The sequence below is a fragment of the Pleurodeles waltl genome, chromosome 3_1, assembly GCF_031143425.1.
Source record: "Pleurodeles waltl isolate 20211129_DDA chromosome 3_1, aPleWal1.hap1.20221129, whole genome shotgun sequence".
Classification (NCBI taxonomy): Eukaryota; Metazoa; Chordata; class Amphibia; order Caudata; family Salamandridae; genus Pleurodeles; species Pleurodeles waltl.
Window position 1 is genome coordinate 1,080,155,860 of NC_090440.1, and position 72,089 is coordinate 1,080,227,948.

Genomic DNA, 72,089 nt, shown 5'->3' on the forward strand with positions numbered 1-72,089 from the left:
GTGGCTTTGCATGTCTCTCATGGATACACATGATGAGAGGAATACTCTCCATGAATTTGTCTGCTCACTAATAAAGGAGCATGTTTGCCACCACATGATAGTTAGGGCCACTGCATGTGTGCAGATATGTGTGTATCACTCACTGGAGTCCCCGGGTCTGTACATCTTTGCAGTGGTATGTAGGATGAAGTATCATCATGTCTGAGAGGCTTGACTTTCTGAGTTAATATTACACATAGTATTTGTATTTGGAAGTGTTGTACAGTGCACAGACATTGAGCACATTTCTCCCTTCCATGCCGTACAGGTGGACCTGCACCCTACACGATCAGAGAGGTGGCTCGATTTGCGGACCCAGATATCTCCAGTAAGTGTTGATATTTCTGTTCTGTGTTGTGTTTGCTGATGATGTGTGATTGACTCCTGTGTGGACACATAGCAAGGTGTGATGCGCTGGTCAATGATCTGTTTTGTTCCTTGAGTGGAGTATCATTTTTTCCCCATCTTTGAGTTGTCCAATCCATATCGTATTGTCATAATTTGGGATTGTAGGTCAGTCCTGTAGGCACAGCAATGTGAATAGGGATGAGTTATGTGGATAAAACTTGAAATCAGAAAATGTAGCAGTGGACCATATTAGTTATTTTGTCAGCCAGTCAGACCCTGATTCTCCCAGAATAGGGATGCCAAAGTCATACCCACAGACTTCAGCTTCCCTATTCACTAATGAACATGTTTGACTGTATGTTTAACTTCCTAGCAGCATGTAGCTCCACATGATGTGCTATGAGTATGATGCATTTGAGTACAATGACCTAGGTGTGCATGTAGCTCATGGCCAGAGGTGTGCTTGCATCGATCTGTTTGTTGTAAGTAATGGGTTAATGGTAGGAAATGATGTTGACAATGGCGTGCATTTCCAAAGATAAGTGTTGATGGGATTGTCCAAGGTTTGGGTGTATCCTATTTGGACTTCCTCCTTACCTGTGGTGTGCTGGCCAAACCCATGTACAGCTTTCCAAAGCTTCCTGGGTGTCCTTGTTGTTAGAAATTATTAGTTGCTTGTCCACCCCCCATCAGGCACAGGCGTAGGGTTGTGAATAGTGTACCTAGGACTGATGATCCAAGTTTAGAACACAGACATGTAAATTTGTAAATCACTTGTCCAAACCTAGGATACCCACTCATGATTAGCACCTGCATTCTATACTGCCAGTCCTTTTACAACTCACAGAACTTGTGGCCCTAGATTGTCATCAAGAACATAGTAATTTGTTGGCCTGTCAGTGGTGGAGGATATGCAGCATGATTTTTACCTGACAAGTGGCAGAACAAGGATGCCAAAGTCATTCCAGTTGTTACCCATCTTTTAGGGTTTTGATGTGCTGTTTGATGACAGGACATGTGTAGGCTGGCTTGGCATGTACTGCCTCAGGGACAATCAGTGATCTGTATGATGATATGGGCTGTTTCAGGTACATTAGATGTATTGTCTGATTTACTTCTTGAGCCATTTCACACAATGAAGTACCTACTGTTTGGTTTTCTATTTGTCTTAACAGCTGCCAATATGACTCCCATCTAGATTCGAGAGTTTCAGCCCAGGGCAATGCGTTACCACCACATTCTGGATGTGGAGTCTGGGTTCCGCAACATGGCAGGGTGTTATCACTACGAAAGAGCCTCCGGAGTGTGGAGGGCATTTGCTGAAGGGGGCCCTTCCGTGTCCACCATAGCCACCACCACCAGCACCACCACTACCACTCAGGTGGCACCAACAGTGGCAGGGACTTTTGCTGGGCCATCAACATCGACACCTCCAGGACCTGTCACAGCACCACCTGCACCTCAGCCTACAGACATGGCACCGACAAGGGCCCATACTTCCTCCACTGGCACCCAGACCACCCCTGCTGCAGTCACAGACCCTGCAGCTTTTAACCAGATGCAACAGAACTTGGACCGTGTGTTATGTAAAATGACCTGACTGCTCAGGAGGTGGCACAAGTGAATCGGAGGGTTCATGCCATCAAAATTACCCTGCGGAGGGCCAACTTGTAGGCTTATACTCAGCCATGATCCCCTCCCGCCCTCCTCTTTCCTGGTTATTTAAATTAGTGGGTTTAGGGGGCTTAGTGTTAGGTTAGTATAGGCTGTTAGTTTAGTTAGTAGTAGTGGGTGGTGGGTGGGGGTATCATACTTTTTACAACTGTTTTTTATTATGTGTAGGTGGGTGGGTGGAGGACGATGTTGAGGTTTTGGGGCTTAAAAAAAAAATGTATAAAAAAAACCCAAAAAATATATATATTTGTTTATTATAAGATAGTATGGGGCATATTTATACTCTGTTTGCGCCGAATGTGCATCAAAAATGTTGACGCACAATTGGCGCAAACCCTGCCCCATATTTATACTTTGACGTCCGACCCCGCGGGTGTCAAAATTCCACCATGTGCGTCATTTTTTGGAAGGGGGAACCAGCCTTGCGTTAATTATATGCAAGGTAGGCGTTCCCTTCCAAAAAATGACTTTAAGGCCTGTGCCCCATATTTGTACTCTGACGTCATTTTGACGCACAGGAGGGGGTGGGCCTTAAAAAACAACACACAGCCTGATGGGCGCCGTTTTTTAATGCCTGGGTCAGGGCAGGCGTTAAGGGACCTGTGGGCTCGGAAGGAGCCCAGAGGTGCACTCCCCTGCCCCCAGGGACACCCCCTGCCACCCTTGCCCACCCCAGGAGGACACCCAAGGATGGAGGGACCCATCCCAGGGAAGTAAAGGTAAGTTCGGGTAAGTATTTTTTTCAGATTTTTTCTGTGGCATAGGGGGGCTACATGCCACTATGCCCAATGGCCATGCCCAGGGGACATAAGTCCCCTGGGCATGGCCATTGGGCAAGGGGGCATGACTCCTGTCTTTGCTAAGACAGGAGTCATGTCAATGGAGGTTGGGCGTAAAAAAAAATGGCGCAATTCCGGTATGAGGCCTGAATTTTGCCTCAGACCTGACCTGCCCCATTTTTTGACGCACAACCCCCATTTTCCCATACGCCGGCGCTGCCTGGTGTGAGTCATTTTTTTTGACGCACAGCAGTCGGCAGCGCCGGCTAACGTCATTCCATAAATAAGGCGCCCGCATGGTGCGTTGGAATGGCGTTAGCCGGCGGTAAAAATTTTGACGCACAACTGCGTTGGCGCAGTTGTGCGTCAAAAAGTATAAATATGGGCCTATGTGTTTAGGTTAGTATATGTTGTCCTCCATGTGTACTGTCTTATAAGAGGGGTGGGGGGGTTTGATGTTTAGATCGTTTCGTTAAATGTGATAAGTAAGTTTAGCTTAGGTCAGTTAGGGACAGTTGTGGGTAATGTGTAGTTCGAGTAGTTTAGGTTAGATAAGGTGTTTTCCCTGGTTTTAACTTAGGTAACCCTTTACAGTATGTGTCAAATGCTTGTAGATCAGGGCCTTGCCATGAGTGAACAGTGTCTATTTTGTATTAGCTTTTGTGTCCCATGCTGCAACCATATCCCAACTGAGCTCTTACATTGGCAGCTACATCAAAGCTACTTAGCTAAGATTTGGCCATCCATTGCACCCACCACTCACAGTTACTATGGATCCCAAAGTGTGGTTATTTTGTGATGTATGTTTTCAATGTTACATACTTTGCTAACAGATTTGGTATTGGGGACACTGTGTTAAGTCTGCCTGCAGCCTGATGTCCAAGCTAATCCTTATATGGTGAGTGGTAGTATGCTCTCATGTAGTATGGTATACATAACTCACACCAATCATTTGTTACAGTGTTCAGCCCGGTGCCTTATTTGTATGGAAACTCATACACATCCATTCATGCTGTTTGGTGTGTGTTAGCTAAAACTGGGGCAAATGTCACATACGTAAGTATTGACTTTCAGTAAACATTGAAGGCACTATTATCTGGCTTAGACATCCCTTGAGGAAGAGTTATTCTGTACAACACAGCATTATGGTGTATAGTTCATATTTTCCTAGGAAATAACCCTCAGGGAGGGCAGATGATGGTACAATCCAGGCCACTGTGCATAGTTATCATCCTAGATTCGTTCAGGTAAGGTGTATTGACAATCAATGATCATTGACCTGAGGTACACATCGCTGATGGCCATCACGGCTGATGTGTCACATTACACAGAGACAGCGTTGTTGTGTAAGTGCTATTTATTTAAAAGTGCTGTAGTGCTATATGTATATTGTCCATGATTGTGAGTCCATTATAGTGACATTTTCCATTGTGATCATACACAAGTGCAAAAGAACATGTCATTGGACATGCTGGGGTGAAGTGTCAGACAGTGTAGAGGGACAGAATTTGCCAATGAGTTAGTGAGAGACAATCACAGGGCAGGCTGACAAAATAAACAGTGGGTTGCAGAACAGTGCTTGAGTACAGTTGTTGCAAGACTGGCATGTTACAAAGCACAGGGCCTTCGTAATAGGTGGCCATGTGGCAGGGCCTAGTGCTACCGGGTACTCTTACGGGTGAAGGTGATCTGTTCCACGTCTTCATCTTCTGATGTGTGTGTTGTCTCCTCTGCCCTTGGTGGTGGTGGTTGTGAAGGGGGCAACACACATTTCAGTGTTTGAAGACGTGGAGTCAGACAACCCTGTAGCTGCCAACTGTGGGGCTCCTAAGGGCAGTACTGCAGCAAGGAGGAGCTGATGCTTCTTAAGAGCAGCCAAATCATGGTGGTAGGCAGCCAGGTCGGCCCTGAGGGGTTCAATATTGCATTTGTGCACGCGTTGACAGGATTGTTGTTGTAGATGTGGGGTCAACTCTATTACAGCTTTGCTGATTTCCTTCTACCTTTTTTCAAGTTCCTGCAAGATTGTTGTTCGCCATTGCATAGCTGCTGCCTGTTCTTCAGTTGACATCATGCACGAACGCACCCGCTATAGGCTGGCTGCCATAGTTTGCATCCCCACCCTCACCTCCTTGGCCAGCTCCCGCTGTACTCCAACTACAGTTCTCTCAAAGCTGGTGCCAGAGTCGTCAGAGTCCTCAGCTGTGTTGGAGCTGGCAGGTTGTACAATTGGGGTGGTGGGTGGGTCCTCCTTGATAGCTGCTTGTTCTGTGCTCCTCCTTGTGACTGAAGGTGGGGTCTGGAGAGTTCCCAGGACATCTTGGAGGGTCTGCTGGCTGATGTTTGTCAGCTCGTCATCCATGTCATCAGGGTAGTCCTGGACAGGCATATCCACAGGAGAGCCATCATCCTCTGCAATGAGATATGGTACAATTAGTGTGTCTGTGTTGTGGGCTTTGTAATGTGACATGCCTGCCTTCTGATTATTTTCACATTGTAATCTTGGTTCCTGTTCATTGTTCATGTCTATAATATAAACATTCTCCCAGGCCTATGCCCCACCTGCATGTCACATGTATTGTGGTCAGTTTGTGGACTTGTCAGCATCACATCCTCTAGGTGTTGGTTTTGGCCAAATTGTGAATTGCCACCTTCTTGTCCTACTCAACCCTCCGTCTACTTCCATTCTCATGGTGAGGCTTTTCACTGGCTGTGGGTGCTCCGATGGCACTAGCACCACACTTAACAATCTGGACCTGCCCCAGTCTCTGACCTTTCACATCCACCTATATGTTGTTGAGATCTAGCATATACTATGTATAGCTTTGTTATGGCACAATATGGATGTCAGCATTGGTAATGTGTACTGCTGATGTTGGGGAATGTCTGGTACATTGGATTGCACTGATAGTCCTAGCAGTGTTCTATTTCATCCTCTGACTGTGCAGGTGTATTTCTGTAACCAGTTACATGTGTACTCCCCCTCAATGCTGTTGTCTGAGCAGTATGACATTTGGGATGTTGCATGGTGGCATTGGAGCTATTGTGACCCAGGCACAGGATGGACCCTGACATATGCAGCATGGGTATGGCATTAGTGCTCTGTACCTCCTGATGTTTATGACAATGGCTGATGTTTGTAGCAACTTTGGACTGGATTGGAACATTTGTATTTATTTCAGGGGATTGATAATGTTGTCATCCTGAACCCTCTAATTTGGGTGTGTTTGATCCATGGGGACATTACTGCCATTAACCACTTGACCTGCACACACAGAAGAGGTGGTAGTGGCAACTGTTGTCAATGTTACATTCCACTTGCAGGTATGGCCAGAGGTTGTTAATTGGGGCCTAGTTACTGCAGGGAGAATACTGGCTGACGTGTGACAGGCTGCCAGTTTTACATTGTACCCTGCCCTCCTGGCCTGGCTTTACCTTTGCAACATACTTGACATGGCAGCATTCCCTCATGCAAAGGTGGTTGGTGAGGTGTAGTAGTGTGCCCCAGGTTTCCTCTGAACAGGCCATTACCCCGTGCCGTGCCCCTTTACCCATTCCACTCCCGGAATATCATGACTTACATGCATTGAGTGGTGGGTATGTCCACCCCCCGCTTACAGTCAACATTTGTGCATTTTAATTCCCCATGCGACTTACCCTGCAAGTATGTTGTCTCCCAGTACTCTGCGCTGTCCTGTCCATGAATCCCTGTGACAATCTCCTCAGGGATGACGGCTGCGACCATCTCCTCCATGTGGTCCAGGGCCTCCTGCGGTGCTGGCCTCCCACCTCCAGTCTGCAGTGCTGCCTTCCTGTTCCTGGCCACCTTTTCCATAGTCCTGCGCTTGCAGTCATGCCAGCGTTTCTTGCACTCGATGACTGTTCTCCGTACTTCTGCCACACTGTTGATCTTGTCAACAATTTGTTGCCATATTGCCTCTCTCCTACTGATTGGCAACTTTGAGGTGACAAACAGTTGGTGCTGGTGTTCTTTCACCTCTTTAACCAGAATTTCCTGCTCCTCTGCACTGAAGAGACACTTTCTTTTCTTCTTCTCCCTGTCCTGGGTCTTCTGTGTGTCCTCTTGGCTGGTTCCTGGTCTGTTGTCATCTTCCTGGGGTCTGTGCAAGCATCCGGGATCCATTTTGGCTCTCCTTAGCACATTTTGCTGTGTTTGTGTCGCTTTTGACACCATTGTGTCAATAAACGGCATGCATCCGGTTTGCAACATCGTAAACTGGCTCACAGTCATTTTTGCCACGTTAACGTTGTTTTCCTTTACGATGTGACGCAGTGGTTTGAGTAAAAAAAATGACTCACACCTGTGGTTTCTGCCGCCATGCGTCAAAGTATAAATTTGGCACCTGCACAGCACATAGAAATGGCGTTAGCCAGCAGTAATATTTTTTACGCAAAACTGCATCGGCGCAGTTTTTAATCAAAAAGTATAGATATGGCCCTGTGAAAGGTGCGGCGATACAGAGGACTCTAACCCGGTTTTAAGTAAGTTCCCGAAGAGTAAATAGATTTTATTTGTTTAAATTACGGTTTGAGGAAGGGTGTTTATCTAGGATTTCAATATCGTGGTAATCCGTATGCGTCCCTTTTAATATTGGAGAGGCTTCTGTAATGGTCTCGCTGTTCTAGGATTCTTTGTCTTCCGTCTTTTCTAGGTGATGTGGTCTTCGGCTTATGTCTTCTCGTCTCTTCTCCGCGGATCTCGGAAAACACAAAAGGACAAGGCCAGGTAAGTGGTGGGGCGTGGTGTTTTCTTTAGCTGTTAGTATAGGAGTGGGAGGGCGAGGAACAGGATGACACCAGGGTCGTGGTGTTAGGTTGGGTAGGTCTAAGGATGGGTGCAGAATTCCTTAAGAGTGAGGGTGAGTGGAAGATACAGCCAATGACAGGTCCAGACTCCCTATGTCTACCCCACACTGCCCTCCTCCCCTGTTCCCTCCCCAGTGCTCCTTTCCTCTTGTACCCCTCCCTCTGTGCCCTCGCGTGCTCTTGTCCCTTTTCCCCGGTGTCCCTTTAACAGGGACCGTACCTTGAAGAGCCACGACCCTCCGGGGTCATGGCGGGTCTTGTCGCCGTCCTTTTCGTCTCTTCTATCTCCCTGGCTCTGGCTGTTTAACTCTTCCTCGGCGTTCCTGGATTCCCTGTTCTGCTCCTGGCGCTTCTCTTCGTCCTGCTCGTCTCCTCCGGGCTCCTCCCCCTCCTTAGGATTGTCCGTCTTCTCTTTTTCTCCCTCCGCAACCCGGAAGTTCGGGTCCGAAAGGGAGTTCCTCTTCTGCGCGTTTCCTGGGAGACGCGGAACCGGATCGGACCAGGCACGCGGGCGGTGTCCCTCGGAGGTAAGTTTAGACGTGGGAACTGGCACCCGTCTACAGGCCCTAAGAGTTTAACCTGTGCTTCTGACTTTTGTGTGTATGTCTTACAATGCCTGTGCTGTCTCATGTATGTGGGGAGTACTATTTTTTTTCTTAAAGAAGTGTATCCTGAAACACCAATGGGCTTTACATAACTCTTATTTCACCTACCCTGTGACCAGGCACTCTTGCAATACACAATAAGAATGTTTCCTTATTAGGGTTTTTTACAATTGATAGGGTGGACAAAACATTTTGGGAATGCAACAAAGTAAATCAATTGAGAAGATTAAAGTCCCAAAATAATAACTTACTTATGAACTTCCCTTTTGGGTTGAATAAAGGTGAGGAGTTGGAAGTCCATGTCGGCTAATGGGACCCCACATGGGATGAGCGTGTCATGGTTAGCACGTCTCTGACTGCCGTAGGCTACAGTACTTGGTTGGACGCCTTGTTTCTTACTGGTTCTGGACTGGCCAAGATAAGGGTGACCCCTTTTAGTAGCCACGGTGTTGCCGACTAGAAAGAACGTCAAGGCAGACTGTACCCTTCAGAAGGATTCCCAGAGGAAAAACCCCAGTAATGGGAAAAAAACCTCTATCATAGAATCTCCTGAAAAAGATGACAAAAAATAAACAAAAAACAAAAAAGGCAAAAATTGAGGTCAAAACTGCAGGGAAAAGCAAAAAGCAGGAGCGAGTAGAAAACTGGAAACAGGAGCGAGGATCACCACTAAGACTGAAGTGCTTGCAACGCAAAGAAAGAAGGAGCTGCATGGCTTATATACCATTAAACAGGAAGTGACAAAACAGGAAAACAAAACGACACCGCCTTGGATTGGGGAAAATCACATAGAAATGAACGGGAAGAAAAGCCAAGTAGAAAAGGAAAGACAAAATGCATGCTGGGAAGACAATCACGACAGAAAAAGACAATATGGAGACCCACAGAGAAAGAAGACAAGAGAAAAAAAGACAAAGAAGAAAAAGAAAGAAAAACAACTGAGCAGGTAACTGGGGGATAAGATCAGGGAGGCTGTCAGTGCCCAATGCACAAACCGGAGCTTGAGAGAACACGCCTGGACTGCATTGCAGCAGAAAAATGCAGGCTGATCTTAAAAGACGGGCCATGGCAGTTCTGGCATCCAGAGATGAGGACTGCAGCCTGCGAAAGGGACGCCGCTGTAGTCCACGGCGTCACAGAGTGGGAATATGGACAGCTCCATTATGTATCCCATCCCAGATTGACCTAGGACACAAAAAACATGAAAGTGAAGAGAAGTGGTATATCTGATTTATTTTGTACCATCATGTTATGTTTGATGTTGAACATGATTAGGGCACTGCCCCAATATAATTAGTTGGAAATATCATTAGTTCTTCATCCTAGGGGGATGGCATGATGAATGGTACATGGCTCATTGGCAAATAGATCAAAGGCTCAATCATGGAATCAATATTATTTGGAAGCATGATTATGGTATAAAAACAATGAATTGGCACACAATATTTGCCTCCACCACTGCAAGTGTTCCTCATAGAAGTAGAATCCCCCCTAAAACTTAGGGGATGATTTTAAATTCAAAGACAAACCTTTACCTTTGGAATATAGGAATGCATTTTACAGTGATTTATCATTTTCTTTTTTCACTTTTTTATTTTTCCTTTATATTTGTTTTCTTTTATTGTTTTTCATTTTGAAGCTTGAACGATATGAGTGAACTTGGTGTTTAAATATTCTCTTCCATTTCTGTATTTGCAAGTATATCATATACACTGGTAACAAAGTAATATTCTAATTTATGGAAATATGATTATGAGAATGTATTGTATTTGTCTAGAAACACCGGCAAGCCTTTTTAGAGAGAAATGTAGCAAGGGATCCTTTGGGTATAGTATTTATTCAGTGACTGCTATTAAAGCAATGTACTTGTTTCAGTGAAGTGCTCGGGTGGGTCGGGTCCCAGGGACATTTAAATTTTGAACGGGGGCTGCCCAACCCCCCTGCCATCCCAGGGACCCTCACCTCCCTGGAACGTATGTCTAATTAAATGAGGCAGGCTGCATGGCCCCCTGCAGTCCTGGGGACTGCCACTTTCCCAGGGCTTCAATTAACTACTATGCAAGTTGGCCGCATGGCCCCTCCACAGTCCTGGAGACCACCACCTCCCTGTGCCTACAATAAAATATAATGCATGGGGTCACCCACCCCCTCTGCCCCAGGGGCCACCACCTTCCCAGGGCTGTCATAAAATTTAGAGTGGGGGGCCACCCAGCCCCTCCACTGCCCTGGGGACCACCACTTTTTTCCGGGGCTCCAATAAAATGTAATGCACGGGGGCCACTGGGTCCTCCCACTACTCCGGGGACTTCCACCTTCCTGGGACTCTAATAATATGTAATGCGCGGGGCTGCCCAGATGCCCCCGCAACCCATGGACCACCACCCCTGGGGCTCAAATAAATGTAATGCAGGGGGACCCTGTTCCCCCCACATCCAAATGGACCACCCCCCCCCCCCCAGGGCTATTTTATGTTGGAGGAGTGCTGCGCAGCCCCCCTTGTGGAGTCATACATGGGACTGGGTACTGCCAAATCTGCCTGCTATATCCCGGGGTTCCTAGTCCTGGCACATTGCTGTTTGCTGTGACTTGGTGGGAGTTTTGCCAACTATCGCCAAGTTAGAGCAAACACTTCACTTTCAAACAGCTCTCACTTTCAGAAAGGGACGTTTTCATTGGTTTGCAAATATGTATGCAGGGCAACAGATAAAAACATTGCTCCTGCAAGCAGGGAGCTGCTATTTAAACCAGCTCCTTGCTTTTGAGTGCAGTGCCAGCTCCTGCAGGATGCGGGAAACCGGCTAGGACCCTGGGGCCCATGAGGATCCCCCGCAGTCTTGTCACTCTCTTTCTCTTCCATCCCATAAAGGGATGAAAGAGAGAGACAGATTGTCATTGCAATGGTCTCTCCATACAATGACTTCTTAGTCAGACTAGCAAGATGTTTGGTACATATGTTATGGTCTTGTTTGGATGCAGAGTGTCACTTCTGGCCTAATGGTCACGGTCTTGTGCTGTCACTCAGTAGGCTGAAGGTTTGAATACTGTTATTGCTTGGGAGTATGTTTGTTTATTTACTAGTGTTTTGACTGTTATACCTTCCTAGTAATGGAACATTCATGTTTCTTTCCAATCACATGCTTGCTTTCACTGTCATAGGTATGTCTGGAAGTAGATAGGTGTCACCTGCAGCCTAAAGGTTAAGGACACAGACTCTTACAGTGAACTTTTAGGGTTCTACTCCAGGTGCTTCTGTGGTTACTTTCCTTCTTTAATTTGTTTTTAAACTTCAAGAAACTTTAAGGTTCCTACTGAAAAGTGAACTCACTTGTGTTAAATGACAAATACACTTTTCTTTGTAATTTGTCCTAAGATATCTCATTCTATGTATATAATTCAATCAAAGCCTGAAAAACTGCTCTCCTTCTCACTCTCCAGTTCTTTCTGTCAATATCTTCATTTTTATTTTCATCCTTGTTTCTCAATCTCTAACTTATTTTGTGGTGTCTCTCTCTATTTTCTATCACATGAAGGAATGGAAGAGAGAGAGAGAGATTGTGATTGCAATGGTCCCTCAATACAATGACTTTAAAGAGTCAGACTACCAAGATGTTTGAAACTAGTTATATAGTTACATTTGGAGGGAGAGCAGAACAGAGTCACTTCTGGCCTAATGGTCAAGCTCTTGTGTTGTCCCTCAGTAGGCTGAAGGTTCAAATCCAAATGCTTGCATTGTGCCACTTTGTAACCCTTTGCGTTACATTATGCCTGTGACACCATTATTCTGGCCCAGCATGAATGGGGATTAATATCCGAGGATGGAGGTGGGCTAGGGTTAGGGACTTGAGGAAGACTGCGGGAGGATAAATTCAAGGTGCACTCTCTGAACTCTAGGGGGAATATTTAAAAAAAGTGCCACTGCAGCACCACTTTTCTATCGCCCTTCAATGCCTCCCTACCGTCACCATGTGTGCGCCGTATTTAAAATATGGTGCACCATGGCACTGGGTAGGGGGCAATAGCATCATTTTTCATGACTCTATTGATGTACTCTGCAGGAGTAGCACCAAAATATTGGTGCTACTCCTGCAAAGTACATCAGGGCCCATTATAAATAATGGAAGCCCCCTTTTAACACCAGCTCTGAGCTAATACTAAAGCTAAAACCTTTTGGATTAATTGTCATCAAATTGGCAGGGAAGATAAATTCTGTTATTTGGGATTACTACTGTATATCAAATTGAGTTGCCAAATTTGGCTTAATGCCCAGGTACAGTCCTTCAACAGAGTATCATACAGTATCGAGGAGTGCTCCAGGCAGATTTGCCGCATCCATATTAGGTCAGGTATTGACCTTTACAAAGCAAAATGTATCGTAGCTGTGAGCTTCGGCTGTGAAAGCTGGGGGTATATGGATTATACCCTAATTCAGGTGGCAGAAAATACATTTTTGAGAAAGGTTCTGAGGTTGCCTAAAGTGTATCTACAACAATTGTACATGAGGAATTAGGGGTGGGCTATATTTCAGACTATAAGCAAGTTAATGTTATGGTTGACACTTTGGATAAAGGAGAATTTTAAGGGATAGCCTTAACATAGACCATGGACTTGATATCCCCTGGTTAAAACATATCAGATGCAAGTGAAGTAGCCATGAAAAACCTGAGTTATTTTCAGATCCTAATACCATTACTAAGGCAGGCATTCTTGGGGTTAAGCTAGCTTTCACAGCCAAACCTCAGGATGAAAGGGCATTGAGTGCATTGTCTAAATGCTCACTTGTGCAATATTCCGTGGACAAATCTGTAAACCTCATTGAACCTCATTGAGTCCTATCTGTTGTTTGGTGTTCCTGCTCATTTCAGATGCCTTCTGACCTATTTCCATCTGAACATGTTACCTCCGTCTCTGCCAGGATCTGATCCTGATGGAGTGGTGGCAGTCCTGACTGCAATCAGCCAGGGAGGCACTGAACTCACCGCCGCCCTACTCAATACAACCTTGTTCCCCGCCAGCCTTTTCATGGCGGCTTCCCTACCACCAAATGGGTGGTAGAGAACAAGTGCAGGGGCTCCCCTGCCTAGCATCATTGTAAGGCACACTGTCTGCTTTGTGGAAGGTGCCCATTCTGAGGGTGATGGTCGGCCCCCTCTTTGCTACGAGATAGAACTCTGCTCTTCTGCTCCTCTAATGGGCTGAATGCTATCTCTTAGCACTGTCCCCGTTGGTGAGACTGGCTGGAATGCTCTATTTCAAGGTTTCTGACTGTCAGGTCGGCTGAAAGCTTGTAATAGGATTGGGGGGGGACGCCGCTGCTATGGTGGTGACATCCTCCCTGAGAGTTTAGTGTTTCCACGTTGGGGCTGCCAAACACGTAAGAAGCTCCTTAATAATTTGTACAGTGCTCAAAAGGGTACCAACATGCAACCTCCCAAAAGAGCAGTACTTGGATGCCAGTCGTTAAGCTAAAAGTCTTCTGACTTTCAGGTATTTATGTTTTATTCAGTGAGAGTGGGTGAAGCCTGGAGCAGCTTTGAGTCACAATGTGGGTGATTCAAAGATGTGGTAACACATACTCACATGTGGTTTAAATTCAGACTTGCAGGATGATATACACCCAGCTGGAAGGAATAGAGGCAAATTAAGCACTGGAATTGCTGTTGATTTGAAGGGATACCTGAGTGGGCAAAATCAAAGATGTACAGTTTGTACCAGTTGGCCATGCTTACAGCTCACCAAAAAATGTACCTGGCCTTTCTAGTCATAGACTTTGTTGTTGGCAGATGCTTGCAGCTCAGGCCTTAGACACAGAAGGCATGCAGTCTGATTACATCACTTTGCCTTAGTCAGGTATTTTATATTATATATAGTTGGAAGGCAGCCTAAGCCAATGCCCAGGTTCTTAATTCTGGCAGTGGGTCTTTCTCAGTGTGATAATGAACTTAATTGGATTCTCCATTTCTTTTTTCAAACCCTTGATTTATATTTTGTGAAAGAAAATTAGACACAGATTCCACATAAAGATATAGATATTGAATGTGAAGCTTAAATGAAAATTCCAAGTGGTATGTACATTGAAATATTATCTGGTGTTAGAAATGTCCCTTTCCACTCGATCACCCACAGACTTTTTGCCTTCCCTCTACTATTTTTCTGACTCTGTTTTTGTTGGCTTTAGGGCTCTGTGCACTTTTTCACTGCTGATCAGTGCTAAAGTGCATGTGTTCTGTGTCTAAAACATGGCAACATTGGCTTCTCCATGATTGGTATATTTAATTTGTCCATAGTAACATGCACTAAGCATGCCCAGGGCCTGTAAGTCAAATGCTACCAGTAGGACAGCAGCACTGGTTGTGCCACCCACTACAGAAGTCCTCTCAAACATGCCTTCGGCTTGCAATTGCAGAGCCTGTGTGTGTGTTAACCAGCCCAAACCTTCTTTTTTATTACATGTAAGAAACCCCTAAGGTAGGCCCTGGTTAGCCCCAAAGGCGGGGTGCAGTGTATCTAAAATATGGACTTTTAAGTTTAACTTGTCCAGATAGTGAAAAGCTCTTAAATCTGTTTTTCACTATTGTAAGGACTTCCTCTCCCAAAGGCTAGTAGGGGGATTGCTTTAAAAGATCTTTTAAGTGTAATTTCCAACTGAGAAAAGATAGAAAATTGGAGCTTGGTGTCTTTGGACTCACAATTTAAAAACACAACTTTTGGTTAAGGTGGTTTTTAAATTGCAGGTCTGTAAATGCCACTTTTAGAAAGTTGGCATTTTCTTACTTTAGCCATCCTGTGCCTTAGCCTGTCTCCAATCCACATCTGGTCTGTGTAAGGTTAGGTGACAGGTACCTTTGCGCATTCTATCCAGGCAGCCATAAATACAGGACACTCAACAGCCCCTGCATTCCATCTGAATATTTGTGGGTCTTCCTGTGCAGGAAGGGTGGAGGGGCTCTCAATTACACTTCAAAGGGTAGAGACCTGATCCCACACAAGGGATTGATACCAGCCCCCCCACACACACACAGACATCCTGGCAGACAGGAAGGGCTGAAAGGGAACTAGGGAACTTCAAAACCACTCATGGAATTCTCCCTGACTTCAAGCGCCCATTTGGGTATAAGTACTGGGCCTCTGACAACATATATTTGTAACACTTCTGGACTAAGGACATTCTATCAGGAATAAGAACTATGGGGCTGTCAGGAGGGACTGCCTCTTTGCTGGTTTGCTCTATTGTGTTGGCCTTCTGCCTCCTACTTCTTGCCTGGGAGTGAAAGGACTGGATTTAACTCTCTACATCCTGCAATCTAAATTTTCAACATGGGCCTGACTGAGTTTGCCTCCTGTTTCTGAAGTCTCAGGGATATCAAAGACGTCACCTGCATCTTGCTACTAGAACGTGGGCTACTCTGTTCTGATTCCTGCTCTGCCAAATGGTGCCAAATGTAGTGCTGGGCCCTTGGAGGTGAGTGTGGTGCTGCAACATAAGAACTGATGTAGTGACACTGGCAGGTCACTTTGGAACCCACTGAAGAAACACTGCTTTTGCCGCTGCCTGCACTGAAGCCATGGACACCGCTCACCAACTGCGTGACACAATGACCCCTACTTACAATGCAGCCCCAGCTTCGCTGATGCAGCTTTGACACATTAGAACCAGTATTCACCACTTTTGGACATCGACCCATCACCGACATTGCCCCATCAGGAAATTACACATCCCCTGCTGGCGCAACACATACCCTGCTCTGGATCAACTTATCATCACTGAGCATCACTGCATCAAAGGTACTGTCAGCGGGTCTGTGTGACTTCCGTAACCGGCCCACACTTGATCGCAGTTGGACGGCCTTTTTGAATATGTCCTGGTCCAGCACCACCAGATAGCTCTGATTGGAGCTATTGCCTTCTAGTGCATGCTGGATTTTTGTTGTTTTGTTCTTGTTTGACTCAGATTAATATTGCCTATTTTTCTAAACTGGGGTGGAGTCTTTTTGTGTTAGCATGAGTTGCTTGAGGAGTTCCCTTGGGGTCCAGAAAAAACTAAATGTTCATGGGAACTATTAATGTTATTATTATTATTATTATTATTATTATCATTATTATTATTTGTAGTAGTAGTAATAGTAGCAGTAGTAATAGTAGTAGTAGTAATAGTAGTAGTAACAGTAGTAGTAGTAGTAGTATTCCTAAAAATAATCTTATTATAAATATCACCTTTTCAGACATAAAAATACAAAAATAAAACTAACATCTTTTCCTGACAAAGATAATACTATTACGATTATTAATATTCTGATTCATTTGGACCTATGAAACAATAAAAGTTCATCTTATGTTCATAAAAATATCCATTGTTCTTCTTCTCAGTTTTTCATACATCGTAAAATATGGATATGGGCCCTCATTATAACATTGGCACTATAGACTGCCCACCACCAAGGTGACGGCCCCCAAAACACTGTTGGCTCCGCTACCTACTGTCCACTAAATTATGACTGTAGCCAGTCATCGCGGCAGATGGCGGTAAGATGGCGCTGCTGCAAGGAGCCATCTACATGCCAGTAGACCGCCACAGGCCGTATCATGAACCATGATACTGCCTACGGTGTTTTGCTGGCGTACGCTGCTGCTGGCAATAGCGCCCCGTCTCCTGCCGGAGGACCCCCTCACATACGATAAGTTTGGTGCTCTGACAGGGACGGGGGCTGGGTGGTGTTGTGTTTGTGTGTGGGGGGGTGTGGGTGTATGTTTGTGTGTGCGTGCATGAGGGTGTTTGGCATGTGGAATGATTGTGTGTATATATGGTTGTGAGTGTGCATGTACATTGTGTTGTGTGAAAGTGTGGGTGCTTGTATGTATGTAAGTGTGTGTGGATGTGTGTGTAAATGCATGTATGCATGAGTGGGTGAATGTGGGTATGAGTGCGTGAATGCATGTGTATGATGGTGTGAAAGTGCGTGTATGTCCTAGGGGGTCTGGAGTGGGAGGGGGGTGGGGAATGACTCTGGGGAAAGGGGGAGGGGAGACCCCAACTGTCACTGATAGTGCCTACAGCCATGGTTTTCATGGCGGTAAGGAAGCCACGAAAACCATGGAAGCCACGAAAACCATGGCGGTAGGCGGGGTCATAATTCCATGGGTGGGACAATGACGGCCGCCGTCTCCAGCCTGGTGGCTGTTACTGCCCTGGCAGACGGAGTGGTACATTGGAGGTTTGGCTTGAGCCAAACCGCCAATGTCTTATTTTGGGAAGAGTACCGCCAGCCTGTTGGCAGTACTCTTCTCCAAAATGCTGCTGTCCGCCAGAGTCATAATGAGGGACATAGTGTTTCAACCACATGTCAATAATAAAACCTACAACAGGTAGACTTCTGATTTTATAATGGCAGTGAAATTGCAAGGCTATGTTAAACCACACTTGTTTATGAGTTGAGTATACTTTAGAATTCCAATTGGAATATCAAATGAACTTAATTACAAATGAAGTGGCTTCTGTTTCATTACCTGTTCTTAAACCATACTTCCTAAAGATAGAATGCAGTGTAATTTTCTTTCACACAAGAAAGAATACAATCTACAAAAAGATTAATTATGGAACATTTCATTATTAGATCACAGAAAACGCAATCCCTTATTTTCCAAAACTCTTTTCTGTGGCTGGGCTTTCTCCTGCACAAGTTGATTCCTATTTAAAGATGGAGACAAATATTGCTTAGATTCTTACTACGACAGGCTAAGGCTCCTGAACTGCCCTGCGACCAAGCCATTATGATTTGTCTGAGCACTTCTGCTGTGCACTCCCAGGCAGAATAGGAGCCTGTGCCTGCTGTCTTCAACCCAACAACACAGCTCAGGTTGGAGAGAGCTCAGTGTGCATGTGTGTTTCGCCATTGTGAGATGGCCGGCCAAAAAAACATGCGCACTGAGGGGATTGCACACCACTCCCCCTCCCTGCCTGTCATTCCTTTGGCCCCACCCCCTGAAAAATAAAACAATAATAAATATTGTTTATTGTCATTTTATTTTTCAATTTGCAGCTGCTGCTGCTGGTGGGGTGCGAGGGGGACGCTTCTCCACCATTAGGGAGGAGCCGCCGCTGCATTTGAAAAGTTCAATGCAAAATATGCTCTGTCACCAGCCTTTGAGTGATGCTTTACCCCTTCACCAAGGACTTTCTTCAACATAATCAGTGGAGTAAAATAGCCACAACAGCCCCTGCACTGTGGGGGTCCCACTCGCTCTGCGCACAGGCGACAGGGCTCTGGCCTAAGAGCGCCCGACTGGTTCCACAGCAGGGTGGATCCCCTTCATGTATTTTGCAAGGGGGAGTCAAGTTTTGTTAGGTCACTGAACGTAATCAGTTGCATGGAGTCTCTTATCTCAAAGATGTCAAATCCTTTGACAACAGATATGATGTATCATAAAAAATCATTTGAAGATGACTTTATGTCCTGCAGCATTAATAAATAAAGTTTCTCTTTGCTATTGAACCGAGTGATGCTTTAGAGAAACCCAGGCACAGATTTAAGAGGGATAGCGCCATTCCAAGGCCACATTAGCGTAAAAAAGGCCAAAAATGCCATGCCATATTTACAAAGTGGTGCAATACTTACATTGTGCCACTTTGTAACTCCTTGCACCACATTGTGCCTGCGCCAGACATAATGTATGCAACAGGGTATTCCGGCACTAGAGGGGCCGAAAAAATGGCGCAAAGAAATCTTAGAGACTTCTTTGCGTCATTTTTATCGGAAAGTCTGCTAGGATCAGGCGTTAAAGGGAGGCTCCCATTATTTTCAATGGGCCTCTGGGTGCTTTGCAGGATTAGCGTCAACATTTGTGGCACTAATCCTGCAAAGGGCCAGGCTAACGTAAAAAATGAGGGGGTGCTAACGGGTGCAAGAAAAGTGGTGCTACACTAGGTGGACTGCCACTTTTCTTGAATCTGCCCTCTAAAGGCAAGTGACAGGGCAATCATAGCCCAATAATTTAGAGCTAACCTGAGTCTTACTGCCTGTAACATCTAACTCTTTGGGTGACCCAGGAGAGTTGTTAGGCACAGACTTTCCTAAAAATCTCAGATGACACACTGATCTAATGCATTCAACTCAGTTCCGTATGTTGCTTGTGGGATTAACTTGCCTACTACTGCCTTTATTAGGAGATCTACCACCATACCAGAGATCTAACCTTTCCAAGGCATTTACAGTCCTTGAGAGTAGAGGTTTTACATCTACCATGTCTCTATCCCATTTTCTATTCCAGAAAAATTGTGAGACCTACGTATTTGTAGTCACTGAACTGCTTTGGGGGGATTTTGTTTAAAAACCAAGTTTGCTTCTTTGACAGATGAAAAATTCAAGGTCTTGGTTTTTCAACATTTATTGTTAGTCAGTGTATCTCACAACAGGAATAGGGGCTTGCAGTTTGTGTTGCAGCTCCACAGGAGTATAATCCATTCCAACTAAATATTCTGCATAAATGAGACGGTGTGTGTGGCCTCCTATCTAAGGGGAAAAAAGTCAGTATTCCCTAAGGCTGCCCAGAGGTAAGAAATAAAAACATTAAAGACCATGAAGGCTAAACAATGCCGCTATCATAATACATTTCTGGTGAGAATTCGGTCAGAATACTTGACTACTTTAAATCCACCTGAATCCGGTTGTTATCATGTATCATAAACAACAAGTATTTTCGGATATTCAATCTAGCCAATTTTTCCCATAACTAACCACAGTTGATCCGAACAAATGCTACCCAATAGTCAATGAAACAGAAATAAAGTTTGCCTACCATAATTGTTAGCCACCCAGCAGCACCTCAGATTACAGAACAGTGGTCAATAGTGGAATGAATAGGTCTGAAATCTCCCTGCTCTTTCGGAATTATCCCAGACCCAAAACCCCAATCCTCAAGGAATATTGATAGGGTTTGAGCAAATTTTAGATGGATTATATAACAAGGAGATGAGTCAAAAATTGATAAGTTCACTTTGGGCTCCATTCTTGTAAATGGACATTAAAATGTCCCTACCCAAGGCTCTGGGATAGACCCAGTACAAGAGAATAATTTAAAACAAGCATTTGCAATGCACTAGGTCTCGCATTTCCTCGAGTTAGAGCTATTGCCGTTGTACATTCATAACTGGAATTTTCTTGCCACATAAATTGGTCAACCCTGCCTCATAAGTGTGACTGTCTCCTGCCACATAATTCCAATGGCCCTGCATAAAGCTAAAGCACTTCCATTTACCTCCTTCTTCTATCTGCAGCCAAAAAATGAAAATGTTGCCATTGAGCATCCTTATTTAAATCTGCCATGCTAATAAGGATAGAATACCACTTTCACGGCATCACCATCAGAGGTGCTGGCTATGATATTGCTCTGGGGGGTAAATTAAGTTGTGCAACGTGCAGCATAAGAGAACACTCATAGCACTTAAAACATTTTTCTCTTTCAAACTTTAAAACGCTGACATACAAAAATAGCTCATTGTGTACTGTAGCGTCTTGAGTTTGAGTTACTTGTGAGGGCGTGCAACCTTAAACATATGAGGTTCAACTTGGTGTGGTGGCAGAGGCATCCTCAACACACACCTACTCCAAGCGCCAATCTTACGCATCAGGAATCGCTAATAGAATGTTTACATAGCACTTTGACCATATCTCTTGGCACTGTAAATCTAGTGTGTTACCACTCTCTAGCACAACCACACTCACTTTTTCTGTCGCTGAAAGCCTGAGTCTGCCGAACATGGCATCAACCCTGTAGCATGTAGTCTTCCCACAAAAGTCAGCAGTGAGTATACCTTAAATACGATAAAAAAAGTTAGTTTCAGTTAACACAGTGCATTCTGGGAGATGTAGTCTAAATCTCACCTTCATCAGCCTTAAGAAAAAAGAGATTTGTGGTGACACTAAGGCTCAAGGTGACCGAGAAGTAGGTGCTTACACATTGTTAATATTCTTGTGTAAAACATGTGTGTTAGCATTTCACCAGGCAATGAGATTCTTGCTGACTTGAGAGAAGGTCAAGTCAAGGCTCTCCATCACTTCCGCCCACTCTCTGACTGGATTAGTGGGGGTTACTACAGGGAGGGAGAGGGCACGCTTGGTCCATCTGGCCCCAAAACACGGATGCCACTCTCTCTCACAATACCAACGCGCTGCAGTGTTTTCGCAGCGCCTACATGTGGCTGAATTGCAGATTCAATGCACATCGTCCTCTAACCCGCCTGGAAGCTTACACAGAGAGCCTAGAGTCACATCGCTGCTCCCCCAGCTCTCAGAAGAGAAGGGACTAAAAAACCTCAAGCACCTTTTACTTTCAAGTTAAAAAGTTGAATGTTTCCCTCTCTCTGATTGGGTACAAACCATCTTGCCGTGGGTTTTGTGTGTGAGCGTAGCAGGGGCACATATACACTGCAGGGCATCATGGCGCTAGAGAACCACATTAGTAGACCCCCCACTTCGGCAAGTTCTGGGTGCCTCCTCACTGAGTGAGTAATGTCAGAGACTAGTGCGAGTCAAGGCTGTGAATTTGGGGTGAGAGATCGCAGGACTTTGGGCAACAAACCCAATTTTAACGTCCACTGCTCGACTGAACCCCCATTTCCTCAGCAGTCTAAGTCACATCATATAGTGGGGTACCCTTACTACACCTCCGTCCTGAACCTTAGAGTCGACCCAAAAAAGGGTTAACAGATGAGCCGGGCGCTGGTATTTTTGAAGGACGAGTCCCCCTCGAATGGTGGCGGGTGTAGTGTGTAAGGGGGTGAAGTATTGATTGTCCAAGTAGGAAGTGTGGGGGTGGTGGGGAAGGGATGAGGGTCTGTGTAGGGGAGAACCATCTGCGTAGCTGTGAAACAGAAGAACTGGACAAAACAATGAAAACAAAACACAGCACGAGCACGCAATGTAAACCTGGCAAGAACGGTACAGTTAGGAGTTTAGAACGCTAATAGCTCTAACTCAAGCAAATGTGAGACCCATTGCGTCGATCAGTGCACACGGGGATGAAAACAATCAGCTGTAGAGCTCAACTCACAAAAACACATGGGTCGTGTTTTGTGACCTTTTAAAAAAAGCACGAGAAACTGAATCATGTTTACACAACTTTAAAAAAACAGTGAGGGGAGAGCAAGCTGGCCCTGGAAAAGCCCCCTTCTGTTTTATTATGTTAGCAAAGGGAGCTGGTGGGGAGGAGGGACTGAACAAGCACCACAGTGTTGAAGTGAAACAGGCAAATGCTAAAAAAACACCCCTTACAGGAGAGATAAACAGAACATAGCGTAATTACACAGTACTTTGTGCTGCTCCCAAAGTGAAAAAGGGCAGGACAAAGAGGCAGAACTGACCACTAGCAAGCAAGGATTTTTGAAGGACACTGAAAATGCTGGAACTCACTCTATAGTATACTTAAAAGTATACAGCAGGCCGAACGCTAACGCTCGACCTAAAAAAGGACAAACAACACCTACCTACCAAAATGGATTAGATTTATAAAGTACTGCAGGCAGCCCATCAGGTCTGCCAGGCCATGATGATTTCAAATTGCAGATCATCTCCAATATCATACCTATATAATTATGTTGTCTAGCATCTTCCATATAATTTACATCATTTTAGGCAGATATTTTACACCTCAATCAGTTTAAACCCCCTTTGAGGCCTTGACGTTTAGCATCAAACCACCTGATGCAAGATCTCCCTGTGTCCGAACAACAGGTCTTCTAGGGGTAAGGTATTTATTCAAGAGCATTAGGACTTGATTAATCAACCACATATACTATTTAAAGCCAAATTATGTCTCTTGATTAGGATTACATTTTTCCTTAAACATTTCTTTAAAATACCAAGCCCTCTCCCTAAAAGGTTCAAATGATGTGAAATGTTCCAATGAAAAAATACATGGGGATTTGACTTTTTCTGTGTGTAAACATGGCAGCAGCAGGGTTATCAATCAAAAAGAGGCCCTTTAAGTTGATAAAATGATGTTCAACCAAAAAAGATATAAACTGATTAGCTCTACAAGAAAACTTACCAGTCAGACATGACATGTTAGGGATTTCATATCAACACAATGGATCTTCTAAACAGCCATTGCATTTACAAAGAGACATTTATAAATTAAAATTCACCGCTGCACCAACAAGGCAGATGAAAAACAGTAATGTAGGTTAAATAAATCCTGTTCCATGTTTACTAATTTGTCTTCAAACTGAATGCAGTTGAGTGATATGTATGTATTCAAACAGCTTGACTAGTCAATTATCTTTGTTCATTGGCTAACACAATTGAGCATGCTAATAACCAGTAAGAAGATGTCACCATTTTTTGGCACTGAGGATTGGAGCTAATGTCATCTGTCCTCATGAGGCCTGCCCTGCTACAGTAGGGCTACATTTCTAGCAATAACAATAAACCTATCCGCAGAACTGCCTCTCACAGCCAAGTTTCTTGTACCATTAAAATTGAATACTAATTTAGAATACACTTAAATATGGGTGATTTATCAAGTCTATCCATGGATGTTCCAAACCAGGATCTTGCTTGCTGCGAGTCGCCTATGCACTTAGTTATGGAGATAATCCCTCCTCTGCCACCATGATTGGTTGAACATACTGTTTTCATTTTATGAAGGGTGATACTAAGACTCCTACAAACTGTTTTCACTACTTTTATTATCTGATTTCATGAACCGACCCTTTCATAACAATGTTACTCCCTATCACAGGTCAGTTATTGGGTAGGTGTGATAGTAGAATTTGGGTAGAAGTTAGCCCCCATGATTTATGAGGTACATACTTTCCGATTTGTGGCATCCAGAAGTCTCAGCCCTTCACAAAACTCTGGGCCTGATTATGACCCTGGCGGACGGCGGAGGCCGTCCGCCAAGGTACCGCCGTTGAATGACCGCACCGCGGTCAAAAGACCGCGGCGGCCATTTAAACATTTCCTCTGGGCCGGCGGGCGCTCTCCAAAAGAGCGCCCGCCGGCCCAGAGGAAATGCCCCTGCAACGAGGACGCCGGCTCAGAATTGAGCCGGCGGAGTTGCAGGGGTGCGACGGGTGCAGTTGCACCCGTCACGTATTTCAGTGTCTGCTTAGCAGACACTGAAATACTTTGCGGGGCCCTCTTACGGGGGCCCCTGCCGTGCCCATGCCATTGGCATGGGCACGGCAGGGGCCCCCAGGGGCCCCGCGGCACCCCCTACCGCCATTCTGTTCCTGGCGGGCGAACCGCCAGGAACAGGATGGCGGTAGGGGGTGTCAGAATCCCCCATGGCGGCGCAGCAAGCTGCGCCGCCATGGGGGATTCTAAGGGCAGCGGTAAACCGGCGGGAGACCGCCGGTTTGCCTCTTCTGACCGCGGCCGAACTGCCGCGGTCAGAATGCCCTGCGGGGCACCGCCGGCCTGTCGGCGGTGCTCCCGCCGACCCTGGCCCCGGCGGTCTTAGACCGCCGGGGTCAGAATGACCCCCTCTATGTTGTGCTTAATTAGATAGACCTGAATCTCTGTTACAGTGGCTGTTTTCAAATAAAAATGAACCTTTGCTACCTCGTCTCCTTTTGTCTTACCAAACGCTACTAGGTCCAAATCTTCTGAGTTTGAACTGATTTAAGGGGTGTAATTTGGACTTTCTCTTCCCTGACTTAAAAGGCTTAGAGAAGAGGGGGGCAGATTTATGGAAAGTGATACTGCCCGAGTGCAGCACCACTTTCCCTGCACCCTTTAATACCCACCTGACACCAACATGTGTGCACCGTATCTAAACTATGGTGCACCATGGCACAGGGTAGGGGACAATAGTGTCATTTTTTATGAGGCTATTAATGTACTCTGTGGGAGTAGGGCCAAAATATTGGTGCTATTCCTGCAGAGTAAATAGGGGCCCATTCTAAAGAATAGAAGGCCCCTTTTAACGTCTGCTGTTGAGCAGGCGTTAAAAGTGCATAATAAATGGTGCAAGGAAATATATGGCCATTTTATCGGCTCCCCTTAGAGGAGAAGGCCCCCTTTGCATACGTTATGCCTGATGCAGACATAATGTAAGGCAAAAGGTAACAGAGTGGTGCAATGCATGCATCTGTAAATATGGCGTGTGGACTTTGTCCTTGTTGCGCCACATTAACGTCAAAATAAACAATGTTAATGTGGTGAAAGGTGGTGCTACATGCCTAAAAATATTCCCCAGGGACTTTGATTTTAAGTTCTACCGTTTATTTTAGTTGATGTATAATTTGCTCTTTCTCTGGTGACTTAGATTTAACTTCATAAAGTTTGCTGGATTTGGCTGATTTGATAGGGTTGGGATATAGGACACTTCCCTCTTCACCATAGATTATGCTTTGCCTGACGTCTGGGACAGCCCACTAGACTTACTGATTTTCATGGCCTTTCTTCAAGTTCTGGCAGCAGGGACTCTTTTCATCCTACTCGAACAGTTGAGTAGGTTAAATTTGAAGAGGGACCTTTTTTTCTATAACTTTCCCCACGACACCACGATACATAAACACTGCACCTATTAGAGGAATCAGTGGAATAGTTTTACCACTTGACTCTGGCTCGGCAGGATGGAGAGAGAATGTTTTTAGTGGCGCAATAGTTTTATGATCTAGCCTGGCTTAACGCTTTCTAATAGGGATATCCGCTTGGTCTCATGAGCATTCACTAACACCAGGGATTTTAAGCATTAATGTTAAGAGGTTGAGCATAGAACATTTTGAGGGCACTGTCTAATGGATTGAGGAATGAAATGCCAGGCTACAGAGAATGTGTGGCACTAAAGTCTACCATCTCAGGTGGACTTTCCTGAACAGACACATTCGGATCCATATTTGACTGTCAAATAGAGCAGGACACTAGTTGCAGGAAAGAAAAGAGCAAATAAATCACAAATCTTCACAAACCTTCAAAGTTTGATTAACAAATCAGTATACTATTGTCCACAATGTTGTAAATAATGGCATCAGAGGAGGTGTTAAAACTTGTTCCACAAGCAGTCAATTAAAATCACAGTCACAGACTTGAGTTAATGCAACAGAAACCTATTGAGGATCTCAAGAAGGAAAAAAATAGTCTTACCATGAGCTGTGTACCCGCAAATCTTGCCACTCTCTCCTAATTGCACCCCGATTCTTCCAGCAAAATTGTAGGTGCAAATGAAAGGTGGGTTGGTCACAACATCCTCTGAACCTGCAGGCTTCAACAATTCTTCTTCAGTTCTTGGGCAGTTGCTGGACAGCAGCTACTCCGCTCACAGGATGCGCAGTTGTTGGAGGGCCATTGTAGTAATAAAACTGATGGATTTTAGGTGGGAGCACCACCAGGCAGAGGGGCCTGAGTCTGATCCCACACTGTGTGAAAGCTGTTGGCATAACCCTTCCAGCTAGCTAGCAGCATCTCATCAGTATCAGAGATAAAAGTGATCACATCACACTCGGACTACTCAGCAAAGTTGCTGTAGAACAGATCGAACCCCTTTCTCGCAGTTTACAAGTCTCAGACTTGCAAAGATAAACAAAAGCAGGATCTTGGTTCAATAGGTTTTATTGAAGCGACTGTGTTCTATGTAAAAAGGCATGAATTGTGATTATAAAGATAATGAATCACAACACTATTACAGCAGTGACCAGGAAAGTGAAACACAGGAAGAGTTTCACCATATTGACACCATAGGGTATCTATTACCCTACCTTCACTACTAAGTTTCTACATGAGAGCAAATAGCAGTGGTAGCCGTATTCCCCCATCTAGTCCCAGGAAGGAAGCCCAATCCCCATACCTGTGTTCAGAGGCAATTAGAATGTCTGTTAGTCTTCTGACAGTCCTCTCACGTATATGAAGTGCAGCGTTTCAGCAGAAACTGTGATGATGTGCAGCATTGGATAGCAGGTTGGCTGGAATGTTCTCCCTGACTTAGTTTGGGCAGTATGTTGTTTTATAGTAAAAAATGTTGTTGTTCTGCGGACCTGTCTTTGACTTTGCTAGCGCACCTGGTCCTTAGTAAGTAAACTTAGGGACGAGTATAGGTCCATGAACCTTTTGAATCGCATGGGGTATCCTAGTCATGCAGTGACTACTGAATTAATAGCTAACATCACTAATCAAGAAAACATTCTATGAAAAAGAGTTTAAAACCATATACTCATGAATAACCACAACTCAGTTATGAGTTAACAATTTCATTGCCCTATTAATTACAATTCTAAATCATCCGTTAGTTCAATCTTTATTCAATCCACTCAATTTATTAATTGATTAATAGAATACGTCATCACTTGAAGGAAACATATGTGACAATGCAATTTCATAAACTAAGAATACCAGCATTAATAGCGAAGTTCAGCAAATAAGTTTGTCAGTCATTTGTCACTGTCAACTTCACCCTTAACAGCCTACTGAACCAACATTAGCATCAGCATGTAAGTCTTCATGCGAAAATCCTTTTAGAGAAAACATTAATTTGGAAAAAATCTATCTAAATGAGAATTTCTATAATTTGCGCAGTTGGTACCTAGAAGAAAAGGCATAAAAATCGTCAGTCACATTTTCATAGCTACCTCTCCAGGATGGATCAACAACAAGTCAGTCTTTGTCTTCAGGTCATGAGTTAGTCAGCCAAGGATCAGGCTCACAGAGTATGAGCCGAGTGTCAGCACCTCGGACAGCGTCTCCTGTCGCCATCAATTCTCCCCTCACATCTGCCTCTCATCAACATCTGAAGTTTTAGCCCCTTGTCATGACGTCTTATTATGGTCTCCCAGTCCATCCCCTAATTTCTAATTGGTCAGTCAGTCAGCAGATATAACTTTAACCTATAGCATTTGTTTACCGAATCTACTAATTTTAATATCATATTTTTTGCTTTACGATGTCCTCATCATACGGCTCTTCAGGTATCGAAATTGTTGCATGTTCCTCTTCAGTCAGTGGCTTCATTGTTCAAGTCCTAGGAAAGTACATTTAGGGGGTCATTATGACCCTGGCGGAAGGCGGAGAAGCGGTGGTAAGACCGCCAACAGGCTGGCGGTCTTTTTTTTTTTTATTATGACCTTGGCTGCCGTCACTATACCGCCAGCGGTATTTGGACCCGGCTGACCGCCATGGATTTTATGCGGTTTGAAACCACCATGAAATCCATGGCGGTAAGCACTATCATTGGCAGGGAATCCCTTCCTTGGCACTGATAGGGGTCTCCCATACCCCCCACCACCACCCCGACTCCCTCCCCTACACCCACCACCACCCCTGCCACCCCCCAAAGGTGGCAGGACCCCCCTCCCCACCCCGACCCCCAACATCACATCACACATACTCACCTGACACGCACGCAGGCACCACCAACACACATAAACACACACATACCAACATACATGCCAACAGCCACACACAGTTATACACGCACACCCATATTCAGACATACATGCACACATTCATACAGACACACGAACAGACATACACGCACTCATTCCCATACACACAAAACCCCGCAAGCATACACGCACTCACACACCCCCTCTACATACACACACGCACACATCCCCATGCACCCACTAAACACACAACACCTCCCCACCCCCTCCCCTCACGGACGATCGACTTACCTGGTCCGACAATCCTCCGGGAGGGGACAGGAGCGATGGGGGCTTCTCCGCCGACACCACACCGTCAACAGAACACCGCCACGCCGAATCACAGGACGTGATCCACTTCCCCGCTGCCCGCCAGTATGGCTGTTGGTGGCTCTCCGTCTGAAAAAGGACGGAGAGCTGCCAACAGTCATAATACGCCGAGCGGAAAACCGCCACCAGCGGTCTTCAGCACGGCGGTCCCTCCGAGGTCAAAACTACCCCCTTAGTCTACTCTACACATAATTATATCAAATTGTCCTCATAATCTCCTGTCCGTCGGTACATTGTAGAAAATTCAAGCTAAGCAACTTTAACATTGAGTGGGTCAAGGCTAGTTTGTAGCAACTTCTTTGCAAGTGCGGTTATTGTTTTCTGCTCTTAGTGTGCGAGGCCTAGGGAGACTAGGCCTTTAGTTCAGCTAATTTAGCCTTACAAATTAATGCAAAACATAGGTTATACATCTCATTATGACATATTATTACATTTTTCTCATATATTTTCATTATTTCTTACAGTTTCAGTTCTATTAGTACACATGGTGATCACACCCCGAGGGCACATTTTCAAACGTGCACATTATTTTTGTCTATGATTAATTTCTCTATGCATTTCTCATTAGTAAACATATATACATCATTAATAATTTTCTTAATTAGCATATCTGCTTCAACAACATGATAATGCGTCTTGTCTGTGTAAGGTAGATATTGAGCTCTCTGGACAGGCAATACCCGGTAAACTATCATGTGCAGCCTTGGAGATAGCACTGAATGAAATGCCATGCAGAGAGATGAATAACAAATTCTGCATGGAAGGGCAACAGCTAAACATAATAAAACATGACCACTTCAAATGGAGCTTTGCTAAAATAACAAGAGGAATACAATTACAAATGACTAGGTGAGAGGGCGCAGGCCTCACACCTGAGCTCAAATAAATGTGCCTATCTGAACGCTAAAATAACCACACAACCACAAGAATACGAACATTCTTACTTCCTAGGGCTAGAAAACCTCTATAATTAGTTTGAGCTGGAGAATGTCACTACACCCGATGACCAAGGACCACTGCATGCAGGGTCACTGATTGCTCCACCCTGTATTTATTTTGCGTGCGCCACCACTGCCAGACCCTCTCCAGAGGTGAATCATCTGGCTGTGGGTGCAAGGGCTACCACAGGCCTACTAGACACGTATTGCTCCCACTAACCTCCGCAACACAGGAGGGTGCAGAAGGGGTGAAGGGTCAGCTGCCTCCAGTGACCGGTTCTGAGTATTGGGCCTTCCTGTAAATCTTCAATTATTGAGAAGAGATCGACTGATCCCATATGCACCTCAGCGTCTTCTCCTTCTTAGCATCTCTTTGTCTCCTCCTCCTCCTCCTGTCAGGGTCTCCTGCTTCTTTCAGCGTGGTCTCCTCTTCTCGGTGTCTCCTCACCCTCTCCATGTCTTCCTTCTCCTCTGAGCTGGAAATACTAAAAATGGACTGAATTACGGTTGGTTTTCCATTCCCTGATTTATAACTACAAACTTTCTTTCCTTTTGGCACAGTTATCTGAATAGCTCTCAAAAACAGACAATTGTTGTTCCATAGGGTACAACTATAATCTAATTCCTTGAAACCTTTCAGTATTTATTATAAGGCACTATGTACCCAAAACTCAAACTGACCAATCTACTGTTATAAGACTTAAATGTTATGAATATGCACTGAAGCAGTTAAAACTGGAAGTAAAACTTAATTAGAATCTAAATTCTGGAGACATCCAGGCTTTAAACCTAACAGTCACATAATTGCTTAGTCATCTTGAGTTTGTGATAAAAATCTCAGGTTAGATCAAGGGTGGAATAATGGATGTCTTTTGAGTTTTGACCATTTAAATAAAAACAAAATAGCTGCAATTTTGTGAAGAAAGAAGGTAAACTATTTTGAAGGGAATATTTGAGGATATTACTGACAAAAAATGTTTGTCACCTTCCCAAACTTTTTCTGGTACTAAAAAAAGCAAAATAATCTGCATCAACTGTTGATAACCTGCTCAAAGCCACAGGTGAGGATAAATCTTCTGAGAGTCTAAAGAATGCATGGAAATTAAATTGTGATAAACAAATGAAGTATTTTTGTCTAGGATTCTAAAAATCAACTCCAACTTCTCTGTTGATCTAGGAGTTAGCTTATACAACTGAACATTCTTCAACGAAAATATTCAGTTTTTTCTGTTTTTGATACTTCAGGCACTTTACTACTGCTATTCAGTGCTAAAGTGCAAGTATTCCTATGTAAAACGTATGTGTAATTGGTGTTCCATAATTGGCATATTTGATTTACTAGTAAGTCCCTAGTACAGTGCACTAAAGGTGCCCATGGCCTGTAAATCAAATGCTACTAGTGGGTCTGCATCACTGGTTGTGCCACCCACATGAGTAGCCCTGTAAACATGGCTCAGACTGCCACTGCAGTGTTTGTGTGTGCAGCTACTAATTTGACTTTGCAAGTGTACCCACTTGCCAGGCCTAAACCTTCCCTTTTCTTACATGTAGGCCTTAGGAAGCCCTCTGGGCAGGGCAACGTGTATGTTTAAGGTAGCACATATACTAATGTTTTTTATTTCACTGTGCAAGGCCCATCTCTCTCATAGGTTAGCATTAGGGCTGGCTTTTAATATTATTAAAGTGGAGATTCCCTTTGGGAGCAGATAGAAATATGGAGTTTAGGGCCTCTGAACTCTGAACCACTTTTAGAAAGTAGGCATTTTCTTGCTTGAAACATTCTTGGACTCTGCCTGTTTGTGGATTCCCTGCCTGGGTCATTTTGACAGTTTGGCTGTTTGCACTTCTCTCTAAACAGTGACACAAAGGGAGCTGGGGAGTAGCCTGCATATCCTGATGGCCCATCTGAGCTGAGGGGAGGGGAGGAGTGGAAACTTACACCTGAAAGGTCTGTGCCTGCCCTCATACAATGCAGTCTCCAACCCATGGTGTGTGCCTGGGGCCTGGCTTGGGCAAGGCAGGATCTTACAAACAAGAGAGACATTCCTTTGAAGTTTGCCTAATTCAAAGGCAGAAAGGAGTATAAAGAGTAGACTCAAAACCCCTGAAAATTAGATCACTTCTGAAATCAAGAGGAACCTATGCCAAGGAGAAGAGCTGAAGAGCTGAGGAGAAGTGCTGACCCTGCCTGTGACTGTGCTTTGCTTGGCTATCCTGCAGTTGCTGTTTCTGACTGTGAAAGGGGAAAAGGCCTGGACTTTGTTGTGCATTCTGCTTGAGAAGAATCTCCAAGGGCTTGAACTGAGCTAACCTCCTATTGTTGAAGTGTCAGGGCCATCAAAGACTTCTCCTGCCAGCACTTGGACTCTCTGCTGAGGCTCCTGTCCTGCAAAGTGGTGCCCTAGCCAGTTCCTGGTCTCTTGAGAAGTGAAGCTGGCAGAAAAGAACTAAAAATCCACGCAAAGACCATTGTGTGTGGAAAGTTTTGATGCACCACCGCCTCAGGGCTGATAAACGACATGCCGCCAGCCTCACGGCTAAAATCAATGCTCCACCTGCACGCGGCTGGGAGGTCAACGCAACGTGGCTGGAGAAATGACTCCCAACACCCGCAGCAGCTGCTGTTAATGATGCAAGCCCCCACACAGTGCGGTTTCATGACACTGTGAAACCGGATTTCAACGCCACACTGCTGGGCACAGAAAGTCATTGCAAAGCCTGCCCGGGCCTGAGATGCCCATCAGAACCGACGCATTGCTCTCCAGTGGGAGAGAAGAAACAACTAACGCCGACCCGACCAGAGGAGGAACGACGCATGTTCTTGTTTGCGGGGGAGAAATATACACATCTCTTGCCTTTTCTGATGCCCGTTCGCACATGCAGATTTATTTTGACGCTACCCAGGTACTTTTGTGCCCTAACATTCTCACTGTTTTCTAAGGATTAAGACTCTTAGGCCCTCATTTCGACCTTGCAGTCTTTTTCAAAGACCATTGAGGAACCGCCGTGCTGAAGACCGCCAGTGCAGGCGGTTTTCCGCGCGGCGTATTATGATTGCTGGCAGCCCTCCATCCTTTTTCGGATGGAGAGCCGCCAGCAGCCATACTGGCGGTCGGCGGGCAGTGTACGTCCCATGATTTGGTGTGGCGGTGTTCTGGTGATGGGGTGCTGGCAGCGGAGCAGCCCCCATGGACCCTGCCCCCTCCTGGAGGATCAATGGACAAGGTAAATTGATCGTCCATTAGGGGAGGGGGATGGAGGGGTGTTGTGTGTTGTGTGCGTGCATGGGGATGTGCGTGTGAGTATGTAGAGGGGGTGTGTGAGTGCGTGTATGCATGCGGGGGTGTGTTGTGTGTATGGGAAATGTGTGCGGGTCGGTCTGTGTGCATGTCTCTTTGTATATGTGCGGGTATGTGTTGTTGCAGTGTATGTGTGTGTGCGTAGGGGTGTGTGTCTGTGCATGGTGGGGGTGGGGAGGAGGTGTGTGCCTGTGCATGTTGGGAGTGGGGTGGGGAGGGGGTCCTGCCACCTTTGGGGGATGCAGGGGGTGGGGTGTGTGGGTGGAAGACTCAGGGGTGGGGAGGGGGGTAGGGGAGATCCCTGTTAGTGCCAGGGAAGGAATTCCCTGGCACTGATAGTTCCTGCCGCCATGGATTTCCTGGTGGTTCCACACCACCTGAAATCCATGGCGGTATACAGGGTCGTGATACAGCCGGCGGTCTGGTGACGGCTGCCGGGCTGGAGACCGAAGTCTCCGGCCCAGCCGTCATCACCGCCCTGGCGGTCGGAGTGGAGAAGTGGCGGATGACCATGGCGACCTGTTGGTGGTATTACCGCCACTTCTCCCTTCTTCGGCCAGGGTTGTAATGAGGGCCTTATTCTTAAACGAACAGGATGCAGCAAGCCCAAAGAGAACGCATCAATCCCTATTAGTGCCCAATAAATCACAATGTAGACAATAATGACTTGTTTAGGCTGTTATGGTGGGCAACTACGCCAAGGCCCCTGCTGCACAAAAGAGCCTAAGGGGTGAGAAAACACCCCAACAATTCAAAAGCAATTAGGGGGTGCACCACTCCAAAATATCCAATGAAACACAATGAGTACAGAAAGTCCAATACTATTGAACAAATAATGGTGCGAAGTTTCTGTTAGTTTCTTCCTGAAAACTTTAATTGGTATGAGAAGCATATTACAACAATAAGTTCGTGAAGACAAGCAGCCAACGCGTTTAGCCCTATACAGATGGGCTTCTTCAGGGCTACAAAGTAACATATAACCATAAAAAAGTAAGGTAATGTAATGGCATACGTAAAATAACAAGGACAAAACATATTAACATACAAGATGTTAGTTAACATACATCTAGCAAAGAACAACACACAACAAAATTACTTTGTAAGATTACAACAATATTGCAAAAAGAAAAGATATATATGAACAATATCTTCATCCAGACCAATATCGAGTCGTGTGTAGTTGACAGAACCAGCAAGGAAAAATGATCAAAAAAAGGGGGAAAGGGTCAAAGATAGAGTTCAAGAAATACATTGTGAAAGAGTGTGCACAGAAACATAATAAAGTGAGTTCCTTATAAAGAACCAGTGCGAATAGCATTATAGAGACTCGAAAAAGGGCATCCCTCAGCCAGTAAATCTGAAGTCCCATTAAAGACCAAGAAGTGACATAGAATAGCAAAAGTTGATTCAAGTCAAAAAAAGTTCATTCACGTCAAAAAAACACACATACCAGAGGTAGTATTCCAATTGAAATAAAGTTGTTGTTCACGATGTGCAAATGGGCAAAAGTATATGAAGATTCTAAAAAAAGAAAAAAGAAAAGGGAAGAAGAAACCCATGGCAATGTATATGGTCAGGGGCGAGGGTCACTAATTACAAAACAGATAGGCCAAAAGTATTACGTTTATGGTGAATACAATAAGACCAGAGAAAAAATGTGGAGAATAAAAAGTTTATAAAATCTATAAGTCAAGCGGAAAGTCAGCGGCACCCTCAGGAATAAGTTTAAAAGTTTAGGGTAGCTGCGTTTGTAAGAAAAAGGCTATCTCAGCCTTACCTGAAAGAAATATAACAATTGGTTGCTGCGCGGTGATCCCGGTAATCGCAAAGGCCAGTGACCAGAGAAACAGGAGAGAAGGAGATGGGCCCGGCAGTGTGCCGCCCGTCCAACTATTTGTGTACGTGTTCGGCGTCCGGGTGTCAAAGATTTTGAAACGAAGGACGCTGGGTGTTTATAATCCCGCCATAGATGGGAAAACAGGTATAAACAAAAACGACGGACTGTGTTTGGCTGACGTCGTTTAAGAGTTAGTGTACTAGTTGTCATGTGCGGCGGCCACATTCGAATAGAGAAAATTTATAGAAAGGGAAGTACAAACCCGGTGTTTTGTAAAAAACAAGAGCAGAGATTCAAACGGTGAAAATGAAAAATAATAAAAAATATATAACAAAATTTATCAAAGATATTGAGAAGCATATAATACGATGCTAGAGGGAAGAGAAAAACGGGGATAAGGAGGAAAAGAGAAGAGCAGTAAAAAACTGTGACAATCCCAAATAGGGAACGAATACCAGGTGATAAACGAATAGTAGGTGGAAGAGCATGTACCCGGCCATAAGGGGTGAAAAAGTAATTGCAAAGTGTCATATAAGACAATAAAGAAATATACGGTACAAGTAACAGTACAATCTTAAGTTATCGTTGAGACAACCTATTTGCATGAATAATTAAGCAAATGAATGTGAAAAGATTCCAACCCAGATAGGCATAAAGAATAATTTTAGCATTATTAAATTAAGCCCTAGGCAAATACATAAAGAAAGTCACTCCAACATACAGTAATCACATAGACTGACTATACATAGGATCAATATGGAGAGACAATTTTGAGTAAAAGACCTATATAGAGATCTCAAAGGAACATGTCATTCAATAGTCGAATGGAGGTAATTGTGAAAAAATTTGCATGTATATTGTACACCAGAAGTATTATAAATAATAGTGAAATTCGTGGTCTGTATTATGTCCCAACTCAACTGCTCGTAAACGACATATCCAAGCTGCCTCTCTTTTACGTAATTGCAGCTCTCTATTGCCCCCCCCTGGGATTTGGTGGGATATGGTCAATCCCTTGAAACCAAATCAAATCATCATGTGGGTGAACCAGTGTCATATGTGATGACAGTGGGTACCTATTATCGTTATTCTTGATAGCACGTATGTGCTCCTGTATTCGATGTTTGAGAGGTCTTATGGTGCTACCCACATATATTTTATTACATGCGCACCTTAAAATGTAAATCACAAATTTGGTGTTACAATTGATAAAACTCTTGATGGTGTAAGTCCCTGTGTTATTGTAGCAGAAGGTACTGGTTTTGTCCAGACCAAAGGCACACACCTTGCATTCGCGACATGTATAAAAACCCGAAGGCTTTATAGAGAGCCATGTAGTTGTGTTAGGTACAGAAACATAACTGGGACAGAGATAGTCCATCAGTGTCCTTCCTCTTCGGTAAGTGATCTGAGGTACCCTGGGGAAGAACCATTTAAGTCCAGGCAGGTCAGTAAGCAAATGCCAATGGCGTTTGAGTATTTTATAAATACCCTGACTATGAACTGTGTATCTAGTCACAAAGGACAAGTGTTCAATGTGTTTTTTGTTTTTTCTCTTAGGTTTTAAAGTGAAAGTATCCTTTCTTGGTGTGCTCATAATACGTTGTTCTGCTTTACAGAGGATCTTGTGATTATAACCTCTATTGGTGAATCTCTGTTTGACAAGTCCAATTTGTTCACAGAATTGGTCATCAGTGCTTCAATTCCATCTCACGCGTGTCATCTTGCCAAAGGGAATATTGTTGATTACAGAAGACGGATGTGTGCTTGTCGCGAGTAAAAGGCTGTTACAAGACGTGGATTTCCTATAGAGAACACTTTGTACAGAATTCTGTTGTATGAAAAATCTTATATCCAAAAAACCTATACTGTCCCTACTGTAATGGAGACTGAGTTTTACATTATAAGGACTGTCGTTGAGAAAGGCATGATACAGGGTAAGTTGTTCAATGGATCCATTCCAAATCAAGATAATGTCCTCAAAATACCTCCCCCAAAATACAATAAATTCTTCCCCGCTGCCCGCCAGTATGGCTGTTGGTGGCTCTCCGTCTGAAAAAGGACGGAGAGCTGCCAACAGTCATAATACGCCGAGCGGAAAACCGCCACCAGCGGTCTTCAGCACGGCGGTCCCTCCGAGGTCAAAACTACCCCCTTAGTCTACTCTACACATAATTATATCAAATTGTCCTCATAATCTCCTGTCCGTCGGTACATTGTAGAAAATTCAAGCTAAGCAACTTTAACATTGAGTGGGTCAAGGCTAGTTTGTAGCAACTTCTTTGCAAGTGCGGTTATTGTTTTCTGCTCTTAGTGTGCGAGGCCTAGGGAGACTAGGCCTTTAGTTCAGCTAATTTAGCCTTACAAATTAATGCAAAACATAGGTTATACATCTCATTATGACATATTATTACATTTTTCTCATATATTTTCATTATTTCTTACAGTTTCAGTTCTATTAGTACACATGGTGATCACACCCCGAGGGCACATTTTCAAACGTGCACATTATTTTTGTCTATGATTAATTTCTCTATGCATTTCTCATTAGTAAACATATATACATCATTAATAATTTTCTTAATTAGCATATCTGCTTCAACAACATGATAATGCGTCTTGTCTGTGTAAGGTAGATATTGAGCTCTCTGGACAGGCAATACCCGGTAAACTATCATGTGCAGCCTTGGAGATAGCACTGAATGAAATGCCATGCAGAGAGATGAATAACAAATTCTGCATGGAAGGGCAACAGCTAAACATAATAAAACATGACCACTTCAAATGGAGCTTTGCTAAAATAACAAGAGGAATACAATTACAAATGACTAGGTGAGAGGGCGCAGGCCTCACACCTGAGCTCAAATAAATGTGCCTATCTGAACGCTAAAATAACCACACAACCACAAGAATACGAACATTCTTACTTCCTAGGGCTAGAAAACCTCTATAATTAGTTTGAGCTGGAGAATGTCACTACACCCGATGACCAAGGACCACTGCATGCAGGGTCACTGATTGCTCCACCCTGTATTTATTTTGCGTGCGCCACCACTGCCAGACCCTCTCCAGAGGTGAATCATCTGGCTGTGGGTGCAAGGGCTACCACAGGCCTACTAGACACGTATTGCTCCCACTAACCTCCGCAACACAGGAGGGTGCAGAAGGGGTGAAGGGTCAGCTGCCTCCAGTGACCGGTTCTGAGTATTGGGCCTTCCTGTAAATCTTCAATTATTGAGAAGAGATCGACTGATCCCATATGCACCTCAGCGTCTTCTCCTTCTTAGCATCTCTTTGTCTCCTCCTCCTCCTCCTGTCAGGGTCTCCTGCTTCTTTCAGCGTGGTCTCCTCTTCTCGGTGTCTCCTCACCCTCTCCATGTCTTCCTTCTCCTCTGAGCTGGAAATACTAAAAATGGACTGAATTACGGTTGGTTTTCCATTCCCTGATTTATAACTACAAACTTTCTTTCCTTTTGGCACAGTTATCTGAATAGCTCTCAAAAACAGACAATTGTTGTTCCATAGGGTACAACTATAATCTAATTCCTTGAAACCTTTCAGTATTTATTATAAGGCACTATGTACCCAAAACTCAAACTGACCAATCTACTGTTATAAGACTTAAATGTTATGAATATGCACTGAAGCAGTTAAAACTGGAAGTAAAACTTAATTAGAATCTAAATTCTGGAGACATCCAGGCTTTAAACCTAACAGTCACATAATTGCTTAGTCATCTTGAGTTTGTGATAAAAATCTCAGGTTAGATCAAGGGTGGAATAATGGATGTCTTTTGAGTTTTGACCATTTAAATAAAAACAAAATAGCTGCAATTTTGTGAAGAAAGAAGGTAAACTATTTTGAAGGGAATATTTGAGGATATTACTGACAAAAAATGTTTGTCACCTTCCCAAACTTTTTCTGGTACTAAAAAAAGCAAAATAATCTGCATCAACTGTTGATAACCTGCTCAAAGCCACAGGTGAGGATAAATCTTCTGAGAGTCTAAAGAATGCATGGAAATTAAATTGTGATAAACAAATGAAGTATTTTTGTCTAGGATTCTAAAAATCAACTCCAACTTCTCTGTTGATCTAGGAGTTAGCTTATACAACTGAACATTCTTCAACGAAAATATTCAGTTTTTTCTGTTTTTGATACTTCAGGCACTTTACTACTGCTATTCAGTGCTAAAGTGCAAGTATTCCTATGTAAAACGTATGTGTAATTGGTGTTCCATAATTGGCATATTTGATTTACTAGTAAGTCCCTAGTACAGTGCACTAAAGGTGCCCATGGCCTGTAAATCAAATGCTACTAGTGGGTCTGCATCACTGGTTGTGCCACCCACATGAGTAGCCCTGTAAACATGGCTCAGACTGCCACTGCAGTGTTTGTGTGTGCAGCTACTAATTTGACTTTGCAAGTGTACCCACTTGCCAGGCCTAAACCTTCCCTTTTCTTACATGTAGGCCTTAGGAAGCCCTCTGGGCAGGGCAACGTGTATGTTTAAGGTAGCACATATACTAATGTTTTTTATTTCACTGTGCAAGGCCCATCTCTCTCATAGGTTAGCATTAGGGCTGGCTTTTAATATTATTAAAGTGGAGATTCCCTTTGGGAGCAGATAGAAATATGGAGTTTAGGGCCTCTGAACTCTGAACCACTTTTAGAAAGTAGGCATTTTCTTGCTTGAAACATTCTTGGACTCTGCCTGTTTGTGGATTCCCTGCCTGGGTCATTTTGACAGTTTGGCTGTTTGCACTTCTCTCTAAACAGTGACACAAAGGGAGCTGGGGAGTAGCCTGCATATCCTGATGGCCCATCTGAGCTGAGGGGAGGGGAGGAGTGGAAACTTACACCTGAAAGGTCTGTGCCTGCCCTCATACAATGCAGTCTCCAACCCATGGTGTGTGCCTGGGGCCTGGCTTGGGCAAGGCAGGATCTTACAAACAAGAGAGACATTCCTTTGAAGTTTGCCTAATTCAAAGGCAGAAAGGAGTATAAAGAGTAGACTCAAAACCCCTGAAAATTAGATCACTTCTGAAATCAAGAGGAACCTATGCCAAGGAGAAGAGCTGAAGAGCTGAGGAGAAGTGCTGACCCTGCCTGTGACTGTGCTTTGCTTGGCTATCCTGCAGTTGCTGTTTCTGACTGTGAAAGGGGAAAAGGCCTGGACTTTGTTGTGCATTCTGCTTGAGAAGAATCTCCAAGGGCTTGAACTGAGCTAACCTCCTATTGTTGAAGTGTCAGGGCCATCAAAGACTTCTCCTGCCAGCACTTGGACTCTCTGCTGAGGCTCCTGTCCTGCAAAGTGGTGCCCTAGCCAGTTCCTGGTCTCTTGAGAAGTGAAGCTGGCAGAAAAGAACTAAAAATCCACGCAAAGACCATTGTGTGTGGAAAGTTTTGATGCACCACCGCCTCAGGGCTGATAAACGACATGCCGCCAGCCTCACGGCTAAAATCAATGCTCCACCTGCACGCGGCTGGGAGGTCAACGCAACGTGGCTGGAGAAATGACTCCCAACACCCGCAGCAGCTGCTGTTAATGATGCAAGCCCCCACACAGTGCGGTTTCATGACACTGTGAAACCGGATTTCAACGCCACACTGCTGGGCACAGAAAGTCATTGCAAAGCCTGCCCGGGCCTGAGATGCCCATCAGAACCGACGCATTGCTCTCCAGTGGGAGAGAAGAAACAACTAACGCCGACCCGACCAGAGGAGGAACGACGCATGTTCTTGTTTGCGGGGGAGAAATATACACATCTCTTGCCTTTTCTGATGCCCGTTCGCACATGCAGATTTATTTTGACGCTACCCAGGTACTTTTGTGCCCTAACATTCTCACTGTTTTCTAAGGATTAAGACTCTTAGGCCCTCATTTCGACCTTGCAGTCTTTTTCAAAGACCATTGAGGAACCGCCGTGCTGAAGACCGCCAGTGCAGGCGGTTTTCCGCGCGGCGTATTATGATTGCTGGCAGCCCTCCATCCTTTTTCGGATGGAGAGCCGCCAGCAGCCATACTGGCGGTCGGCGGGCAGTGTACGTCCCATGATTTGGTGTGGCGGTGTTCTGGTGATGGGGTGCTGGCAGCGGAGCAGCCCCCATGGACCCTGCCCCCTCCTGGAGGATCAATGGACAAGGTAAATTGATCGTCCATTAGGGGAGGGGGATGGAGGGGTGTTGTGTGTTGTGTGCGTGCATGGGGATGTGCGTGTGAGTATGTAGAGGGGGTGTGTGAGTGCGTGTATGCATGCGGGGGTGTGTTGTGTGTATGGGAAATGTGTGCGGGTCGGTCTGTGTGCATGTCTCTTTGTATATGTGCGGGTATGTGTTGTTGCAGTGTATGTGTGTGTGCGTAGGGGTGTGTGTCTGTGCATGGTGGGGGTGGGGAGGAGGTGTGTGCCTGTGCATGTTGGGAGTGGGGTGGGGAGGGGGTCCTGCCACCTTTGGGGGATGCAGGGGGTGGGGTGTGTGGGTGGAAGACTCAGGGGTGGGGAGGGGGGTAGGGGAGATCCCTGTTAGTGCCAGGGAAGGAATTCCCTGGCACTGATAGTTCCTGCCGCCATGGATTTCCTGGTGGTTCCACACCACCTGAAATCCATGGCGGTATACAGGGTCGTGATACAGCCGGCGGTCTGGTGACGGCTGCCGGGCTGGAGACCGAAGTCTCCGGCCCAGCCGTCATCACCGCCCTGGCGGTCGGAGTGGAGAAGTGGCGGATGACCATGGCGACCTGTTGGTGGTATTACCGCCACTTCTCCCTTCTTCGGCCAGGGTTGTAATGAGGGCCTTATTCTTAAACGAACAGGATGCAGCAAGCCCAAAGAGAACGCATCAATCCCTATTAGTGCCCAATAAATCACAATGTAGACAATAATGACTTGTTTAGGCTGTTATGGTGGGCAACTACGCCAAGGCCCCTGCTGCACAAAAGAGCCTAAGGGGTGAGAAAACACCCCAACAATTCAAAAGCAATTAGGGGGTGCACCACTCCAAAATATCCAATGAAACACAATGAGTACAGAAAGTCCAATACTATTGAACAAATAATGGTGCGAAGTTTCTGTTAGTTTCTTCCTGAAAACTTTAATTGGTATGAGAAGCATATTACAACAATAAGTTCGTGAAGACAAGCAGCCAACGCGTTTAGCCCTATACAGATGGGCTTCTTCAGGGCTACAAAGTAACATATAACCATAAAAAAGTAAGGTAATGTAATGGCATACGTAAAATAACAAGGACAAAACATATTAACATACAAGATGTTAGTTAACATACATCTAGCAAAGAACAACACACAACAAAATTACTTTGTAAGATTACAACAATATTGCAAAAAGAAAAGATATATATGAACAATATCTTCATCCAGACCAATATCGAGTCGTGTGTAGTTGACAGAACCAGCAAGGAAAAATGATCAAAAAAAGGGGGAAAGGGTCAAAGATAGAGTTCAAGAAATACATTGTGAAAGAGTGTGCACAGAAACATAATAAAGTGAGTTCCTTATAAAGAACCAGTGCGAATAGCATTATAGAGACTCGAAAAAGGGCATCCCTCAGCCAGTAAATCTGAAGTCCCATTAAAGACCAAGAAGTGACATAGAATAGCAAAAGTTGATTCAAGTCAAAAAAAGTTCATTCACGTCAAAAAAACACACATACCAGAGGTAGTATTCCAATTGAAATAAAGTTGTTGTTCACGATGTGCAAATGGGCAAAAGTATATGAAGATTCTAAAAAAAGAAAAAAGAAAAGGGAAGAAGAAACCCATGGCAATGTATATGGTCAGGGGCGAGGGTCACTAATTACAAAACAGATAGGCCAAAAGTATTACGTTTATGGTGAATACAATAAGACCAGAGAAAAAATGTGGAGAATAAAAAGTTTATAAAATCTATAAGTCAAGCGGAAAGTCAGCGGCACCCTCAGGAATAAGTTTAAAAGTTTAGGGTAGCTGCGTTTGTAAGAAAAAGGCTATCTCAGCCTTACCTGAAAGAAATATAACAATTGGTTGCTGCGCGGTGATCCCGGTAATCGCAAAGGCCAGTGACCAGAGAAACAGGAGAGAAGGAGATGGGCCCGGCAGTGTGCCGCCCGTCCAACTATTTGTGTACGTGTTCGGCGTCCGGGTGTCAAAGATTTTGAAACGAAGGACGCTGGGTGTTTATAATCCCGCCATAGATGGGAAAACAGGTATAAACAAAAACGACGGACTGTGTTTGGCTGACGTCGTTTAAGAGTTAGTGTACTAGTTGTCATGTGCGGCGGCCACATTCGAATAGAGAAAATTTATAGAAAGGGAAGTACAAACCCGGTGTTTTGTAAAAAACAAGAGCAGAGATTCAAACGGTGAAAATGAAAAATAATAAAAAATATATAACAAAATTTATCAAAGATATTGAGAAGCATATAATACGATGCTAGAGGGAAGAGAAAAACGGGGATAAGGAGGAAAAGAGAAGAGCAGTAAAAAACTGTGACAATCCCAAATAGGGAACGAATACCAGGTGATAAACGAATAGTAGGTGGAAGAGCATGTACCCGGCCATAAGGGGTGAAAAAGTAATTGCAAAGTGTCATATAAGACAATAAAGAAATATACGGTACAAGTAACAGTACAATCTTAAGTTATCGTTGAGACAACCTATTTGCATGAATAATTAAGCAAATGAATGTGAAAAGATTCCAACCCAGATAGGCATAAAGAATAATTTTAGCATTATTAAATTAAGCCCTAGGCAAATACATAAAGAAAGTCACTCCAACATACAGTAATCACATAGACTGACTATACATAGGATCAATATGGAGAGACAATTTTGAGTAAAAGACCTATATAGAGATCTCAAAGGAACATGTCATTCAATAGTCGAATGGAGGTAATTGTGAAAAAATTTGCATGTATATTGTACACCAGAAGTATTATAAATAATAGTGAAATTCGTGGTCTGTATTATGTCCCAACTCAACTGCTCGTAAACGACATATCCAAGCTGCCTCTCTTTTACGTAATTGCAGCTCTCTATTGCCCCCCCCTGGGATTTGGTGGGATATGGTCAATCCCTTGAAACCAAATCAAATCATCATGTGGGTGAACCAGTGTCATATGTGATGACAGTGGGTACCTATTATCGTTATTCTTGATAGCACGTATGTGCTCCTGTATTCGATGTTTGAGAGGTCTTATGGTGCTACCCACATATATTTTATTACATGCGCACCTTAAAATGTAAATCACAAATTTGGTGTTACAATTGATAAAACTCTTGATGGTGTAAGTCCCTGTGTTATTGTAGCAGAAGGTACTGGTTTTGTCCAGACCAAAGGCACACACCTTGCATTCGCGACATGTATAAAAACCCGAAGGCTTTATAGAGAGCCATGTAGTTGTGTTAGGTACAGAAACATAACTGGGACAGAGATAGTCCATCAGTGTCCTTCCTCTTCGGTAAGTGATCTGAGGTACCCTGGGGAAGAACCATTTAAGTCCAGGCAGGTCAGTAAGCAAATGCCAATGGCGTTTGAGTATTTTATAAATACCCTGACTATGAACTGTGTATCTAGTCACAAAGGACAAGTGTTCAATGTGTTTTTTGTTTTTTCTCTTAGGTTTTAAAGTGAAAGTATCCTTTCTTGGTGTGCTCATAATACGTTGTTCTGCTTTACAGAGGATCTTGTGATTATAACCTCTATTGGTGAATCTCTGTTTGACAAGTCCAATTTGTTCACAGAATTGGTCATCAGTGCTTCAATTCCATCTCACGCGTGTCATCTTGCCAAAGGGAATATTGTTGATTACAGAAGACGGATGTGTGCTTGTCGCGAGTAAAAGGCTGTTACAAGACGTGGATTTCCTATAGAGAACACTTTGTACAGAATTCTGTTGTATGAAAAATCTTATATCCAAAAAACCTATACTGTCCCTACTGTAATGGAGACTGAGTTTTACATTATAAGGACTGTCGTTGAGAAAGGCATGATACAGGGTAAGTTGTTCAATGGATCCATTCCAAATCAAGATAATGTCCTCAAAATACCTCCCCCAAAATACAATAAATTCTGTCCAGGGGGAGGCATGTAATGAGAGCCTTCTTCGTTTAAAAATTCATATCTTGACTTTTGTGTGTTGGATGTTTGTCGTTTTGGTCTGGTTTTGTTTAGATAAATATTAGCTATTTTTCTAAACCTGTGTGGTGTCATTTTATAGTGTTTTCACTGAATTACTGTGTGTGTTGATATGAATAATTTACACATTGCTTCTGAAGGTAAGCCTGCCTGCTTGTGCCAAGCTAACAAGGGAGTGGGCGGGAGTTAACTGATTGTGATTCTCCTTTACCCTGACTAGAGTGAAGGTCTTTGCTTGGACAGGGGGTAACCTGACTGCCAACTAAAGACCCCATTTCTAACAGTGAGTTACTTCCATTAACTATAACTGGTGGATTTCAGTGTTATTTTTAGTCTAAAATATTACATTTTGTTTAATCCCTGTTTATCCAGTGAATTTATGATTTGTTTTTAAAATTAAAGAAAGTTCTTATTACAATGCCTAACTATAACCTCCCTTTGGGCTTTGTTTTTTCAGTACATTTCTGAGGTTTTTATTAATGTAAAGTGTTGGAAAATGGGTTATTGGTAGGGCAGGTAGGTACCTACACCTAGCAACAAGCCACAAACCTCCACAAAAGTACAGTTAGGTCTCAGTAAATTAATCCCAGCTCTACACTTGGTAGCTTGGCATCGAGCGTCAAGGCTTAACTTAGGAGACAAAGTGTAAAGCATTCAGATATCACACAACAGTAATTAAATAAAACACAGGAAACAGTTTAAAAATCCAAAACCAATTTATAAAAATAGCTTATATTTTTATCTTTAAAATGACACAAAAACGATTAAAATCGGTTCAGGGGAACCGGAGATATGAATTTTTAAAGTATTATTATTTTCTAGCGCATAGAAACAAAAAGCGCCAATCGGGTCATCTGGTTGCACCAGGACCGGGACAAAGTCAAACTTTCAGGCCGACCGCGATGGAGCCCTGCTCGGCTACAGGTCGCGGGAAGCCTCGGTTAAAAAGTTACCTTCTGACTTAGTCTTTATTTTGAAGTTTTTCTTCACTGGGACGAACCTGCCAGTTGGATCCGACCTCCTGGAGCCCTTGTCCGGATACGCGAAGTCGGTTTCCTCGGTGGTGATTTTTACCTTCGGACTTAGTCGTTTTTTCGAGATGAAAATCCTTCGACCGGGGTAAACCTGGATCTTGATCCGACGTCCGTGGAGCCCTTCTCGGATACGATGGCTGGAAGGTCCCGGTCAACTTTTTACGTTCGGACTTAGTCTCTTTTTTGGATGTTTTTCTTTACCGGGACGAACCACGAAGTCAGGCCGGGTCGCGGTTGAGGCAAGCCGGCTAGAATTTCCGCGTCGGGTCGGTCACTTTATGGAGCTTTTTTCCAAAAATTCTCCAATCTTTTCCAAACTTCTGGGGCTTCACCCAGATGTTCTTTTAAGGTTCTTTTGGGGTCCACAGCTCACCCCAAGGGTCCAGAAGTTCTGTGATGGTCCTTGGGAAGTGCGGACTTCAACTCCCAGAATGCACCTGGCGCAAACTCCTTTTTGGCCACTGGACAGTGGTCAGCTGGTCACTTTTTCAGGAGTTGGTGCAGGGGACTCTGGTTAGCAATTTTTCACCTGTAGCAAACAGGGAGTCCCTCCTTGAACCAGTGGAAGCCAGGCAAAGTCCTTCTTGTGGTGAAGCCCAAGTGTGCAGCTGGTGCAGTCTTTCTGAGTGCAGGGTCCAGGTGCAGGCCAGGGGTCCAGCAGGGCAGTCCTTCTTCTCCTTGTAGTTCTTTCTTCTTGAAATTTGGTGGGGATCTGAGGCGTGGGTGCAGGTCTGCCAGTTTTATCCTTGCTCCTGGGTGAAAAGCAGGGGGGCCCTGATTCTCCAATCAGGGACAGGGTCGTCCCCCTGTGATGACCACTTCCTGGGAAGTGTGGCAAAAATCCATCCCAGAAGGCAACAGTCTCTAAAAATCCAAAATGGATGAATCTGATTTTTGGAGGAGAGATCTGGCTGAGCCCACCCACTGGTGTGGCTAAAAATCATAAACACACCCCTCTCCTGCCCTCTCCTAATCTAATCAAGGGGGCACCTAGCTGTCTGGGGTTGCAGGATGTGGGGGTGTTGCTGGGTGCTCCAGATGTCCTTCTCTGCCTTTGAAGACCAGTTTGGCAGCCCTCCCCCTTCCTGCTTCCCCATCTGCTGAGGGGAGATTCTCTCCCCCAAGCACATTCCTTTGTGTGAAGTCAGGCCACTTCACACCTCATTAAAGTAGCCTGGCAGAAGCTGCTGCAGGCTGGCCAATCAGAGCACAGCAGCAAAAACAATGCAGAGCTGAAATTGGCAACTTTTTAGGTAAAGTCTAAACTTTTTACCTGCACTAGTTATATTAAATCCAACAACTGGAAGTTGTGGGATTTATTATAACAATCAATTTGATACCAAATTCTTGGTATGTAACATTTAAGGAGACTTTAAAATTTAAAATAAAGTCTGCCCATTCTAGCCTATGAAGGCCATTTACTTCAATGAGGGAAAAACGAATTTGACTGTTTTTACCTCACCAGGGCTTATAAATCTATTTTTATAAAGTCCCTGCTTATAGTTACATGGCACCCAGCCCTAGGGGCACATAGGGCACACCTTAGGGGTGACTTATATGTAAAAATAAGGTAGTTTAAGACTTTGGAAGTACCTTTAATTCCAAAGTCGAATTTGCATATAACTTTAATTTAAAAGCAGCCAGCAAGGCAGGCTTGCTTTTAAAATGACACTGGGCACCTCAGCAATGCACCTAGGTGTGCACCACCTATGCTGTGGTCCCTAAACCTACATGCCCTACCATATACTAGGGACTTATAGGCAGGTTAACTTAGCCAATTATAATTAGCCTAATTTGCATATCCATTTTACACAGAGCACAGGCCCTGGGACTGGTTAGCAGTACCCAGGGCACCTTTAAAGTCAGGAAAACACCAGCATAAAGTGGAAAATGGGGGCAAAAAGTTATGGGGCCTCTGCAATCAGCCCCAGTTTCTCACACAACCCCCCCCCAGCCCACACGCCCAGGAGACTCAGCCCAACCCTGGGAGAGTCTTCCTGGCTTGTTAGGCGAGGAAGACAGTGAAGAAAACTGGCTGTCCCTTTGCAGGGCCTACTCTGCCTTACATCCTCCTGTCAGGGTCTCTCCCTCTGGGTAGTGAACCCACCCCAACAATGAAAGGACCCATTTCAAACTGAAACTTCCCTCTAGGGGGGTCTTCCTCCTCTCTCTCTGCCAACTTGGGTAGTGAGGTGCCCACCTCCCCTACTCCTAACTTTGCTAGGGCAACACCTAGCTTACCCAAAGAGGTCACCCAACACTTGAGCAACCCCACCATGACCAACAGGGTCAGGGGGCCTACTTTGCTATTGGCCCTGGGGTCTGCCTCCCAGGCCAAGTACAGTGCTGCCTGGAAGGCTAGCACCCAGCAGAGGCTACTGACAGCTGTCAGTACCCAGAACCACACCCTAAGCTCTCCACTGACAGGTGGCTGAGCTGCTTTAGGGGCATCTTTGGGGTCCTGGCACCCCTCTTGCTGTCTAGAGTGGGGGGCTACCACCTCCTGTGGCAGACACCCTCCTTCCACTCTCCCTTCTGTCAGTGCAGGGGCAACACCTTGCATCTGGACAGCTGCCTGACTACTCAGGACTTCCTTGGGGTCAGGTGAGGCCTCACCAGTGCCAACTCTGGGCTCCTCCCTTACTGGGGCAGAGGGCCCTTGGCTCCCTGGAACTCTCTTTAAGAGTGGCCTACCCTTCCTTTTCTTCTTTCCTTTTCTTGGGGACCCCTGTCTCCTAACTGTAGGGACTGACTCCCCAGGACTTTGGGTTGGGGGGGCGCCCTGGGCGACCACCCCATCTGGGACCAGACTCACCTCTGGGAGGTCATTGCCCAGGATACAATCTAGGGGGAGGTCAGCACTGACTACCACCCTAATCCAGTCAAGGATACCCTCCCTCTCTAGGGGCACTATGGCTACAGGTTTGGAGGTGACCTCCCCTGTGGCTATCCTGACTTTCTTTGTCTTTCCTGGGACATACATGTCTGGGGTCACTAACCGGTCACTCACTATAGTGTGACTGGCACAGGTGTCCCTCAGGCCAGTGGTAGGGATCCCATTCACTTGAATGTGGTGGAAGTGCCTACTCCCACCCTCAGGGATCACCAGCTTACCATCTGGTCCTGTCTCCCAGCACAATGCTAGGAGGACTTCATCATCTGAGGAATCCTCCTCTATGGCTACACTGGACAGCCCAGTGCTAACCACCTTCCTTGGACAGGCTGCATCTCCTCTGAAGTGACCTGTCTGCTGACAGTCAAAGCAAGCCCTACTGTCCAAGAGCTTTTTTAACCCTGGGTCTCCCTGTCTCTGCTTGTCAGAGTGGGAGTGGGATTTACTCTCCTCCTTCTTAGGGTTCTGGGGTACAGAGGGAGTCTCTGTGGTGGGCTTACCACCTCCCTCCTTAGGTTTTTGGGGACCTGTCCCCCCCTTCTTGGAGTCTCCCCCCTGGGACTTGACAACCACCCTGGTTCTCAACCACTCATCAGCTGCCTCCCCTAGCTCTCTAGGGTTGGTCAGCTTAGAGTCCACTAGATGCTGGCGTAACCTTTCTTGGATACAATTGGTCAAGATGTGCTCTCTCATGATCAGATTGTATAACCCCTCATAAGTATTAACTTTGTTGCCAATAATCCAGCCCTCCAGTGCCTTTAGTGAGGTGTCTACAAAGTCAACCCAAGACTGGGTACTGACCTTCTGGGTGTCCCTGAACTTCATTCTATATTGCTCTGGGGTCAGACCAAACTTCTTGGCTAAGCACCTTTTCATACTAGGGTATGAATCTGCCTCCTCCCCCCTTAAGGTCAGAAGCCTATCCCTCCCTGAGTTGGGGACCAACTCCCACAAAAGGGAACCCCAGTATTGAGGCCTAACCCTTCTCATTTGGAGTGCCCTCTCAAAGGCCTCCAGCCATTTATCTATGTCATCCCCCTCTACATAAGCAGGGACCACCCCCTTGGGTAATCTGGGGCAAACTCCCCCACCCATGGACACCTCAGCTTCTTTATCGCTGCTTCCATCTCTTTTTTCTTTGTATGCCCACTTTTTCTTTTCTAGGGCCAGCTTCTCTGCTTCCAAAGCTATGTAGGCTAGCTGGGCTTCCAGCTCTCTTTCCCTGATGGATGGGTTCTCTCCTCCTGAAAGGACCCTCTTCCTACCACTAGCTTTGGGTCTGCCCCTAGTGACTGTATCCATTGAGGACCGTTCCTCCTCTCCCTCACTTGGGGTCTGATGCCTTCCCTCCCCTGAGTGGTTAGAGTTAGCATCTTCCTCTTTTTCTTCCTCCTCTGGAGCTTCCTCTGTCTCTACCTCTTGGGCCTCAGCCCATGCTGTCAGGGATTTAATCAGGATTTGCTTCCTGAGATCAGGGGTTGCAGGCAACCCCCTCTCAATACACAACCCCCTAAGCTGGACTACTGTCAGTGTGGGTAGGCTAGCCAGATCAAGCTCCATGGTTCCCATGTTTTGTGTCAACAAAAACTTTTTGCAAAAATTGGTAACAAGAATTTAGAAAAATTACAAAAATTCAATAATTGAAATTAATCCAAATTAATAAAAAAAAAAAAAAAAAATTAAAAACAATTTTTGCACTAGGACAATTTAAAGGATTTTTAATTTGTTTTATCTAAAACTGTAACGTGATATTGAACACAAGTACAGGATCCCGTTGCTGCTTCCAATTATGTTGGAAAATGGGTTATTGGTAGGGCAGGTAGGTACCTACACCTAGCAACAAGCCACAAACCTCCACAAAAGTACAGTTAGGTCTCAGTAAATTAATCCCAGCTCTACCCTTGGTAGCTTGGCATCGAGCGTCAAGGCTTAACTTAGGAGACAAAGTGTAAAGCATTCAGATATCACACAACAGTAATTAAATAAAACACAGGAAACAGTTTAAAAATCCAAAACCAATTTATAAAAATAGCTTATATTTTTATCTTTAAAATGACACAAAAACGATTAAAATCGGTTCAGGGGAACCGGAGATATGAATTTTTAAAGTATTATTATTTTCTAGCGCATAGAAACAAAAAGCGCCAATTGGGTCATCTGGTTGCACCAGGACCGGGACAAAGTCAAACTTTCAGGCCGACCGCGATGGAGCCCTGCTCGGCTACAGGTCGCGGGAAGCCTCGGTTAAAAAGTTACCTTCTGACTTAGTCTTTATTTTGAAGTTTTTCTTCACCGGGACGAACCTGCCAGTTGGATCCGACCTCCTGGAGCCCTTGTCCGGATACGCGAAGTCGGTTTCCTCGGTGGTGATTTTTACCTTCGGACTTAGTCGTTTTTTCGAGATGAAAATCCTTCGACCGGGGTAAACCTGGATCTTGATCCGACGTCCGTGGAGCCCTTCTCGGATACGATGGCTGGAAGGTCCCGGTCAACTTTTTACGTTCGGACTTAGTCTCTTTTTTGGATGTTTTTCTTTACCGGGACGAACCACGAAGTCAGGCCGGGTCGCGGTTGAGGCAAGCCGGCTAGAATTTCCGCGTCGGGTCGGTCACTTTATGGAGCTTTTTTCCAAAAATTCTCCAATCTTTTCCAAACTTCTGGGGCTTCACCCAGATGTTCTTTTAAGGTTCTTTTGGGGTCCACAGCTCACCCCAAGGGTCCAGAAGTTCTGTGATGGTCCTTGGGAAGTGCGGACTTCAACTCCCAGAATGCACCTGGCGCAAACTCCTTTTTGGCCACTGGACAGTGGTCAGCTGGTCACTTTTTCAGGAGTTGGTGCAGGGGACTCTGGTTAGCAATTTTTCACCTGTAGCAAACAGGGAGTCCCTCCTTGAACCAGTGGAAGCCAGGCAAAGTCCTTCTTGTGGTGAAGCCCAAGTGTGCAGCTGGTGCAGTCTTTCTGAGTGCAGGGTCCAGGTGCAGGCCAGGGGTCCAGCAGGGCAGTCCTTCTTCTCCTTGTAGTTCTTTCTTCTTGAAATTTGGTGGGGATCTGAGGCGTGGGTGCAGGTCTGCCAGTTTTATCCTTGCTCCTGGGTGAAAAGCAGGGGGGCCCTGATTCTCCAATCAGGGACAGGGTCGTCCCCCTGTGATGACCACTTCCTGGGAAGTGTGGCAAAAATCCATCCCAGAAGGCAACAGTCTCTAAAAATCCAAAATGGATGAATCTGATTTTTGGAGGAGAGATCTGGCTGAGCCCACCCACTGGTGTGGCTAAAAATCATAAACACACCCCTCTCCTGCCCTCTCCTAATCTAATCAAGGGGGCACCTAGCTGTCTGGGGTTGCAGGATGTGGGGGTGTTGCTGGGTGCTCCAGATGTCCTTCTCTGCCTTTGAAGACCAGTTTGGCAGCCCTCCCCCTTCCTGCTTCCCCATCTGCTGAGGGGAGATTCTCTCCCCCAAGCACATTCCTTTGTGTGAAGTCAGGCCACTTCACACCTCATTAAAGTAGCCTGGCAGAAGCTGCTGCAGGCTGGCCAATCAGAGCACAGCAGCAAAAACAATGCAGAGCTGAAATTGGCAACTTTTTAGGTAAAGTCTAAACTTTTTACCTGCACTAGTTATATTAAATCCAACAACTGGAAGTTGTGGGATTTATTATAACAATCAATTTGATACCAAATTCTTGGTATGTAACATTTAAGGAGACTTTAAAATTTAAAATAAAGTCTGCCCATTCTAGCCTATGAAGGCCATTTACTTCAATGAGGGAAAAACGAATTTGGCTGTTTTTACCTCACCAGGGCTTATAAATCTATTTTTATAAAGTCCCTGCTTATAGTTACATGGCACCCAGCCCTAGGGGCACATAGGGCACACCTTAGGGGTGACTTATATGTAAAAATAAGGTAGTTTAAGACTTTGGAAGTACCTTTAATTCCAAAGTCGAATTTGCATATAACTTTAATTTAAAAGCAGCCAGCAAGGCAGGCTTGCTTTTAAAATGACACTGGGCACCTCAGCAATGCACCTAGGTGTGCACCACCTATGCTGTGGTCCCTAAACCTACATGCCCTACCATATACTAGGGACTTATAGGCAGGTTAACTTAGCCAATTATAATTAGCCTAATTTGCATATCCATTTTACACAGAGCACAGGCCCTGGGACTGGTTAGCAGTACCCAGGGCACCTTTAAAGTCAGGAAAACACCAGCATAAAGTGGAAAATGGGGGCAAAAAGTTATGGGGCCTCTGCAATCAGCCCCAGTTTCTCACATAAAGTAACAATATTTAGACTGTCATTTTAGGAAAGAAAGACTTACTATCTTTGTCAAAAGGGCAGTTGTCTAAAATCTAAAAGACAGGCCTATTGGCTTTATCAGGGAGTCAACACATCAACATATATAAAGCAGACCAATCAGCTTTGTTATTATAATAAATTATAATCAAATGTATTCTAAAGTATAAACGCAACGAAAATTAACAATATTACTGTTATAACACCAATTTGAAAAAAAAATGTGTTTGTTAAAAAAAAGCAATAACCATGACATGGAGTCTCTTCCTAACACTCTTCAGGCCATAAAATGCAGCCATAAAACATGCCACAAAGAATCCCTGCACTCACACAGTTCTTTAACAAAATGTATGGTAAACTCCCCAAGGGTCATGTATTCAATGACCCAGGAGACTTACTGCAACCTTTTAAAAATAAATGTTTCTACTGAGAGTGCTTCACTACCTGCAACCTTTCACAATATTTAAAATATTTATTTTGGTGATGTCCTGTCCCCAGGAAATGCCTCTTTGGGGCCCTTGTATGCCACATTCCCAAATAACTCATCAGCAAGCAACGTTCTAAATAATTACACTGGCCATGAAGGATGAGGTCCTTAGGTTTTTAAATGGCTCAAAACCGTGGGAGATGTACAAACCCCACCCCATAAAAATTACATGTGCCTTGGAGATGGGGCCCTGGGCAAATGAAGGGCTTGGCTGTGGGGCACATAGCCCCTCCTCATAGCAGTTACATTGGCTACAGAGATGCGGTCGTTGTGGCCTTTATATGGCTTAGGGAGGGAGAGCTCACCCCTCCCAAAAAAATGCACTTACCCCCAAAAGGCCCTGGTCCGCCCCAGATGGGTTTAATGTTTTAATTTGAAAAGGGTGGGAACCAGCCTTTTCTTTTGAAACAGTACAGTGGATCTGCAGTACTATCCTTGATCTGCTGTACCATTTTTCAAAAGATTGATTTTGCCGACCCCCGCCAGCAGGCTTCGGGGGTCAAGGTATCCCAGTCCTTTAACCCCATATCTTTTATTACAATTATTCAAGGACACAAATACAGTGTGCCTTGGTCCTAAAATGGATGCTCCAGTATCTTGTTGATGTTGTGGCAGCCAATCAAATCTGATCTTTTCATCCGTCGGCTCCGCATATCCTTCACAGCCTAAAATATACATACATTTGGAACCTTAGTTTCTTGCAAACTACGTAATGGATTTATACCAAGTCACACTTTCTCTGTAAAAATCTAGCTTTCTGGCAAATTTGGCAAAATTCCATTCAGACTTTATGGCTGTATTTTTGTCTAACGTCACGTGAATGTGGTGTTAGAATGGTGCTAGGGGCTCTTAAATGTGCCCCTTGGTTTTTTAAGTGAATTTCTATGCTTTTTTTTTAATTCTACCTTCTAATTATAACGTCCCTTTGATCTTTGTTTTTTTCAGGGAATTTCTATGTTTAAAAAAATAAATAAAGTCATTTTAATTACTATGTGTTAATCCAACCACTGCAGCACATGGCTAGGCCCTGCAGCCAACTTCCTATAACCACCCAACCCCGTTTCACACATAGCCGGTGGGAGTTGGCTATAAGCAGCAGTTGACAAGAAAGAACTCAGTCATCACAGTCACTGCTTGAGATGTTGACCTAAAAAAGAGCAAGGATGCAAACACATCCATCAAAGTTTAAAGATAACATTTCGAGGAGAAAATGCAAAGAAAAAAAGGTTGCATTACCTTGACCATGTGGAAGAAGTGGGCCTTGAACTTGGGCATCTGCTTTGTTTATATCTGTAAGTACTTCTCATTGAGGTTTGATTCATATCTGTAAGTGCTTCCCATAAAAGTTTAATTTCAAACAAGTGAGCAGCATGCCAGAATGAATCCTGCCCTGGGTATTTATCCAAGAAGATGCCATCCTATCTTGGGCACGGGTGGGGGGGAGAACTTCAAGAAGGCCCATGCAGTCTGAGCTTGCTTCCATCTCCTGGAGTAGCTGGGACTGCTCCTGCAAGCAAGGAGCTCTTTTAAATAGGTGTCAATATGTGGGGCTTGCTGAGCTTTGCATTTTTCTCCTGGCCGAAGGCAAATGGGTCAGCTGGACACCATTGGATGGTTGCTAGGGCTTGCAACTGCTAATCCTGGCTTGCTTTTAACGGCCGCTGACACTACCTTTGAAATCTCTGCCACAAAGGCCACTGAGAAAATCAATGGACAATACTAAGAACAGAAATAATCTGCAGCTCTACAAGACTCCATTTTCACACTCACAGACCTTCAGCAGAACAAGGACCTAAGCGGGGGGAGGGGTCAGCCCTACTCCCTCTTCATGCCAGCTATACCTTTAAACACAATTCTTTTAAGGGTTTGCAAGAAGGATACTGTGAGTGGTGCTTTTCTTTACCTTCTCCTTTATTTCTCTAGGATGTGCAAAGAATAAAGAAGCTAGTGAAACCATCTCCCTCGAGGATTACAGACACTATTTCGAGTCCTAAATTTTGCATGATAGTATATGTGATTGTCGATGTTATAGTTTTAATTTGCTTCCATGTAACTAATTAGAAAAACATATTAAATCACTGATTTGTTGGTGGATAGTTCATGACTAGAGACAGTGTTCTTAATAGCCTGCAGATGGATAGCCTACTCTGAAAGAAGTGTGTCTGCTGTTTAGATGAACATACTATGCCAATTTTAAATCTATTAACTATGTCAGGGCAGCTGTGCATTGCCAACGCTCATTTCCTATGCACACTGCCATGCACAAGCAGGTTTTTTCTGGTGTTAAACTGACTTGTGGTGTGGCTGAATGGAAGTTTATATACAACTCCTGTCCTGAAATATGGCCTTGGCCTTCCTTTAATGTACTTTCATGTCTTTATTGTTATTCACACCAGACCCACTTTTTGTTTATATGATCCGGCTATCATCAAATATCTTAAGCCAAAATATTGAATTGACTTGAACCAGAACTACAATTCCTAAATGGGACTGATTTCCTAAATTAAAGTCCTGGACTAAACAAAGGCCATCATTACGACCCTGGTGGTTGGTGGTAATTTGGAGAAAGATACTGCCAACAGGCTGGCTGTACCTTTTCCCAAATTATGACATTGGCGGTTTGTCTCAAGCCAGGCGGCCATCACAATCCCACCCTTTGGATTATGACCCCGGCTACAGCCATGGTTTTTGTGGCAAGCGTACCGCCACGAAAACCATGGCAGTAGGCAATATCAATGGCAGGGAATTATTTCCCTAGCACTGATAGTGGTCTCCAGCGCCCCCTACCCCCTCCGCCGAGTCCTCCACCACCGTTCCCCTCCCTCTCCTGCCCCCGCACCTTTACACACACACACGCATGCATACACACTCATACAAGCACGCATACCCACATCCACCCACGCATGCACACATACATACCCACACACTGCAACACACACCAACATACAGTCTTGCACACATGCATTCACAACACACAACATGCACGTACACTCACATTCAGTCATTCACAGACTCATTCAATGCAACTCACTCCTGCATGCATGCATACAAAAACAGACACATACCTCCCCATACACACACCACCCCCACACACGCACACACCACCCCCACCCCCTCTCCTGTTGGAGAACTTACCTGCTTGCAGCGTGTTCTCCGCCAGGAGACGGGATGCAGCGCTGCTGCAAGCAGCAGCGTCTGCCAGCAAAGCACCAACAAGTCCTATCATTGCTCATGATACGGCCGGCGGTGTTTTGTTGGCGGGACTTCGGCGGTCAAAATGAGGGCCTATGTCTCATTTTCCACTCACAGTTCCTGAGTATTATCATGCTAAATTTACCTTTGAAACAAAGAGCAGGTCGCCATTTGTCCACTTGAGGATCCCTCCCCTTCCTTTCCACCTAATACATTCTAGATACATGAGACAATCAGTAGGAGGCATGGGATACAGGCAGAACGCGCGTCAAGGGCAAGGATCAATTAAAACGATAGAATGCAAGGGAATAAAAATTAGGAAAAAATGCATTTAGAACGAGGCAAAGAGAATGAGGGATGGGAGGCTATTAAAGGTGAGAGTTGAGAGTCAGTCACAATGAGAGATAGGAAACTATTCAAATTAGGGAAAGGATGCAAATAAAACCAGGGGTGCAAATCATTAAAATCATTCAAAATGAGGGACCACAAGCAGGTAGAACGTTAGACATTTGACGATTAAAATAAGAAATTTGAGGAGAACGTATTGGGTGACAGTAGGCAAAAGGAAGGAAGGTAGGAAGAACAATTAAAATGGTGAACTCACTCGAAGTCAAGACATTTAGCGCCTGATTATGAGTTTAGGGATTAATTAATACACCAAATAAATAACAATACCAGAGGGTGCATTAGTTAATTGGTGTGATAAATAACACCTATTACTTGCTTGTGTAGACAAACATGCAGATTTTGGAATATATGCAAGATACTGCACTTTACCTCCATTACATTTCAGCAGGTTTGAATTGCTGAAATGTAATCAAGATTGCGTTATTTAACGCATCGGATATATACCTTCAAACTCGTCATTTCAACCCTTGAGTAATCAGGGATTTACGCATGTGTCTGAATTAACCAACCCACATGTAACCAGGCTAATACAAACAAACAGTAAGTCACCTTGGTTAACACACTGAAAATGCCTACTTCTCACTGAGTAAGTAAAACACGTGCTTGCGTTTACTTTTAAAGCGAATGCGATTGTCTCCAATGTGATTGCTAAAACTACAAGTCATTTATATACATGCTCTTGGAGAAACAAAAACATTGTCAGTAAAGCTGGCATGAATTTTTCTTCGATAAAGGGATTTGCAGTTCCTTATCTCCTGCTCCCTCAGGCAAATGTAATTTAGGTGGAACTACTAAAAAAAGAGGTATTTGTAAGAAATAATGAAAATATCATGTAGACAAATGTTTATGTCCAGTGGTGACTTATGCATCATTGTTGATCCAAATTGTGTTGGGATAATCCATCCTTTAGAGAACAAAATTGTTCATACAGGCAGCTGCCTGAGCATGTCAGGTTAGAGGACCGGCCCTGCAACGACATAGGTCAGTTCTTCTTTCTCTCCCTATTTTCCCTATAGAAAGAAAAAGTTATGTTATGTATAGTTGCTCAATATCACCCGAGGGTATTCTGGCGCTGTTCACTTATCTCACTTTCTCGTTAACTATTTGTAACCTGAGGAAGGATGGTTTGTGCTTTATTGTGACTGTGTGTCAGTTTCATGACTTGTCACAAATAATTTATTGATCAAATATTTGAACGGTTGTACCTTAGACACAGGGACCTGATGTCTAAGCCCCATTTCCTTTTTCATTCTTCTCCATTAACCTGTGAAGTGAATTAAAAGCATACCTTAAAACATAAGAGCTACTTCAATTGGGAAGAGCGTTCCACACCATTTCTTGACATAATGAGGATTGTTGGGCTGCCAAGTGGGTCAGTTCACTGGCTGCGTCAGCGTGTTATCTGCATGTCTCGTCTTTCATTCTCAATATGATGGTTCATTTCGTTAATGCACCTACTGTGTGTAACTTGAGGTGCAAAATATTGTGTGGAAACTGTACTCGAGTAGCAGGTCCTGCGAGGAAGGATTGAAGTGCACAGATAGAGATGTCTGGGTCCTAGTGTTGTAATAAAAGGGTGAGGATTAGCATGCAATGGCAGTCCATTTCGCATGTTCCACTACTGGAATATAAGGTGATCGATTGATATGCCGTGGAAGAGCTTTGCACAGACACAAGCATTGCAGCAGTGCTGTAGAGTTGGGTCACAGGGTATTGGCAAAGCTGTGAGTTCTAACCCTTAGAACTGTGAGGTTGCTTAGGGTAGGACTGTGATGCAATGGCAGCCATGTGTGGGTTTTAAGAATAGCAAACTATGGTGTGCCTCCAGTGATGAATGAGGTGCGCTATCACCTGTGTGGGTATTTCTTTGGTCCATACTGTTATGCAGCTCTGGATTGGCAGTAGTGCTGCATGCATAATTGCGATTCATAGGAAGCGCTGTGTGTAAATACTAATATGGGAATTTAAATGAGACAATAAGGTTGTTGTTGACTAATAGATAATCTGGGAACATTCCACTACATTTTCCAACTGATAGCTTCCTCCCCAAGCTAAGGTTAAAAAACATGGGCCGTGATTTATACTTTTTGGTGCAAAACTTTACTAACGCAATTTTGCAACAAAAGGTTTAGCACCGCTTCATGTAATGGTGCAAGCCGGTGCAAAGGGTAGGCTAGCGCAAAAAAAAAAAACCTTAACTGGGATGGGGTCCCCCATCCTCCGCTGTCCCTCTGGTGGGGTCGGGGTGTCCCTGGGGCCTGGGGAGGGCACGTGTGGCCCTATTTCATGGTGTCCGACCATCTAAATAGGCCCACAGATCCCCTAATGCCTGCCCTGACCCAGGCATAAAAAAATGGTGAAATCAAGCTTCGCACAGTTTTTTGACCCATCCTCCCCCCAGTGTGTGATTTTTGCACGTGAGGATAAATAAGGTGCTAGGGCCTTAGAGTCATTTTTTGCATGGGAATGACTACTTTGCATCTCATTGACGTCCCAAAAATTACTTTAACTCCATAAATTTGGCACTAGACAGGTCTAGCGCCAAAGTATAAATATGGAGTTAGTTTTGCACCAAATTTGCGTTAAAAAAATGATGCTAATTCGGTGCAAAACAAGTATAAATATGTCCCATGGGGTTATTCTAGATATCCTGATGTAATTTGCCAGTCAGGGAAGAGCAGTAATCAATTCAGTTCATATAGTTTAGGCCTCAGATTAACATCTCTTGGACTAGCGCTTGTCAAAAAGCAGACTACAAAGGTGATGTTTTCAAGGTTCACACATTTGGAGTTTATTTATTGGGTTTAACATAACTGTGCCTAATGCTGGTAAAGTGTTATGCTCACTTCTCAGTCCCGTCAAGGTATGTTTGATAAAACACATACATGCTGTCAGACTCCATTCCGGGACCCACAGGTCAGACAGGGGCTAATGGCACTCAACTGAGGTGGATATTCTGGGGGCCATTGTACTATAGCCCTGCAAACTGAACCAAGCACAACTCTTTCTGCAGGTGACCCTCAGAGTAGCACGAGCATGCACAGAGACTTGAAGTGGTTCCCACATAGAATTCGTTTTCATAGATTGGGGGACCCTCTTCAGTTTGGTTCACTCTTAGCTTGCTCTCAGGTAAACAACTTTCATTGATGTTCTTCAGTCCCTGCAGCACTCTTGGCTTCTCCTTCTCAACAGTGTTGGAGTTTAAACAGTATTACTAAAGTTGTGTCACTAAAACATAATGTAAAATAACATGTATTAAAAGGCCTTCCTGAAAATGTGTGCTTTGACAGATGATTACTCTGGTGTCAGCCACAATGAATTCGACATGAAATTAAATAATAAGTAATGAAAATATATTTTGTTCAAACATATTTAAATTTACTGACAAGATGATTGTTAATGAGTGCTAAAAGGTTAATGGTTTAAACTTATTATGAAATGTTTCATTCTTAATGCTCAGCACTAGTTTAAAGGCCTCACCGTTTTGTAATTTTTCCAGAGGGACAATGTTTGAAAAGAATGTTAACTCTGCAAACTAATGTTTCTTCAAACATCCTGTGTGGTTCAATGTGTTTTTCAAGTTGCATATTTGTCCTGCTTGAGTTTAATTTTTTGACAGGAAGCTGATATAATGTTTTCAGATAGTTTTAAATGCAATTTTTGTATGGAAACTACTGTCTGAGGAGGAGAAAGGAGTGACAGCTTAATCCAATCAATGTTGCAGAAAAAAACATGAAGAGATCCATCTGATGCACAGAAGTTGATTATTGGCTGCAAACTAAACCACCCCATAGTCATGTCCAATAGAAGTTTAGTTAGTAACTTTTGAGACTTTAATATAGTAATGTTTTAGGTGATGTAAGATAGTTAGACATGTTTCTGTCTTTGCATATGATTTTAACAGTTCAAATATATAAGGACCAACTTTACTGAACAGTTTCCCTCTAATGTCCTAATGCTGACTAATGAAGACCTGTGTTCCTGCATTCTGCTGATGAAGATTTCAACTTATTGGTGATCCATTTAGGAGTGATATAATCAATGTTCAATTGTGTTTTCTCTGCCGGTTTTCTCTTTAGAAAATCCAACCATTTATTTTGGTTAGCACCATAGATGGATGTTTTCAAAATTAATTGTCTTATGTTTCATTTTGCATAAAGCCCAAAAATGCTTTTCTAATTAGAATGCTAGTTAGGGATGCCTGACCTAATGTCTTAAATTGACTGTTTATTACGTGACTTTGTTTGTTTCAACTGCACAAACTAAATGTATGCTGTTTCTCTGTTCCACTTGATTCTGTTGCTACTCTGCATTGTTCTTTTGGAGTGTTTAATTTTACATTTCTTAATTAGATTGAGATTCTTCAGACGTCTTGGACAGGCTGTGAATTTTCTGTATTTTTTTCAGTTGGCCTTGCGAATAATTTACATGATCCTCGCATTGTTAATCTAAAGGGCAACAAATGTTTACATTTTACTAAACTGGTGTGGTGATTCATGGCCACGTAGATCATGGTGTGTCTAAATTACTGTCTCCAATTGATTATGTTGATTATTTGATGTGATGTTTGATGATTATTGGTTCATATTGTCTGGATGGATGATTACACACTCCTGTCTGAGTCAAAAGGTCTGAGTCGACCTCTGGGGGTAATAGATGATTTACTCTATATGCGTCACCTTATCATAATAATATAAAAGCAAATATGGTCTGACACGCCCACAATGGTCTTTCCTCCTCAGGAGCCAGTCAGACTCCTTCACTCTCTCAGCAAGCAGGAGCACTCAGGCAGATCCCCAGTGTCTCCAGAAGAATGCAAACTTCATGTGATGTCCTTTCATCTCTGTGAGAATGTCAGACAGACACTGACCCTGGTCACTCAGCAGACTTTTGTATACTATGCGGCACAGTCCCTTTCTTGGTCAAGAAAGATTTGGAGCTCCAACAAAACGTATTGGTTTAAGTCTGATTATTAAACATGTTTTTAGACAGCTAATGTGGATCCACAGTCTGAAGCTTCACAACGAGTTTGAATTGGTTCCTTCTCAGCTTATCTCCAGACACAGAAGTGATGTAGAGTGACACTTCTCACAGCGGTTGTATGATGGAATTACGCATCCCTAAGCCACGTCTGCTCTAACAAAGTGGTCTCAACAACAACCGCATCTGTACCACGTGTTCATTTGCAATGAATTTCCTTGTAAAAAACTGTTGTTAAAATTGCTGAAAAAAATGACACAAAGAAATCTCTGAGATTTCTTTCCACCATTTTTTCTCCCCCCAAGCGGGAGAAGGCCTTTCATACATTATGCCTGACACAGGCATAATGTAGTACAAAGGGTTACAAAGTGGCGCAATGCATGCATTGCAACACTTTTTTAAGTTTGGTCCAGTGATTTTTGTCTTGTTGGGCCACATTTGCATAAAAAAATTACGCTAATGCAGTGCAAGAAGGCACTAGGGGCTCTTAACTCTGCCCCCAAGTCTTTCCTGCTGTAGAGGTAAGCCAGATCAGTTATGGACAATAAGTTGGCTCTATGTTCAGTCCCAGCATGATTGTTCATGTTGTATATATGCTTTATGTGATAATGTGACCTGGGTCCGTCATGACACCGGCTGCACTGGTACCTGTGCCACTACTAGAGCCACTTTTCCATGCTGGGTTTGTTCCAAACGCTCTGTAACTTGCGTAGCTTAGGTGTAATCTTTCCCTATAGACCAACGGTTACTTCTTTTGCTGCTGTTAAAGCAACAGAGATTTACCGACCCCTCTGCAAGCTTACTGGGATGGTTAGATGGTTAGTAAGTCCTGCTATCATGTATGCAGGACATCTGGGGACCTCTGTATGAAATATCTTGTCTATTGGTAAGTATTCCCTTCCAGATGTTTTTAGAGTTTCGAGCAACTCTACAGTGAGTGTGTTAAGGCACCTTCTGTAGCGCAACCTCTATTGTACATGTTGAAGTTTTTTGAGGTTCATTCATTTAGTTTGATGTGTGTGTGATATCAATAAAAATATAGGAGCATATTTAAGAGCCCCTAGCGCCATTCCAATGCCACATTATGCTAATGTGGCATTAGAAGACAAAAACGCAGCGCCATATTTACAAAGTGGTGCAATGCATGCATTGCGCCACTTTGTAACCCTTTACGCTACATTATGCCTGCACCTGGCATAATGTATGTAAAGGGGGCATTCACCTGTTGAGGGGGCCAAATAAATAGCGCAAGGTATACTAAGAGATTTCCTTGAGCCATTTCATTTGGCACTTTTAATGCCTGATGAGAGCAGGGGTTAAAAGGAGGCTTCCATTGTTTAAAATGGGCCTCAAGGTGCTTTGCAAGATTAGCATCAAAATGTTTGATGCTAGTCCTGCAAAGCACCGAACTAACATAAATGTTTTTGACGCTAGTCCCTTAACTACTGCCATGGTGTGCTGTATTTTAAATATGGCGCACACATGGTGGCGTTAAGGGGACGCTAAGAGGCGCAAGAAAAGGAGGGCTGCACTTTTCTTAAATATGCCCCTAGCTTTTAATGACGTAAATTGGGATGTGTTTTAAACCTGGGTGCGTAATTATGCCCATTCATTTTCTGGTAGCTTCTGCTCTATAGCTTTTCTTACTTGCCCGAAATTTTGATTGTCTCCCACTTTCTGTCAGTATGTGGTAAGTGACAGTAGTATTTTCCTTCTGTCTTTTAGGAGAATGATTTTTTTCAAGGATGGTCAGTTTTGGGCTTGCTGCTTTTTTAATTTCTGGTTGAGTAAGTGTCTGATTTGTCAATAAAAGTATTATTCTCCTTCTGGAATTCAAGTTCTTTTTTCAGTGGCTCAAAGTTTTCAATCCCTACCTAAAGAACGAAATCCCCTATTGAAGTGTGCATTGCTTCTGTATCAGCTAAGAATGCCTGATTGTCCAGTCCAATGGAGAACACTGAGTTACCAACAATTACTGCAAGTGTAGATCTGGTTACTGTCGAGAAGTAAAGTTCCCATGCATTATGTTTTTTTCCAGCCATGGATCTTTAAATATGTTAGTTTGTGATATTACCTGGACCTGCACTGGACCCTGCAATGGTCTGTGCCAGACACCCAGTGAGTCTCTAAGTGCCTGCCCTGAGGCTCAAAGGAGCTTTGAAAGTGTACTATGTGGCAGCTATTGACTTAAAAGACTAAATAAAAGCATAAAATATTTGACCAGAACAAACCTAGTTGGAGTATCCATTGTGGTTAACCTCAACCTGGGTCTAGGTCGAAATCTACTGTGACCATAAACTATCATTGGTGCCCAGTGCTTTTAGGTGCTATTTCTACTTAAAACTATAAAAACACATATCACTGTTTCTCTTTGTTAGATTTTTCTCATTTTGGTGACATTTTATTACATAGTGCTCTACTTTTCTAAGTTGGGTTGGCATTTTTGTTGTTTTGCATTTTGACTTTATTACTGTTTTGGTACTGCATAAATAATTTACACAGTCCCCTAGGTTAAGCCATTCTGCTCTGTGCCATAGCTACCAGGAGGTTGAGCTCAGGTTAATTTATTGACTTTGAAGTTTCACCCTGAGATAGGTTGTGATTATTCCTTTAGGTTGGTAGTCACTCACCAAAAATTGTTATCCAGTTTCTTACAGGTGTGATTAAGAAAAAGTCAAAACTAGGGTGCATTGTGTGAAAGAGGAGAACAGGAATCATCACAACAGCAAAATGAATGTGAAGAGGAAAGTCCTGGACTTTGGAGATTTGGTGTTAATAAATAAACACGGGGCTTCATCTACTAGTTTTTGCCACAGGACAGTGTAGCATATCACTTTGCTGCCCTGTCCAGTGTTAAAAAAAGGGCAGGAATTTGCCATGTTAATGAATTATGGGGCATTCCTGTCCCTTCTGCCTGCACCAGGTACACAAATTGGTGCCTGGTGCCAATCAAGTCACCCTTGAACCATGGTGCAAGAGTGTCTGTGTTGTTGGCACAATTGTTTTTGTGCAGCAAGGGACACCGTCCTGCAAAACAACCAATGGATATGATTTCCTCTTTCTAAGTATATTGTAGAATGAAGCATACATAGAAAGCAGGAAAACAAGGATAAATTAAGCTATTTCTCCTTGTTAAGCCTCCCTTGTGGAGACACACACTTTTGATAAATTTGCAGATTTAACGATCCTTGTAAATCTGGGAATGTGTCAAAAACAATGGGTGCTGCATAGGAAAATCCACTGCAATGCCTATGGAATGCCTCCTTGACGTAGACCAATGCAAGTCAGAGCTTTGCACTGCCTTTAATTATTTCTTTCTGTGAGGCCATGCAAAGCCATACATGTTGGCTTTCTTTGCATTGCTTCATAGATATGATTGAGAAGCCTGAGCCACAGGAGCATCATAAAAAGTAATGCTCCGGCGTTGCAAGCCTCTTGTAAATGAGGCCCTTGGTTTGTTTGCAATGGGTATTTCCAAATTCACAAATCAACTACAGTTTATTAGAGATACCAACAACAATATGTTGGTTAAAGGGAAAGGTTGGTATAGAACCAGAACTTTAGTGAAAGTCAGTCATTCACTAGCAAAACTCATGAGTTCAAAGTTTGTGGGTGAAAATTACAGTGTTCGAACTGATAGCCATAGCAAGGCTGGAGTCACTTCGTCATGGACACATAGTGGTCCTTACAGTGGTGTGGAGGAAGGGAACTCCATGCAGGAAGTGTGCTATGGGTAATTGACTGCAGGGAGTTCGGCCATGGTGGACATTGCCGAAGAATGTGTGAGGAGAAATTATAGGGGGTTGCCTTGTCACGCTGATAATACAGAATCAGGATGTCTGAGAAATTACAGACTTGTCAATTTGTTCAGACATTATAAAGACTATGAGCCTGATTTAGAACTTGATGGACAGGATACTCTGTCACAAAAGTGACAGATATCCTGTCTGCCGAAATCTAACTCCCATTATATTCTATGGGTTGAGATTTCAGCCAACAGGATATCTGTTACCTTTGTGACAGAGTCACCCAGCGACCAAGTTCTAAACCAGGCCCTATGTAATATTTTAAAGTTATTTTGTGTATTTTTATATTTTTTTAGAAGGGAGGTGTGTTACATGCTTAATAAATTATATTTGTAGCATCAATTTGATTGTATGTTAGGTTGTATGTTAGGTTTATATTATATTCTATATTAAATGTACTCTCATTTTTCTATGTTTCGTGCATTTCTTGTATGGAACTTTGGCTGTGGAATTTTGTAGGACTTGGGAAGTTTGGCAGTTCATTGGCATTTGTTAGAAATTGGGTCTTTGGTTGGCAGTTAGGTTGCCCCCTGTCAAAGCAAGGACCCTCACTCTAGTCAGGGCAAAGGAGAAACACACCTGGTTAACCCCCGCACACCCCCTTGGTAGCTTGGCACAAGCAGAAAGGCTTAACCTAGAGACAATGTGTAAAGTATTTGTACCAAACACACAGAAATACAGTGAAAAGACTACAAAATGACTCAACAACAGGTTAGAAAAATAGCCAATATTTATATGAACAAAACAAAACGACAAAAATCCAACATACGCAAGCAAATATATGAATTTTTAAAAGATTAAACTTCAATATAGTGCTTAGATACACAAATACTTTGAATTGGTGATATCAGGGCATTGTGACGGAGTCGTTCCAAGCAATCCATCTCTAATGGCACCGGTCGTGGAGTCACTCGGACCCCCAGGTACAGTACCTTGTGAAAATGAGAAAACAAGCAGGTGCATGAGGATTGAGGATCGCGGCGTCGCTCGATCCCATGCGGAGTCGGTTACGGTGCTGCAGAGCGAAGGAGTGGAGGCGTCACACAGAGGCATCAGGTCTTTGCTGCTGAGCAGTGGAGGTGAGGTGGCATCGATGTGAAGAATTGGATCTGTGCAATTCCGGTGGGGTCGATATCGTAGTCATGGGGTGGTGCGACAAAGTCGGGTGTCACGGACATCAGTGACACGCCACATCAGGACTCACGAAGTTGTGGACTTCTGCGGGCTGCTGCAGCATCGGGCATGCGGGGTTGTCGCACTCCAGCTAGGTCTTTGGCTTCAGTTCCAGGCGGCGGAGCGGAAGCGGTGTCAGTCTGGGTCGTCCGAAGTCAGTACACTTTTTTTTTCTTGATTTTCCACCAGCTTCTCTTTTCAAGGGCCCAGGGGCTGGATTAGGTACCACCTGGCAGGGCAAGAGTCTCAGTAGAGACTCCGTTTGCTGGTAGAGGAAGTCTTTGATGGCCCTGTGTAGGAGGCTGGCCTGGTTTGTAGTGGGTACCTAAGGTACTTACACCTTATTCCAGGTCCAGTTATCCCTTATAGGTGAAATGTAGTCAGTCTCTAAAAGCCAGGCTGTCAAGAGGTAGCTGTAGGCAGAGCAGCCAAGGCTGAACTAGGAGACATGCAAAGCTCTTGCAATACCACTGTAGTCACACAGTACTCACACACAAGAAAGACAATGCTCAGTGTTAGCAAACATAAAAGTATTTTATTTTAGTGACAAAAGGTCAACAATATCTTAGAGGCTATACTCCCTTCGGAGGTGAGTATTGTACATAAAATATACACTAGTAACCAAAATCAGGTAAGTAAACAGTCATAAAATAGTGCAAATAGTGAAAATCACCATAGGTTACAAGGGGTCTGGGGGAACACAAACCATATACTAAAATAGTGGAATGCGAATGTCGGTTTCCCACCTAGGCAAGAGTATTGTGTAGAGGGATGCTGGGAGTGTAAGAAAACACCAAAGGTAAGTAAAGTACCCCACCCCAGAGCCCAGGAAAACAGGAGTAAAGTACAGCAAGTTTCCTCAGAACACACTAGAAGTCGTGATAAAGAATTATGCAAAAACCAAGCAAGACACCAATGATGGATTCCTGGACCTGAAGACCTGTGGAGAGAGGAGACCAAGTCAAAGGACAGCTGAAGAATCCAGGAGTAACCTGGATGAAAGTGCAAAAGTTAATTCTCTGGTTAGAAGAAAAAGTCAGAAATGCACCAAAGAAGACAGCTGTGGGTTTCTACTTGGTGCAAGAGATGTCCCACGTGGAATGGATGGATGCAGGCTGGTTTTGTTGTTGGATTCTGCCAACAAGCCTTGGCTCATGCAAAAGACGTGTTTTGCGGGAAAAGTCGCTACCTGTACCCTGGAGAGACCTGGGAGTCTCAAATTGGACCGAGGAGACAGAGGAAGTTCTCAGCACTTCAGAGAGCCCTCAGAAGACCAGGTAGCACCCAAAAGAGTCCCAGGACACAGGGAAAAAGGAGTTACAAATTGCAGTCATCGCAGCACTGCACAAAGGGATCCCACGCTGCCGGAGAACAACTCAGGGAGCTGAATGTCGTAAGATAGAGTGCTGGGGACCTGAGCTATGCTGTGCATGAAGGATTCCTTGGAGAACCACACAGGAGCCCTAGGAGCTGCAAAACACGTGGTGCTGAGGGGTACAGTCTGGCTCTGGGAGGCAAGCTCTTATCTCCACCAAACTTGGACAGCTGGACCTTTGGACAGTCAGGGTCACTTCAGTCTACCACCTGTGTCCCACGATCCATGCTCGTCGTCAGGAGAGGGGACCCTGAGTACCAGTCATCATTGCAGAAAGGTGCCTGCTGAAGCAGGGAAGTGACTCCATCACTCCATGGGAGATTCCTTTGGTCCTTCTGGTGCAGGATGAAGACAGGTAGTCCTCGGAGCATGCACAACCTGGAACCAGTTGCTGGCAGGAGCTTAAGTTACAGAGCTGCAGTAGCCCTCTTGGATACTTTGTTGCAGTTGTAGAGTTCCTGGAGCCGTTATGCGGTTGATCCGATGGTAGAAGGTGAAATAGAGGTTGCAGAGGAGTCCTTCTGGAGTCTTTCAAACCGAATCCGAGGAAACACCCACAGGACAGACCCTAACTAGCCGTCAGAGCAGGATTGGTCACCTAACCAGGTATGCACCTATCAGGAGGGGTCTCTGATGTCACCTGCTGGCACTGGCCACTCAAATGCTCCCAGAGTTCCCTGACCATCCTGAAAATAAGATGGCAGAACCCAGGGATATTCTGGAGGAGCTCTGGGCACCACCCCTGGGGTGGTGATGAACAGGGGAGTGGTCACTCCCCTTTCCTTTGTACAGTTTGGTGCCACAGCAGGGACTGGGGGTCCCTGAACCGGTGTAGACTGGATTATGCAAGAAGGGCACCATCTGTGCCCTTCAAAGCATTTCCAGAGGCTCTGGGAGGATACCCCTCCCATGCCCTTAACACCTTTTTCCAAAAGAGAGATGGTGTAATACTCCTCTCGTAAAGGAAATGCATTGTTCTGCCTTCCTGGGATTGAGCTGCTGGGGCTGCAGACTGGTATGGCAGTCCTGGGGGTCCATGGTGGAGCCCCCAGGGTGCATGGAATTGCCCCCCAATACAAGAATCAGATTTGGGGTACAATTCTCAGTTCCTAGACACCTCACATGGCCATATTTGGAGTTTCCATTGTGAAGCTACATATGTCTTGACCTATATGTAGGGCACACTTATAATGCCGTCCCTGTACTCACGAAGTCCGGGAAAATGGGCCTGGGTGATGTTGGGGCACCTCTGCTAGTGCAGGGGTGCCCTCACACACAGGTACTATGCACCTAGCCTTCAGTGTCTGAAGATTAGATGTATAGGTGACTTATAAGTGATCTGGTGCAGTGAAAATGGCTGTGAAATAGTGCTTACACTATTTCACTCAGGCTGCAATGGCAGTCCTGAACAAGTGTTTATATGAACTCCTTATGGGTGGCAAAGGAAATGCTGCAGCCCATAAGTATCTCCTTGAGCCCAAATGCCCTGGGTACCTAGGAACCATATACTAGGGACTTCTAGGGGGGTCCAGTATGCCAATTTGGAGTGGAATACTGGGTTACCAGTATGCAAGGACAAATTTGAAATCAGAGAGAGCATACGCACTGGGGTTCTGGTTAGCAGGACTCCAGTAACACAGTCAAGCATACTGACAAGACTGTAAAACATACTAACATGTAGGCCAAAAACTATGAGCACTGGGGTGCTGACGATCAGGATCCCAGTGAGACAGTAAAAGCACAGTGACAAACACTGACAAACAGGCCAAAAATGGGGGCAGCCATACTAGAAAGAGGATACCTTCTCACACCCTGAGACTGCAGAACAGGTGGAAAGCTCAGTCCAAGCCCTTGCAGATACCTCTCAAGCAGGAATTTACCACAAAGTCCAGTCTTTGTCCCTTTTCTCAGGCAGAAGCAGCAACCGCATGATAGCCCAACAAAGCACAGTCACAGGCAGGGGAAGCACTTCTTTTTCAGCTATTCTCCTGTCAGAGGTTGCTCTTGAATCCCTGAAGTGATCTAAAGTCTGAGATTTTGGGTCCAATACTTATATCCCTTTCAGCCTTTAAAGGTGCCCAACTTCAAAGAAAAGTCTCTGTTGTTTACAGCATCCTGCCTTGCCCAGGCCTGGCCCCAGACACACACCATGGGGTTGGAGACTGCACGTTCTGACTGTAGGCACAGCGGTGTAAGTGACCGCTCATGCTTCCATTCTAGCCCAGATGGCTCATGTGGATATGAAGGCTACCCTCAGCTCCCTTTGTGTCACTGTCTAGAAGAGATACGCAAACAGCCCAACTCTCAGTCTGACCAAGACAGTGAATTCACAAACAGGCAGAGTCACAGAATGGTTTAAGCAAGAAAATGCCTACTTTGTGAAAGTGGCATTTTCAAACTAACAATCTAAAAACCAACTTCACTAAAAGATGCATTTTTGAATTTTGAGTTCAGAGACCCTAAACTCCGAATTTCTATCTGCTCTCAAAGGGAAACTGCACTTTAAGAATATTTAAAGGCAGCCCCCATGTAACCTATGAGAGAGATAGGCTTTGCAACAGTAAACACCAAAGTTGGCAGAATTTCCCTGTTAAGACATGTAAAGACACATCACTACATGTCCTACTTTTAACATAGGGCATACCTTAGGGGTGCCTTACATGTACATAAAGGAAAGATTTTAAGCTTGACAAGTGGGTACACTTGCCAGGTCGAATTGGCAGTTTACAACTGCACACACAGACACTGCAGTAGCAGGTCTGAGCCATGTTTACAGGGCTACTCATGTGGGTGTCACAATCAGTGCTGCAGGCCCACTAGTAGCATTTGATTTATAAGCCCTAGCCACCTCTAGTGCACTTTAGTATGGACTTACTAGTGAATAAAATATGCCAATCATGGAAAAGCCAATTATATGTACAATTTCACATAGGGAGCACTTGCACTTTAGGACTGGTCATAAAACCCCCCCAGAAAAAACAGAGTCCAGCACACAGCAACAACCTGGAAAGCAGAGGCAAAATGTTAGGGAAGACCATGCCAAGGATGGCAGGTCTAACAGTGGTGCTTGTCTGTGGGGTTGTAGGTGGGGGCTCTGCATGTAGTGGAAAAAATGTAATTACTGGCGTACATGATTGTCAGAACTCATACCACCAGAGTAGTGCTCTGCATCTTAGTTGGATCTTTCGATTTCATCTATGCTCCATGTATGGCCACAATACAGATATACAGATAGTTATCAACATGTTTCACATAAACCAAGCAGAACATAATTATAACTA